The sequence below is a fragment of the Oryzias latipes genome, chromosome 14 (assembly GCF_002234675.1).
Source record: "Oryzias latipes chromosome 14, ASM223467v1".
Classification (NCBI taxonomy): Eukaryota; Metazoa; Chordata; class Actinopteri; order Beloniformes; family Adrianichthyidae; genus Oryzias; species Oryzias latipes.
Window position 1 is genome coordinate 9,151,941 of NC_019872.2, and position 71,142 is coordinate 9,223,082.

Here is a 71,142-nt window from a genome sequence, read left to right on the forward strand (position 1 = left end):
AGAGGAAGCCAGCATTTGTACCTTCAAACATCTATTATTCAAGAAAGAATTATTAAATAATTACCAGCAGACTGTACAAAATCCCTCTGAGATGTCCAATTTTTCAAAACATATCATTAAAATATATTTAAATAATATATATTAAATATTAAGCTGCCACATTCTGATTACAGACACCGAAGCTAAGGTGCTAACTCCAAAAGAGAAACTATTTGTGGGAAGAAAAAAAACAGTTTTTGTAAAATACCTGCAGAAAAATCCACAAAGGTAACTTTTCTTCATCTCTAAATGCCTTTTGTTTTCTTGTCTTCCTGTAAAAGTGGCCCTTGATACACAAATCATTTTTTTAATAGTAAGGAGCATTTTTATTTTTGCAAATCGCTCACGATTTCACTGATGTCAGAATGTGGGAAGTTCAATTCAATTCAATTCAATTCAATTCAATTTTATTTGTATAGCCCAAAATCACAACAATAGTCGTCTCAATGGGCTTCGTACCGGTAATTGTAAAGTAGATATAAAATGATTATGATCATGAATACATATAATTCAATAGGAATATTCTAAACTGTACTCAAATAAACAGACTAACCTAAACTAGTTATTCCTGCCCTTAGACCCTCCTTTGTGCAAAGGAAAAATGCCTAAAAAAACAGGTACAGAATAAAAGAAAAAACCTCAGGGGTGTCCACATGAAGGAGGGATCCTCCCCCAGGACGGACAGGCGATGTACCAGAACTCTTAGAGAACTATTAGCTCATATAACTCTTCAACTGCATGTTTAAATAGGAAGTACTGGTATGTGTTCAATTTCTCTGTCCCACATGAATTATAGACATTGAGGAAAAAATGTAGATCTTTTTTTAATGATTTTCCATAACTGAATTCATTTGAAAAATAAAAATAAAAAGGTGATACATTTCTAAAATGAACGAAACAAAATGCATCAAGAACATACAACAAACCATTTGTAGTGTAATAACCATTTAATAATCACATTGAGGGACCAAAAGTTAAAATACTGATTGATTTGATATGATTTAAGTGGGCATATCAGTCATGCACTGATGTGCTCAGCCCACAAGGGCTTATATGACACTGGAAAACAAGATGCAGAAGAAAAAAAATATATATATACATACACACACACACACACACACACACACACACACACACACACACACACACACACACACACACACACACACACACACACGCACACACACACACACACATATATATATATAAAATATATATATATATATATATATATATATATATATATATAATATATATATATAAAATATATATATATATTTGCAACTTACCATTAAGTTTTTGAATTTTAAAGATTTAAAGAGAGAGAGAGAAACAAGCCCATCACAAAAATACAATAACCTCCTTAGTCAGAGTCTAACAGATTACAAAGTGTCCATTCTAATTGTCCATGCCTTTGACACAAAATTTGCCAAACAAAAAAATTCATTTTCAAAAAGCCAACGTAAAATGTTATCTTCAGATAACCAAAACAAATCGGGACATTTATTTTCTATTGCCTAATACAAACAAAGTCTCTGTTTTCGTACAAAGGACGATAAAACAAAAAATGAAATTCAACCTCCACCACTTGCAGCTCAGACCTCACAGTCTTTCCTGCTCAGGAACACCTTCAAAGCGCCCTTCTTCCACCTGTAGGGGGAGCATTCCTGCTCTAAGTTGAGCACATGAGGATCTTTGTCCTCTTTTTAAGTTGTACATAACATATGGCTCAGCACAAAATGTATCCTTAATTTGCAAATAAGTTCGTAGTTTTGGTTTTTGAAGCAGTTTCATTTTCCAGCCTTTATCATAATAACCAACTAAAGTTTACTTAAAGGCCCGTACACACCACACCGGGACGAATTTCGCCCGCGATTTTCGCCGACGTTTAACGCCTCGTGACTAAACAAGGGCACCAATGTGAGTGTGCACATCGACGCGAAAAAACGCCACGCGTCAAAGCGTCACTTTTTTAAAAACGCCTCGGGTTCGTTTTTTTGGTTTGACGCACCGCGTCGAAAACTATACGACCAATGAGAATGGCGCTTTTGCTCACGTGTCTGGAGCTTCTGAAGTTACAGTAAAACACAACTTGGGGGCGCTCAAACACAAAACTGCCTTTCTGAGCACATATACCAGCGGAGAACATAGACGCCAAGTAGAGTCTACACTGCCGCAAAGAAATAATGACGGAAATTCTAAAATATCCCGAACCAAGCACTAGTTGGAACTACTGGTGCTTGAAATATTCATGTTTTCTTTGTATGATTCTGACAAGCGCGTAAATACTCGCTCTCTTCTTCTGAGTGAAAAGCGACTTTAAGAAGCGTAAAGTTGCGCAGCGCCACCTTGTGTACAGGAGTATTTCTGTTTTACATTAAGCGCCATCTAATGTCAGGGAAGGAAATTGCATGTTCGCTAGGCGCATCGTCAGCGAAAATCGCCTGGGTGTGAACACAAAAAACGTGGCGAATAACGCCTGGCGAATATTCTTCCCGGTGTGTACGGGCCTTAACATTAACAATCTTACATTTCAAACATTAAAAAAAATAATGATTGTAGGTTCACAGAGGACATAATGTTAAATACATCATTACACCAGGGATAAATATGAGCTCTATCCCAATCAAACATTTTACACGCAAGTTTCTCTGCAGGTAAAGCAACTAGCCGGTTCCATAATCTGAGAACTTCTGCTCTTTGTTTGATCACACAATGTTGCCACCACATGTCCCCCTCTATGGCGGCTTTAGTGGTGAACCTGTGTACACCCAGAAAGTATCTCATTGCCCTGTTTTGAACCTTATAACACTCAGGAGCGTATTCATAACCCCAGACTCCTGGGGTATAAAATAACACAGATCCCACCGTGGCATCATACAATTTACTAAACGTGTCAAAACTTAACTCAGGACAGACCTTCATCTTATTTTTCACTGCACCAAGCGCCCTCCCAGCAGAATCTGATAACAGCTGTTTTCTTTCTGAGAACATCATATTTTTATGAAAAACAAAACCAAGATATTTAGAAGTATCTATATACATAAAAGTACAGTGGTGGACAAAATTGTTGGTACCCCTCAGTTAAAGAAAGAATGTCCACAATGCTCACTGAAATGACTTGAAACGTTCAAAAGTAACAATAGATTAAAATTTATTGAAAATTAAATAATCAAATCAGGCATTACTTTTGAGTTGTTGATTAACAGAATTGTTTAAAAAAACAAAATGATGGTACCCACAACTTAATATTTTGTTGCACAACCTTTTGAGGCAATCGCTGCAATTAAACGGTTTCTGTATTTGTCAATGAGCCTTCTGCACCTGTCGACAGGTATTATGGCCCACTCCTCATGAGCAAACTCCTCCAGTTGTCTCAGGTTTGACGGATGTCTTCTCCAAATGGCATGTTTCAGCTCCTTCCACAGTTGTTCAATGGGATTCAGATCTGGGCTCATAGAAGGCCACTTCAGAATAGTCCAACGCTTTTCTCTTAGCCATTCTTGGGTGTTTTTGGCTGTGTGTTTTGGATCGTTGTCCTGTTAGAAGACCCGTGACCTGCAACTGAGACCAAGCTTTCTGACACTAGGCAGCACGTTTCTATCCAGAATGCCTTGATAATCTTGAGATTTCATTTGACCTTGCACAACTTCAAGACACCCTGTGCCAGATGCAGCAAAGCAGCCCCAAAACAGAACTGAGCCTCCTCCATGTTTCACAGTAGGGACAGTGTTCTTTTCGTTGTATGCTTCATTTTTGGGTCTACCAACATAGAGCTGATGTGCCTTACCAAAAAGCTCCAGTTAGTCTCATCTGTCCAAAGGACATTTTCCCAGAAGCTTTGTGGCTTGTCAACATGCATTTTTGCAAATTCCAGTCTCTCTTTTTATGATTTCCTTTCAACAGTGGTGTCCTCCTTGGTCGTCTCCCATGAAGTCCACTCTGGCGCAAACAACCACGAATGGTGCGATCTGACACTGATGTACCTTGATCTAAGAGTTCACCTTTAATGTCTTTGGAGGTTGTTCTGGGCTCTTTGGATACAGTTCGAATTATCCGTCTCCTCACTTTGTCACCAATAGGCTCCGTGCACGAAAGTAAGGAGTTCTACTTCCGCTGCCTTGAGTGTGAGGCCGACCATTTCCGGCTTGCGACTTCTATAGCAGCGACACGGCAGATTTTGATTGCGAAAGATGGTATATTTCACCCGTTTTCTACAAACAAGGTCTCCCGAAAATCGACGTGAACGACATCTACGGGATTGTCGACCAGTGCGTGGTTACGGGCAAAATATCGTGTCGAAAATACCGAAAAGGAAATGTGTCCCGTTGTAAACAAACCTTTGCTGTCACATTTATGCAGCAGCTCGGTAACATACGAGGCGATCTTCCAAACGTGCTTTTATTAATTTTATGAATATTATGAAGTGCCTGTTCGCTCTCATTTTATATTTAATCCTTGTGGTCAGTGCTTTTTTTGTGGAAGAAGAACAGAACTGAAGAACAACCCAGTGTTAGGAGAGGCTAACAACACGGGCTAACAACATCAGCCTTTATTTGTCGGGGCACAATTAGAAGCACAATTCCATGTGTCGTGATTTTTTGAACAGTTTCTAAGGACTGAGCGGCATTTCTGCTCTGAAAAGCTCACACACTGCCCCGTGACGGCTGTGTAAGCTGGCCGCTCGAGCTCTGCTCTGTCCTCGCGAGTCCGGCAGCCGCTAACCCAGAGTGGCGGCTCGGCTCGCAGTCCGAATTCTCACACATAACAAAACGCACACGTAACAAAGCACCCTCCCCTCAAACACATTAATAAATCCAGCTGCTCTGCTCATTCAGAGAGGTTCACTCGGTCCACTGGCTCCGGAGCCCGAACGCAGAGCTCGGATGCCGGGTCCAGACGTCAGTGAGCACGCACCCCCCGCATCTCCCTCGTGAGGGGTGAAAGAGACGGGAGAGCCAGCGGGGCGAGAGCTGAGCGGGGCGTCTGCAGAGCCGCTGGTCGGTCCCGTATGAGCTCACAAGCTTTCTCTCAGCGAAACACCGTCTATGCATGACGTAACCCAGATCAATAGTGACACACGATCGGAATGACCGTTTACATGAACAACGATCGGTATACCCAGCTATCTCGATCGGAAAGAAATTTTGATCCGAACGAGTCTGACCGGGGCAAAGTATTCCGAACGGCGTGTTTACATGACGCATTTTCTTTCCGATTGCTGCAAATACGAAACACGACTAGTCTTGCTTGGGGTGAAGTCCTCCCGCTGTGTTCACCATCCATTCGGCTCTCACCGACACATCTACTGGAAAGTTATGAAAGCTTATATTAGTACTGTTGTACTTTGACCAATTCGCACACGGGTACACAACAGTGTTGTGATGTCATTGTCACGCGTTGAAACACCAAACGCCTCTCTTTTACCCGAAATCCGCTCCTTTTTACTCAAAACTAGCAACTCAACAAAACTCCCCACAACAATAACACGACCAACAGGAAATTGTCGGCCTCACACTCGAAACACGGAAGTTAACCGGAAGTTCTGTCGTGCACGTAGTCTATTTTCCTCTTCCGGCCACGTCCAGGGAGGTTGGCTACCGTCCAGTGGGTCTTTAACGTCTGAATAACATGTGCCACTGTCGTCACAGGAACTTCAAGCTGCTTAGAGATGGTTGTAGCCTTTACCTTCACGATGTTTGTCTATAATTTTGTTTCTAATGTCCTGGGACATTCTCTCCTTGGCTTTCTGTTGTCCATGTTCAGTGTGGTACACACCTTTTCACCAAACAGCAACGTGACTATTTGTCTCCCTTTAAATAGGCAGACTGACTGATTATGAGTTTGAAAACAGCTGTGATGTCAATTAAAGGACATACCTGAGTTCATCATGACCCCCTGGGCAAAAAGTTCTCATTCTTTTATAGAGGTACCATCATATTTGTCCAGCCCTATTTCCTTAGTTTTTTTTTTTAATAATTCAGTTAATCAACAACTCAAAAGTAATGGCTGATTTTGATTATTTAATTTTCAATAAATTTCAATTTATTATTTTTGAAAGTTTCAAGTCATTTCTTGAGCATTGTGGACTTTCTTTAACTGAGGGGTACCAACAATTTTGTCCGCCACTGTAGTTTTACTAAAATAAAACTGAGAATTACTTGTACAAAAGGCTTTCTAAAATGAACTACAGTATTTGTATTTTATCATCATTGATAGAGTCTCCATTTGTTACACCATTCATCCATTGTATTTAACATTCCTTGTAACTTTATTTCCTCATCAGCTATCAAAACAATATCATCAGCATAAAGTAATATGCTCAAGTTCCAATTATTAATATCAATCCCTAAGTTAGTTTTCTTAATTTCTTGAGCTAAATCATTGACATAGATAGCAAAAAGGGTTGGGGAAAGAACATTTAACTCCAAATGGTGTAGGAAATCAACCTTTTTTAGGTCATTCACCTATACACAGGCTAATGGAGCCTTGAACAGAGCTTTAATTGCTTTATAAAACTTACCATTAATACCATACATGAGTAATTTATATTCTAGAAGATCTGTTTATCCAGTCACATGCTTTTTTAAGATTCACAAAACAAACAAAGGTACTTTTACTGTCTTGAAGTCTAGCTCTCACCACGGAGGACAAAACATAAATATGGTCAATACACGCTCTATTTCTCCTGAATCCATTCTGACAGTCCAGTAAGGTTGTTTTCTTTAACATATTCCTTTATTGCTTTTATAGTTCTGTTTTGGTCTATTTTTATCCATTTCTTTATATAAAACGTTACAAAACCATCCATAACAATGGTTCAGATTTTCCTGTGTTTGCTTACCTTCCCTCATCTGAAGACCAATTTCACATAGAGACTAACAACAGACTTCTGACTCCAGAAAATTAACAGGCAGTTTTCTGCTTTTTATTTTGTAAACCAACTTGCATTTTATTTATAAAATTTGTTTCAATGGTTTTAAGATGCAAATAGAGCACTGGATGATCAGGGAGTTTACTTCTTTCATCAATTAGGTTAATCAGATAGGACTCGTTGCTTTTTACCAGCTCCAAAGGGGTGAGAACTTTAAATTCAACACACTCATTCAAACCAGTGTGCGGGGTGACAATGTAGTCCACCACAGCTTTACCCTTAAAGGATATAGAGGTGAAGCGATCATTCTCTGGATTTACCCTTCCATTCAAAACACAACATTTAGAGTCTTTAAGAGATTCAAAAAAAGCGTGTCCGTGATTGTTTGATACTGTGTCTAACACAACTCTTGAGGGAATATCATCCTCATCCACAAAGTCTTTTAAACATCCTATGCGACTATTCAAGTCTCCACATATATAAACAGAATCAGCATCTGATGCATAAATTAGTGAAAGTAAGTGGGCAAAAAAAACGATCAGCATTGTGCCCCCAAGTAGAGGTTTCAGGGGAAAAGTAGCATGAGATTGCTATAAACGAAAATTGACAAACCGTGCTCAAAACGTAAAGACAGAATCCCATCGTAGGTTTATCAATTCTCAAAGAAAAACTGTCCTAAAGAGTATTTTTCACAAATATTCCCACATCCCCAACAGCTTTTCTGTGCACAACCCGATTGTGTCCAATCCAGGTGGTAAAGCCATCCAGCTCCGGTATCAAATTAGATAGATAAGTCTCATTTAAAGAAATAATATCAGGCTCTAACGACATGAGAATCTGCGCTCTTAGTTCACAGTTATTCAGCGTCCAGCCGTTCACATTCCAGTGAACTAAAACAAATTCAGTACTCACAGGCTGAGCGTTGTCTTGTCACACTCCTGCCCCACGCTGCTCTGGACTGTTTGCTGTTTGGGCCCGTTTGATCAATGGCCAATAAATCCAATTGTAAGCTACGCATGATGGAAAATCCCAAGCATATGTGCATGCATATTGACAAATTATTATAAAAATAAATTGTTCAGTAACAGTAAAATATGCAAAGTTAACAATAAAAATGAATTAACATTGTCTGTGGACCTACCTGGTGCTTCACCGCTGTCCTGGTGGGAATGCTTCTGTGTTGCTGTCACCTGATTTTTTAATTCTTCATTTTTTCTAGGGTGGAGTCTGTATGGCAGAGCCCTCAGCAGAATTCAATGAGTTTAGAACAAATGGAATAAAACCTCACTCTCAGAGAACTGAAAGTAAACCCTGACCATGGAAAGATTTGCTTGTTCAAGGTGTGAAACCAAGTAACCCTTGTGCTATCCTAGGCACTTTAACATTGGGAGTTGGGTCATCTAGACCCACTAGACAGTGCTCTGAACCTTTTTTCTTCAATGATTTGTGATCTTCACTGGTGTCCATGGATTATATGAAATCTTTCCACCTTTATCCACCTTTGTCATGGTAGGGAGAACACGTCAATGGAAGGGTGGGGTCATCTAAGATAGCACAAGGGGTATCTAACTGACAAAAACAGATGATAGAAAAAAGAAAAGCTTGGCAAGATGACCTCAAATACTTATTTTTTTATTTATTGTGAACTGATCTAGATGTGATCCCCCCTGAACAGAGACCCCTTATATAATTATTATCAACCTTTATTTAACCAGGGAAAACCCATCGAGATCAAGATCTCTTTTGCAAGGGTGACCTGGCCAACAGGTCAGCTGCACACATCACAAAACAGAATAACACTATAAATTCAAATAATAGGATTGGATCTGTTACCATTTGAAGTTTACATTTTCAAATTAAAATACAGCAAATGACTGCAAAATGCTAAAGATCTAAGACAGGAGGTCTCATCCTGTTAGGATCACTCAGTTTTAGTTCTGTTGATGTCAGAAACTGTTGTGGAGCAGAAGAAGAGCCGTTTGGATGTTGTGGCTTCTTCTTTTTTGTTGAGAGGGGCTTCAGCCATTAAAAGCCCTTTGTTGTTATTTATGATTGTGTTAATAAAAAGCATATTGTTTTTCAATCAACACTTTTATGGCAGGAAATAAAAAAATTATCTGGATTTCCCCCCTTTCTTTTAAAAGTTTCTTTAATTGTACACTGAAAGTTTTTCTTTGTATTATCATATTTTGTTTCTCTTAGGAACAAACTGTCATGCATTTTTCATTTATCATCTCTTTATCTGTTAGTATACTAGGGCCTCATTGTCACTGTGCTAATCGCATGTTTTTAATATTTACTGTCAAAACATGCCCTACAAGTTCTCCATTATTTGTACTTCCAAGAACACAGTGGGTTATGACAAAAACACAAACATAAAGGAATGTTGTATCGTCATTGTGCGACATTATCTGTAAAGTCTCAAAAGGATTCATATTTTTTTGCACTTGAATTGTTGAGCTTTTAAAATCACATTCACTTTGATGTGTTTGCTGATGTCATGTTCCAGAAAGGACTGGCAACCTGCCCGGATAGGCTCCAGCAACCCTGTGACCCCAAAAGTCAGAAGAAAATGGATCAAATGAAATCAACAATTGTTTATAATGCACCTTTCATATGCATGTAACACAAAACACTTTACACAGTGAAACAAAAACCAAAGACTTACACTTATATATATATATATATATATAAAGTGATACATTCCAGAACATTGTCAATAGTGTAAGATAATTCGTTGACAATTTTGCTATTTATTGTTTGTTCAATGTATAAAGCCACTCCACCTTTTCTTTTATTTCTGTTAGTAGTATAAAGCTCGTAAAAGAAAGCGTAATTATTAAAAAAAACACGATTTTATCTAAAGCAAAAACTTTTTTTAATATATTTGCCAAATAAATGAAATGAAAGATAAAAAAAATGTTAATTTGTAGAGCTCCAAAAAGAGTTAATTTTTAAGAGAGTATCTCCAAAACAACCATTAGAAAGAAAAGGAAAACCAGCACTGACACGTTCACCAAGACAGTTCAGTCCTTAAGCAGCTAAACTCAATCAAAATGTCTAAAATGTGATTTCAGGGATGAAACCAGGTGAAAGAAAACATGCATTACGGGGACAGATTTATGACTGTGTGTTTACTTTCTCCGACCTGTTAGTAAATGATTCATAAAAGGAGGAGCAAAACCTTCTCTTTTCTTGCTTTTGCCTTTTTGTCAATCATTCAGGAATTATTTTCTTCTATTTTGCTTTTTATATTTTCTTTTTAGCCAGTATTTGTGTTACTATTAACACATTTCAGGAAGAACTCTGACATCACCACAGCAAGAAGAGGATAATATGGACTCATAATTTCACCCAAAGTTGTTGAGTTTTTTCCAATTTTGTTAAATTTCTGTGACAATGGAATCAATTGGCTGGGATTGTTTGTTTTGTTTTTTCCTGCTTCTGCTGGTGTTCCTGTGGCTTGTGGCTCTTCGATGGCCCAGAGTGCATTGCTGGGGGAGACGGGCTGTCAGGGCTGCAAGCTGGAGTTTGTGGGTCATTGTTTGCCAGATCATTGAACTCCCACTTCACAGGAATATGGAGACGTGCATTAAGGAGACAGAATCCCCTGAAACAGCAGACATTTTATCAGATTTAGGTGGAAAGTTAGACGGAGCCAGGTTTATCTGCAAGGCCACGGCTCTAGCCAAACATTTACAGCAGCACTGCAGCTCACTGAACATGTCTAACTTAGCCTCCTGGCCCAGAGGAGACCCCCACCTCCAGACCGTGTCCAGCCAGCTGTGTGGACAATATGGAGACACTACCCAATTCACAAGAGAGAACCTGGTATTGAAGGATGGGGGAATGGTTGCTCTGGACTGGGCTGTGGGGACAAGACATGATGATGCGGGAGTGAGGAAAAGATAGGAGCCAAGGAGAGAGCATCAGCTAGGGAGGAAAGGTCTGGGCTGCTTCACCCAAACCCCTCCTGTCCTTCTCCTCATCCCTCAGTCCTGGGGTGGAATGACACCTCATTTAAAGTTGCTTTCCCAGGAGGCCATGCTGCAGGGCTTTTATGTGGTGGTGTTTCACCATCGCGGGACAGCGGGATCCCCGTTAAGTACAGCACGACTGATGGAGTTTGGAGACCCGTCTGATCTTGAAGAGGTAGAAAATATATTTCTAATGTTTAGTAATCTTGAACTGTTTTTCCAAATGTTGGTATCCCACAAGACTCTGTTTTCGGCCCCATTTTATTCTTGTTGTTGAGCTCAGTTAAACATGGTGTCCACTTTCACTGTGCTTCTTAGTAATGCATCCAACTTTAGGTTATTTTTGTTTAATTTCTTTTGTTATCTGAAACTTAATTTTAAATTGATCTTTTCTCAAATGATTTCCCCCAAAAAATGTTACATTTTTAATTTTCTTCTGGAATAAATACCTTCACATTTGCATTTTTCTGTCAAAGTGATCATTTCATCACCCAAAAATGTTTCACCCAGCTGCATTTCTTTTTGAGCTCCCCTTTTTCAAACAGTATAATTGAGCATTGTTCTCTTTCAGGCAGTGGCTTACGTCCACAGCCGTCGGCCGTCCTCCATGCTATTTGCAGTGAGTGAGGGTTCAGGCTCAGGTGTCCTCCTCTCCTATTTGGGAGAATGTGGGTCCGGCTCCCACCTGACTGCAGCTGCAGCCATCTCACCCGTGCTGCTGGGCCAGCTGTGGTTTGAAACACTGATGCCTCCGATTTATCGATGGGGGGCGCTTTTTCACCGGAAACAGCAGCTCAGTAGGTGAGAGAAACTGTTGAAAAAACAAAGAATCGATGTAAACTATGATCAAAATGTTTATTTAAATGTTTTTCTTCTACTTACCGGGATGGTTTTGGAGTCAGATATGAAAACTCTCTGAAAGGCATCCTGGATGTGGATCGGGCTCTCAGCTCTTCATCCCTCAGGGAGTTTGAAGAAGCCCTTTTCTGCACATCAGCCCCGCCTCAGCAGCAACAAACTCATGGGTCTTCCCCTCTGAAGGGTCTGGCCCCCTCGTTGGCCTGGACACTGGGTGAAAGAGCTTACCTGGCAAAGGACTGGGAGGGCTACTGGGGAAGGAATGAACCTCTGAGGGATGCGGATGAGGTGGCGGTTCCCGTCCTCTGCATCTGCAGCAGGGACGACCCCATCCTCCCACCAGCCTCCACCCTTCCCCTTCCCCTCTTCCTGAGCAATCCTTACTTTCTCCTGGTGTTGACGGACAGAGGAGGCCACTGTGGGTTCACACTGGAGAGACGAGCAGAGGCGGATGAAGGGAGGACAAGGACTGAAGAGGAGGATGAAAAAAGATGGAGCCACATCCTGGCTCTGGAATACTTCAGAGTGGTAGCCGATTTCCTAAAATACGAGGAGAGCGATGAAACACGCTGGAGGAGATCACTTGATGGGAGTCAAAGTGTACAGAGGAGGACAGAGACGATGGCGGTCCCTCGTAGAAGGAGAACCAATGTGATGAGGAGACCTAAAGCCCAGTCATCACAGCACAGCGGTGTGGACGATCCAGAGAACTTCACCTGGAAGAGGTCCTACACCCGCTAAGGAGACTAGTTTTTGAAGAGGTTAAAGGTGGCTTTTACAAAAAATGTAAATGTAAACTCTCAAAACATCTTTAAAAAAAATTTAAATAAAAACTTAATAATAGAATGTGCTAAAATCAGAAGAAATCGAGTTTTTAACAATGAAAAAAAAAACATTCAAGAGATGTTCTGATCTCATTTCACTTTAAGATCTTGAAGTCTTTCGCTTTGCTTTTTGCTCTACAACTACTAGAACTACTTGTTCTGAATTTTCCCTGAGCATGTTTACATATTCAAGAAAGAACTGTGGAAATGAGGGGATAAACAGTTTTCTCACAAAAAACTCTTTCAATAATTCGTACTCATAGAAATATTCCTTCAATAAACCTTCAATTACATTTCTTCATTTGAAGTTTAAAAACCTTAAAAGAATACTTTAAGATGACTTTGTGGACACAAAAAAGCACCAAGACCATGAAATATTAAAATTACTTTATTACAGATGATTTTTTTTGTATCCAGTAGCCCTCTTCAAAGAAAAAGAAAAAAAGTAATTACAAACAAAATATTACATTTATCCCCTAAACTTTGCCTCTGCATTTACTTTATACACTTTAAATCTTTTTATCATCTGAAGGAATATCTGCTTTAATCTTCTCTGAGACATTCTGTTTTTGCACAATCTATACAGTTTAATACAGATTTCTGAACCAGGGGATTAAAACAGCAAGATCCACATATCGACAGGAGAGATAAAAAGAAATACTGATAAACAGACTGTACAGAGACTTGACCCTGCCTTCCGCCTTCCTGTCAGCCGACGGCTGTCACTCTGTCACACTGAGGGCGGGGCATCACAGTAGACTCTTTAATCTGGTCAGCTACTTGTGCAATCAGTGCAACTGATCCAGTTGTGGGTGACCAAAGTCTAAAGCTAGACTCAACCCCGCAACCTCGCAAGAAAAAAAGAAAAAAAACACCTGTGAGTTTCAGTAAGCATGAGGTCTTAAACTTTGTTGCTCACTTGGCCCTCTGCAGACGATATCTAGAAAATAAAAGGAGGAATTTTTAAGACAAAAATAAAAATAAAGTGGAGAGGAGCTGGAGAAGAGGTGGATAAAAGATGCACCAGCTTCTGGATAAAGAAAACCGGCATGTTTGCCTGCATAATCGTTGTCGTTTTTCTTTCTAAAGGCAAAAACATCCAATTCTGAGACACAATAGTTGAAAGAAAGGAGGCCCATTGATAAATAAATCAGGAATAAAACCAAAATGGCTTTGTTTTCAAAATCTCAAATAATGGAGGCGTCATTTTTGTAACAGCTGTTAAAAAGTTTAATCCAAAATTTTGCAGAGTGCACCAACTATTTCAGATTTCAGGAAATTTCTCAAATATATATTTTGGGACAATTCCTTCTCCACACTTGCATAACCTTCACCTCGTGCCCGAGGGTCCTTAAAAAAAAAACAAAAAAAAAAACCTGAAGATCCTGAACAGACTCCAGGTCTGCATCAAACACAATTAATGTCAGTAAAATATAGTCGATGCTAAAAGCAAAGACTAACTAAATACTCAAAATGTGCAAAATTATTCTCCTACACGAACAAAATGTTGCCATTTTCAAGGCGATCTGACCTAGCGTTGTGTCGTCAATCACAACAGAATATCTGTAACAAGTTTCCGAACTTGCGGCTGCAAGTAGACCAGTGAAAACTCCAAACCCACCGCTCGTCTAAAACCCCGACATTGTGCCCTCGTTGCAAGATAAATGATTTGTCGATAAGATTTCCACATCTTCAAACTATACAAATATTCACACATTGGCTGTACATTCCAGCTCCGAACAAACGATGCAGCGTTTCTGCACGTCACAATAAGACCGCACTTCTCTACAATCCTCTTTTTAAAGATTTACATAATAACTCACATCTACTTGTTTTTTTTCTTCTTTTTTTGTTTAATTAAAGAGCTCTTTTGCAGTAGATTAGAAGAGGCCGGTGAGTACAAAAACACTTCAAAAGGAAGGGGGGGGGGGGAGACGGTGGCTGAGCTTGTGGCCTGGCGGTGGTTTGGGGGGGGGGGGGGGGGGGGCAGAGCGGGCTGTCAGAGCAGGGAAGGTAGCAGGGGCACGGCGGCAGAGACCACAGCATCACCGCTCATCCGTCCTCTTAAGACATTCAGCCGTCGCCGGCCAGCAGAGGGCGACAGCAGCTCTTCCATTAGTGAGCCAACTCCTCTGCTTTGAGCCGCTTCTTCCTAAAATTCTAATGTTTACATTTTAATTGCACATGCATCCACCAGTCAAGTTTACAAAACGGTGGATTTCCTGTATGTATGTGTTTCCGCATGAGTCCGATTACCATTGAAAGGTGTGTGAGAGGCTGTGCTTAAGTGCAGCTCGCCGTCATGACGACAGCGGCTAAGCTCTATTTGCATTTATCTTTTTCAACGGCCTGCAGGCTATTTTTTTTGTTGTTGTCACCCCCCACCCCCACTGTATCATAAAACACTGCCAAATTAGATATCAGTTAACAATAAACATGTGAAGGTTTTAGGATTCCTCATGAGGCAGAGGGCTGTGGAAACCCCAGTCCTGAACTGATGAAGATGAGCATGCAGCTAAAAAAAAAAAAAAGAAAAAAATAACAAGAGTTCAAATTTCACTTGGCCTTCTGACAATACCTGACCAAAACACGGCAGCAAATGTTGGCATCAACAGTTAAGTCCAGCTATTGCTATCTTAGCAGCTTCATTCAGTGTACTTGCATAACTCTGATCGTCATTTGAAAGTATCCCATGGTACTTTAGAGGTGAACGCTCGTCCTGTAGCCACAATAACATCAATAATAACTATTGGTACTTGAGCTCTCATTACCTTTTCCCTCTGTTGTCTCCTTTTGGCTGCAAGTGGCTTAATAGATTACACCTCACTGGTATCTACAACACCAAATATCCACTTAAAGAAATCCTTTGCAGAAAAAAAAAAACAACGGTAAACCACTCAACTGTTTTCACGGGGAAATTGTCACCAAAGGGTTTATGGCAATGGAAGCTGGCAAACAAGCACACAGAGCAACCCTGTTCAAATGACACGACTGTAGTGTGGCACACTGGAAATGGCCCTCGGCTATCTTGGATTAGTGTCTGGGTTTCCACAGATGCTGCCAGCTTTACAACAAAATGTTGGGGTGGATGTGGAACCCAGTCTGAGTATTATGGGATGTGGCGCCGCCTCAGAGTGTGTAGGTGTGTGTTGTGCTGAGGCGACCCCCGTCTTCTGCGAGTGTGTGCTCTACGTGTATGACAGGTGCGATCCGTTGGAGATCTGAGAGGTGATGCTGGCGCTCCTGCTCATGCCCTGTTCACTCCTCCCCCCTGATGACGTCCTCCTCATAGCCTGTGGGCTGTTCCTCACCCCCCCTGTGCTTCCCTGGCTAACCCTCTGACTCCCTCCTACGGGGTTGTGGAGACTCCAAGGTGGTGGGCCCCCGGCGAGCATGGGGTGACCCCAGGGCTGCTGCGAGCTGGAGCTCCCCTGGTGGTGATGACTGTGCTGGCTGCCTCCTCCGCCTCCTCCGGACCAGTGGCCTCCCCCTTGAGGCCCGGAGCCTCCACCGCCTCCTCCACCCCAGCCTCCCTGGGAATCGGGAGCCAAGTTAGTCAGAACCATGTTGCTGAAACCCAGCCGCAGGGACTCCGAGTCGAAAGCCTCGATTTCTCGGGCCTGGCGCTCCAGCAGAGAGCGGATTCGCTCCAAGCGCTCGTTTTGCAGGGAAAGCATTTCCTCCTCGATCTGGTGAGAAAAGTGTTACGCAAGTCATTAAAATACACGTAGAAACCACTAAGATGTTACGAGAAAATAAACGGTGTGCATAGGCTGGTGAATATTTTGAAACACACTCCTGAAAGTTCTGACATAAATGCACACAAAGCCAACCTGAGGCCGGCCTTACCTTCTGCTCCAGCAGAGCTCGCCGCAGAGAGACCCTCTGCTCCAGCTCCCTCCGCTCCTTCTCATGCTGAGCGTCCGTTTGCATCTTGATCTTGCTCTGGTAAGCGTTGAGCAGCTCCAGCTCCTGCTGCAGCTGCATGTCTAGAACCTGACCCTCACCCTCCTGAGCCTCATCCAACCGCAGCTGGAGCAAAAAGAGCAGAACATTCAAAGACGAGTATCTTTCTTCATCAGCACCATTATGGTTTCTTCTTTAAACAACGGAAGAATAAAAAAGGCTTTAAGATTCCTAAAATCATTTGTCACGACACAAAGTAATATTTGACTCAATGATCCAGTATCTGGATCATTCAAAACAAAATAAACTAAAATATAATGTTTAGATCAAGTTTCTTCCAACTTCCTTTCCATAATTTCTTCAGATATTTTTTTCATTTGATCTGATGTCTCAAAGATTTCTTTATTCGGTCCTTTTGGAATCCTAAGTTTTTAGAAAAAAAATTTCCCCAAAGGATACAAAAATAATCAACTGAGTTTAACTTGGCCTAGAATAACATTTACATTTAAAAAAATGTTAAAGAAAAATGATCATTTCATTTTTAAGGCTTTTAATGTGAAAACATAATTTTCATTTCTATTTCAAATAGCTATTTTTTTTTTTTTTACTTTTTTTCCAAGTCTGTTAGAAAACAAGATTCCCACTTTCCCATGACTTCTATCCTTGAACTTTCTGTTTAGATATTCTTTTTCCTTGGTAACCTGGATTTGTTTGACACGTATACATCTTCCTCACCGCCTGTGTGGAGAGCATTTCGTTGATGGAGTGGTCGTACTGCTCAGCCAGGATAGCCAGCTTCCTTTTTTGCTCTTCCTTTAGTCTCTTGAGCACCGCCTTGTGTTCAGACTTGGGTGTTGTCTCCAGAAGATGGTTCTTGAGAGCCTTGTACTGCCGCCTCTGGGTTTTACATGTTTCTTGACACTGCTTCTTAATCTGAAGCTCCTTGGACTGAATGAAAGAAAAGAAACCAAAGCAGGAAGACGGTGAGGATCTGCTGTTGAATCTTTGTGAACCAGAAACACCGTCAGTTTGTTTGTTTACCTTTAGGCTTTTGGGCTGCTGTCGGACCTCCATAGCATGCTTGCGCCTCAACTCCCTCTTCCTCCTCCTGTTGTATTCATGCTGGTTGGTGAGCTCCGTCTCGTGCTGGGTTCGGATCAGGTCCGCCCGGGCCTTCTGGATCGTAGCCAGGTGCCTGAACTCCAGCTCCTGCATTGACTCGTGATGCCTGAGCAGCATGGCGTGTTCCAGGTCTTTCTGCGTTTGCCGTTTGTTTAGCTCCTAAAAAACATAGAATGGACAAATGTGTGTGTGTTTGGGGGGAACGATTGTGAACTTCCCCTTCCCAAGTACCTCTCTGGCCAGATCCTGCTCAACATTGTGCCTGGCAATAAGGATCCTGCGTTTGAAGCGCCTACACTCCAGTTCCAGATACTGCCTCTGTTTCCTTAGTAGGTTCGCCTCCTCCTCCGCCTGCAGTTTCACACATTGCAACAAGACTCACATCTATGGTCGCATTAAAAAATGACTGGGACTGAACGATGATGACAACCGCTCAGGTTCTGCCGAACAGAAAAGCAAAGCTGGGTTCTCACCTGAAAGTGCTGGATGTTCTCCTTCTGTTTGGACAGCCACTCCTGCTTCTCTTTTTTGGGAGTTGATTGGTTCTCACTCAGTTCCTAGTAGACGAATATGATACATTTGAAAATTACAGTTTGAGTTGCTTCAGTGTTTCTACCCATCAGTAGCTGTGTTTCCATTTCACATATGCGCAAAACTCAATCCAAGTTCTAGAAATGTCAAAAAAACACCACAATTTTGCAAATAAACAGTGTGTGTGTAGGGATTTTGAGTGTTACCTCTTTGAGCTGCTCCTTGCGTAGTTTATACTCTCGCTTCTGTGACTCTAAGAAGCTGCTGAGCTCTTTCTTCTGCTGACCCTGGATGTGCTGCTGGAACTTCTTCTCATCGTTTGCAAATGTCTTCACCTGAAGGAGATTAAGATAACTCATTCAGAAGAAGCCTCAACCACCTAACTGCTATTTCATCATTTTTGCTTTAGTTTAGCGCCGTCCACGTACATCCTTCTCCAGGGCTGCTTGGTGCTTTTTCAACAGCTTCTCCATCTCCTGGGTGAAGTTGTTCCTCTGGCTCTCCAGCTCTTTGTCCAGTCTCAGCCTGTGTTCATCCATCTCCCCTTTCAACTTGTTCTCTAGCGCCATCAGGTGCTTCTGATGCTGCCGTCTCATGCGTTTGTACCCTGACATCTGCTCCCTGAGCTCAGAGTCCTGCTCATGTTCTTGTATTTCACGAGTCACCTAGAAGACATAGATCCGTTGAAATCACACCTTCTTAAAAGAATAGCATGAAGTACAGGAACAAATAATGTCAACAAAGCCGATTTAATTCTTATTTCTAAATTAGAATCTAGAATCTATGCTAGAATCTGTGCGTTCTTACCAGCGAGGCTGTGCGTATGGTGGCAAAGTGCTCTCTGTTGCGGTAGTGCTTTCTTGGGGCCTGAGCTGGTGCTGCCTGAGGCTCAGTGGGTTGACTGCTGGCGGCCTTCTCCCCCGTCAGACCTTCCTCTTCCTCCTAAAAGACAACAGATTTAACATTTTTAAAGCTTAACCATTTATAGGAATTATGTTCTTATAGTACTGTCTTTTTATTATAGAAACATTATCAAACTTCCAAGCCAAAAAGGGACATTGTGTGCCTTTTAAGCCATCTCATTTCATAGATTACCTTTTAAAGAAAACCCATCCTTATTTTGTTTCGTTTACAGATTTTATTTTGTGCTTAAGGCTGCATCAAGATAGGAGTCATGGGGTTGACAGAATTTTCTAAAATCAACTGAGCCAAAGAGCAACCATTGGGATCATAAACATTTAAAGTCCTACTCCGAGAAAACATGTGTTTTTTGGTGTCTTTAACGTGCTCTTGTGGCATTTTTCTAATCATGAATCATTTATGAAATTACACTTAAAATGACATTTCTGAGTCTTTCTGTATTCAAACCGCTGTGAATCCGGAGCAGATGAGAAAAAGAGCCTTTTTCAAAAAGGACCTATTTGTGACCTAGAAAATACGCTGGGCCACAAGCTCCCTGCTTTGCTACCCAATAAAGAGGGGAAGGGGGGCGGGGTTGCTCCACGGCAAAGGTCCCGCCTACATCTCAGAGTTGAATTTTGAAAGAACTTCCTGCCGCTTTGCAGAAAATATGTCCCAGAAAACAACAAGTTTTTGGACTTTAGCTAAATATGGCAAAACTGTAAAAGAATGCTGGAAACATTTAAAATGGCTTAAAAGACAATTGGAGTGAGACTTTAAAGGAATCCCTTCGATTTCTTTTTAAACAATGTAAAAAGTATCACACTAAGACTAGAAATGCGTTGTTGTTTTCGTTGTTCTATTAATTTTCCTGATTTAGGTATTTTTGTAATTCAGAACTGCTTTTGACTTAAGAATATACAGATTTTTATTTTTCTAAAGCAAGTGCCATTTGACCTTTTTTTTTTAATTATTAATGGGCGGTGTAAAGTCTCAAAAAAATATTTTCAACATTCAGATATGCAATAAGAATTTTGAAAAAAAAAAAAAAGTTACTTCTGGCCTTCTTATTTTTGATGTTAGGAAATTGTAACTCCACCCACCGGTTTTAGGTGTATGACGGAGCTGTTGGACATGACGGTGCGATCTCCCTCCATCAGGTCCAGCTCGCTACGGCTGTCCTGGGCCGCGTCGTTTAGACTGTTGACGGAGCTGCTCTGTGAGCTGGCGCTGATGGACATGCTGGGGATGGACTGATTACTGCCGACACTGTTCACCGTTCCAGTCCGTCCTCCACCCGACTCCAGGTCCTTCAGTGCAGAGGAAAGTAGGTAGAAACAGACAGCAAAGAGGAGGCAGACAGAGGGAACAAGGAGGTGCCCAAAAGAAACACAAAGACATGCACAAAAAACAAAGCATGCTTCGTTACTTAATCTAAATTAACAGGAAAATGTATTTCTAAGTATTTATTCAACGAGCAATCGTGTACACACTTCTTCTCCATCATGTGCTTCTGCTGTGGGTCCATTGTGAGCCTCTGGCAGAAGGATCTTCTTCATCTTGCGGTACTGCAAGTTATCCAGCTCCCGAACGGCATCCTTGGTTCTCTGAATGAGATCCATCAGCACGGATTCTGGTCGCTCACGTTGCAAAAAAGCATGCTGGAGCAAAGCATTATGGGAAGGAAGAAATGCACCATAAGAAACAAAAAAAGAAAAATATGTCTAAAACTCATCGTTTCATAGCAGAGGCTCTCCGTCAGTATAGATCAAGACGTAAAACTACATTGTAGGTTATAAGAAAATGTGACCAAAAAAAACAACAAAATATGCATTTCTGAAGAGCAAGATAAACAGAAGAAAATTTAATTTAATATACAATGTTAAGCACTGTATTGTAGCTTTACGTTTAAAGATGAAAAACAGTTTGGAAAGCCTCCATACGCCAAGGACGGTATCCGTTAGCAACAGAGTCCATTAATGGACTGAGGGACAGTTAACCGACGGTGGGAGCCGAAGTCCCATAACTACACTATTTACATCTGGCTTCTTTAAACACAAACAATCCATGTAGGATTTCTTGGCTTGGATATGTGTGTTTTCCTCATGTGTGAAAGCAGAGGAGTAATGAATGAAAATAGAAGCTCTTGAAATCAGAAGATCAAACATGAACGAGATTTTACGCCAATCCCCCATTTTAACAGTCCTCTGTTTTTGTGTAGCCATGAATCTCAGGTGTGTACTTACACCCAACATGTCGTCAGAGTGTGGTCTGTCCTGGGGGATTTTCTGAAGGCAAGAATCGACAAAGTTTCGAAAATAATCCGACCTGGAACACAGACGATTCACAGAGAGTCAAAATGAGGAGCAAATAGTGGGGGTTTGGATGAAAAACATCAGTTTTAAGAGAAAACATTCACGAGGCAACAATGCCAAAACCATATGGCTCTAGAAGTACAACATGAGTAAAAGTATCACCAACAGGGTCTTCAATGACATGGAGTTCAAATGTTCACACATGCTCCTCTGTTCTAGTTTGGTAAGAAGGATTTTGATGACAACGTAGTCGAGTGATAACCAAGTTATTGCTCACAAAGTGTATTTGGTCACTTTCAAAATATTTGCTTAATATGTGCAGAACTTATAATAATCCCTCTATGGTTAAAGTTTGTTGATCATAAAATTCTAAAAACAAGCTACTTGATCAGCAAAGTCTGTTCTATGAACCAACAACGGTCAGATTTGTGCTTATGGTGATGCCCATGGAAGCTAGTAACTCGATTAGGTCTAGATTTAAGTTTTTACCAGTAGTAACATTTCTTGAGGCCTAATTATAGGCCCCATTAGGTTAGGCTGGGCTATGAATAGCGCCGCACCACATGGGGTAAAATGGCATTCCATCCCATAGCAATATATATTCCAATCCTTTTGTTCATGTGGTGTACCTGGTAGCTGAAATACTACTGGATGAGTGAGAAATAGGAGACACCTTACCAGTCACTGGATTGCAGCGTGGGACTCTCATTCTGCGCTATGTGGTATAAGGCACTCATTGCATTCATGTTAAACAAAGGAGGCTTCCTCTCAGCTGCAACAGGAACAATAACATGTTTAGTCTTCTTGGCTGACAGACTTGCAGGCGAGTTAAAAAAAGTATGTGGCATCCATGACAGGTAAACACCTACCTAATTCTATACAGGTGATCCCTAAGGACCAGACATCCACCTTCCCATCATACTGGCCTTCATCCATAGCTAGAATCACTTCTGGAGCCATCCTGAATGAATTAAAGACATTTTGAATAAGAATATATAAACACAAACAAAATGTAGGTAAAAAGGAAAAAATTATTGGATGCCATATCAAATTCAGTTGTTTTTCCAATTCCATGCTTAAAATCTGTTGCCTAATTCTGATACTTTGTCTTGTCCTTAATACACAACTAATGTTTATATTTGTTAAGCACAATTAAACATTTTAATTTAATGAAAGTTCATTTAAAGACAGGTTTTTAAACTTTAAAAGAAAGAAAAAAACTACACAAAGAGTCTGAAAAGTCATCAACTACTTTTCATCTGTGTGAAAATTAAAAAAGCCTTAGCTGAATCCGTCTTCTTTCAGCCAATGCAGTATTGCACTTCTCACATACCAATATGGCGTTCCCACAAAGGAGTTGGCAGGCGATGCGATGGAGGCAGAGCCAAAGTCTGCCAGTTTAACCTGGCCAGGCTCAGTTAGCAGGATGTTTCCTGCCTTCACATCCCTAAAAGCAATCCAAACATGCAAAAAACGAAAAAAGAAGTGGGTTAACCAAGGAAACCCAACTATTTTGTGTGTTAGCAGCTCTGATAGTATGCTGTACCTATGGATCATGTTGTGGGAGTGAAGGTAGGCCAGTCCCTGCAGAGCACCATGTGTGATGGCAGCAATCTCAACCTCTTGCAGAGGTTTTTTGTGAACTGTGTGAGAGAGCAGTGGTCAGTGGAGCAGCCAGCATCCGCTGAGGTGACCAAACAAAGATCAATGTCTTATTCTTTCCTTCTAGCTCACCTTCAAGAAGGTCAGAGGCGGAGCCAAGACAATACTCCATCACCAACTAAAAAGAACAAAAGGATTATAAGATGATCCCAGTATTAGACACTGTAATTTATTTGGTGAATAAAAGGGGAACATTACCCATGCTGTGTGCTCACGAAGGTAACAGCCTTTATATTCTATGCTGTTGGGGTGACGAATCCTCTGGAGAAACTTCACTTCCTTTATGATGTCCTGCCATTTCTGGAAGGAAATAAAAAATAAGAAGCTATTAACGTTTTGGTTGGCTTTAGAGACGAGATCAGAAATCCTAACTTTTGGAATAAAAAGGTTCTGTACAGATGAACTAAGGCTTGGAGAGGCGAAGAGAGAAAATAATGAAAGTTAGCAGGTGTGTGTGAACCTTTTTGAAGTTTAAAGGTTCAATGACAAGAAGAAACACATTCATTATAGTTTAGACCAGTAGATGTCAATCTGGTCTTATACCATTTTATCTTAAATAAAGGTGATCTGATTTAACAGCAAGAGTGGGTAAAAAAACAAAAGAAAACATTATTTTTTTCATAAACAAATTTTACCTTACAGCAATAAACTGTAATGTTACATTTTACACAAGAATTCACTATTTACAGTTTATTTCAGTTTGGAATTGGTTTGTTTGAAGCAATCAAAAAAAATCATATAGTAAAGAAGACAAACAAAAGTAATCTATATATCTATAGAAGGATGTATCAAGTTTAGGATTAGTTATGATTTGATTAAAAAGTTCAAAACAAAAAATGGAAGATGATACACTTCCATATTTGTATATACACATATAAATGATCCCATTGTAATAGGTCAATCTTTAATAAAAATATTTGCACTTATACACGCAGTTCATGACACACTGAAGTCATAAACAGTGAAGTTTCTCAAATTTTTTTTAATTGAAATGCTTAATTCTACATTCATTAATTGCTTTAAAAGTTCTATAATAGTCTTTCAGAACCAAACAAATGTTGCTTTAAAATAGAAATTCGACATAAAAAACAACATTTCATCAAATCCCGGGAAACAGAAACCAGGTAGTGACAATCAAATGATTCAGTAGTTTGATTTCAGCATCGGGTACGGATGAAAGCAGCAGTAAAGTCATTAATAAATCTATTTTAACATTTTTTATTAAATTTCAGTGTGAAATTCTTAGATTTTTAGGCGTTCTGCATTTCAGTACTTTCAGTAAAATGTTAAAGTGGATTTGTTTCCAAGCACAACAAAGAACTGTCAAACTAAGTAAGGTCTAAATAAAATACATTAATACAATTCAGATTACTTAATTATATTTTTTTTTAGATCAAATCAATATTTGAAGCCCCTGTGATGGTTGAGGTCCATGAAAAAACTTGCGATGAAGCCTGACTGTTGTGTGTCTTCTACTATTTAGGGTTCTTCCACATTGTCTTGAGGTCTAATGACTTTACTAGGTTTATTTTTCTGATGCTAACACGAACGCCCGCCGGCGACTCACCTCATTAGACTGCTTGCCGCTGTAGGACATCTTCTTAATTGCCACCACCTCATTTGTGCGCACATCCCATGCCTGGAAAACACAGGGTACATTGTTGGTGCACATTCCAACTGTTGCATACATCTCATCACTCATGCATGTTTGCTACATAACTACAATGCAACAAGTGTTTCAGCATTCAAAAAACACATTTTTCTGCATTGTAATACTAAAAAACGTTTTTGATGTGTGGCAGCATCCTTACAATTTTTCTAAACTGCAATTTACTTTTCTAGAAAGTAATGAAATGAAAAAAAAATGTTTTTTGGTTAAAATATTTTAAATAATCTATAAATAATTTGTTTTTTCCATGCACCAATGACTCAGCTAGTAGTTTAATTGATTAACATCAAAACATTAGTTGTATGGAAGGTTTTTGAGCAATGACAAGGTAGATGCATTACAAAATAGACGGCGCCGAAGCTGCCATGGCCGATCTCCCGAAGGTCAGAGAACAGCTTCTCTGGATCTTCCTTGAAGAACAGCTCAGCCACCTCCGGGTCCTTCAGGCTTCCTGCCCTTATGGAGGAGGGCATCCTGGTTTCTGTAGTCCCTTTTCACCCACACACAGGTGATGGGACTATCTGTGTGCTGAGCTGAACAGCAGCAGCAGCGGCCTCATTTGCAGTAGTGGATGAGTCTGAGATGCCAGCACGCGGACACCTAACGGACAGACAGAGATCAGAGTGAGCAATGTCCAGATGAGAGACGCAGATCTTTAACAGAACAAATATAGAATTTAAAATTGTCAGATTTTTAATATAGCAAAAATAAAAGCCTAGTTTCTGTTTCAACAGCCAGGTTGCAATGGATGTAAGACAGTCCTGGGTATAAAGATACAGGCTAAAAAATCCATCAAGTCCAACTAAAAATACATTTTTAGCATTTGCAGGAAACTACCAAAACACAACTTTAAAATGACTGATTGCAATATACTTTTTTGAAATTGAGGGGAGGGGATATCAAGTGTGGAAAAGAGGAAACAAGTCATACATTTTCTTTCATTTAAATCCATGAACTCTTAGAGATGATCTAACTAGAGAATAAAAAAACAAGAGTGAACAAATCAGTAAATGTAAGTATTTTGAACTATTCTGTCTGACTGAAGACTGGCTATGAAATTGCATATCTGGCTGTCAACAAATTGCTTTAGAGATTATAACAGATCTATAAGCAATAGACCAAGTCAATGCAAACAATTCAGTTTAAAAATTGATTTTTTTTGTGTGTCCCTTGCTAGAAAGCGGCCCCCGGGAGGACGGGGGGGACAGCACAGGATAATCAATATGTATGTAGGTTGCACTGTATCCCAGATTAATCATTGTTGTTGGGGATAATTTGCCAAATAGGTGCAGGAACTTTATTTTGTAAATGTAAAAGCAAAATGTAATGCATGAATTTTAGTAGCACATTAGATTTACTTCATATTAAAACCAATGCTGTCCGTATTTAAGGATATAAAAGGTTGGGGGTGTATAGGTTCTTAAAAACAATATTTCTAAGCAGATGTGGAGCAAAATTGGACTTGTTTGCATTTCTGGTTGTATAACATCTATTACACACATTTTTACTTCACTCACACAGCAAGCATGACAAGTGAGAGCAGAGAAAGCGGAGGTGGAAATCATGGCCCAACTAAACAGTCAACAATGTTAAAAGGAACCCTTCCAAAGAAAAACAACAACAACAACAAAAAAACACTTTTCCATTTTTTAAATCCATCTCTTTGCTTGCAACCTAAAGTTGATTCCCAAACAAAGCACGTCGTCTTTGTGTCAAAAAGTGACACGGTGAGAAAAAGATACACATGTGGGATGTTCAAAGCTATTGCCCTTTTTTTCTTCTTCTTACTCAGTTGTGCTCCAGAAATGTGCTGGTGAGCAACACACACGTTGCATAAACACAATGTCTTATTAATAAATAGATAGTGATAAAAAAGATAACACCTCACTGAGGTCTCACAGGAATTTGGTCTTTGCTAAAAGGAAAGAGAAAAACGATGTCAGTAAAAGGTTTGCGCTTTAAAAGACAAGTTAAAGAAAGGTTTACAATCTCAATAATTGCTTAGAAAATCATTGTGCCAAAAAAACAACAACAGAAGATTCCAGCATTTATTGCTTAAGATATAAATAAATTGTAAATAAATTCTGTAAAGTCATGGATGATATAAACATGTTTCTTAAACTGCAGCAACCCTAAAAGTTTTGCATCTCCCACAAGGCCTTTCAGGTGTAAGCCACCTGAGCTCCATGGCTTGAAAAGGAGGACTTTGCATTTTATTTTATTTTTTTTAATACTTGAAAATTATTATCATATCATTTTCCTAGCCTCCTTCAGTTTTGAGCAATCTGGCACCAAATTAATATATTTAAAGCCAAAATGTGTAAGTGGAATAATAATCAATGGTTTGATCCCCACTCCCCCCAGTCAACTGTCGTCGTGTCCTTGGGCAAGACACTTCACCCTCCTTGCCTCCAGTGTGGCTCCACTGGTGTGTGAATGTGTCTGAATGTCCCGGTGATGGACAGAGGCGCGGAACGGCAGCCACGCCTCTGTCAGTCTGCCCCAGGGCAGCTGTGGCTGCATCAATAGCTCACCATCACCAAGTATGAATGAGGAGTGAATGAATAATGGACACACTGTAGGTACTTTGGAAAAGCACAGATAAATCCAATCCATTATTATTAAGAAAATACAATTACATTTCAAAAGTAAAAGGCGAGGCTCAGCAACAAAGCTTGGTTTTAACATTTCTATGGTGATGATTTCTACCACGGCTGTCCAAACTTTTTGCATAGTTGGGGTGAAAATGTATGAAGACCAAAACATTTCTTTGAATCCTAATAACAGCGTTAAACGCAAAAATATTTGAAATGGAATACATATCACTTCTTCACAAAAATCAGAAATACATCTAAATGTCGTTTTAACAATATTACTGTGAATTTCACATTTAAAGACCAGAAATAAAAACAAATAAACAGTCTGTCTGGGAAAAACAAACATTTGTCAACATTAAACTTGGGTTCACATGAAATGTTACAAATTATTCACGATTAATTGCTCACCGTAAACCTCTACATTTAAATCACATGAGCAGGAAAATAGTTATCTAATTTAGAAGTGCAACAAAGCATTGTTGCTTTGATCAGAGAAACAAATAAACCTGTTCTTCTCGTTTGGCCCTTAAGGCTTTGAAGGGCAAGTAGCCGCGACGGACAACGGCTTATACTGTAGCCAACCGCCATCAAGAAATGCTCGTTTCTGGAAAAGTGCTAGGGGCCACACATTATTGATTTTGTGACAGGAACCTATGGGCAGGGGGCAATTTAAACGCGGGCGCATTTGGCCCACCGGCCGGACTTTGGACATGCCTGATTTACACCTTATGTGGTCAAAACACTAACATAAATAACATACAATTTCAGTAGTGAATGAAATAAATATTTTATAGACAACTAGTCAGAGATGTATTTATAAAAATACTGTCTTAAAGAACTCTTTAATACATTTTGAATGTACAATTCCTTGTGCTGACTTTAATTGTGATGCTTAATTTACTTAAAAGAAACCATTTAAATGGCACCAGCATACAAATGTTTTCTTTCAAAATAAAAAATGTCAAATTGTGATACAAAATGCTATCACTTGTGCATTTCTGACATTTGCCTTGCACCCAATTGTAAAAACACAATGACAAATTCCTCGGTGTGCGTCTCACACATTCCATGAAACGAAGGACTGAACACAGAGTCATAAGACTGAATCTGGAAGAGATGAGCTGGACTGCAGAGTGTGTGTCTGCATGTGCAGTGTAGAGGGGAAAAAATAAGTGTTTTGTGCTTGCGAAAATGGATTTGCTCTTGTTGAATTATGTGAATTGATTTCCTCTGCACAATAATACAAGCAAAGGGGCCTAATGAAGAAGCATCCATGGTACAAATGCAGAGCAACGAAAGGTGGGGCAAAGATGAGGAACAGAAAGAGATGGAACAGGGTGATAAATAATCAATATTGATTCCTAGACTGAATTCCATCTTAGGTGCACATGACGAGCAAGGCAAGAGAAGCCAGGGGCAATCCTGCTTATGGAAAGTAAAGACAATGTAGAAGCACTTTAAAGATTTAGGAGAAGCGCCTGGACCTGCCTCTACTTCCACCAGATCACATAGCATCCTTCAAAAAGCAGCAAGATGGAGTTATCTGAACCCACCTGAAGTGATCAAACAGAAACCATGAAATCCACCTTAAAGACGTCCACTCTTTATTTCTCTTTTACAATACAGGTCTTACTAATCACTAAAATTAAGATTTGCCTAACATTTTAAACCAAACTGTAAAAATTATTAGGATCCTAACAATTATGAATAAAAAATCATACATTGAACATTAATGAAAAAGCTGTTCTTTGCCCTAAAATGAAAAAAACAACAACAAAGAATTGCCTTAAAAGGGAGCATATTCAATTTAGGGAAACAACACAACCTTAAAATTGTAGATTTTCTTAATTTAAAAAGAACTAAATGAGCAAAACTCATTGATGACTTTATTTTGTGAATTGTAAAATTTAAAGAAAATATGAAGTAATAAAGAAATATCATTTTGCATATAGGAAATGTTATAAGACCAATACAAATGTTAGAATCCAAATAAATGACATGATAATATATCCACCCCCTGTAAAAAAGAAATAAAAAAAAGGACAGATGAAAGGGGGGGGGGGGGGGGGTCTACTGTTCAGTTACAAAGAAAGCTATGTCTCTACTAAATTCCACCAACAACTCATTCCATTTCCTGGTGTCGCACAGATAATGGTGATGGGGAGGACTAAAGTGACCAAGCACTAAGAGGATTGAAACCACCCCGTTTCTCTCCCAAAGCTCCATTAACCGTCCTGTTGAGAGAAATGTCATAACGCTCACATCAACAATGTTGACGCTTTTGTCCGAATTCAGGCTCGGAGAGGAAGTTGTGCATTGAAAATGAACACAATTTTATAGACAAGTGTGTCTTAGAATCAAAATAGCAATGAATAAGTTGCTAAAAAAATAAAAAAGTGGTTTATGGAGAATGCATCTTATCTGAGCCTTTTTTGCCATCTCATAACTGTACAGAAAAACCAAAATGAGTGACAACAAGCATCTAATATGTCTTATTTGAATATAACTCGACATTAATAAAAAATCGTGGGACCTAAGCAGAGAAGTGTAGTCATTATTTATTTATTTTGAAGGTGAAAGGCTGACTGCTTTTTTTTTTTGGCAACCACCTACAAACAGCAGTGAGTAGCAGCACCGCATTAATCATCCCAACCTTCTGCACTACGTTCATATTGATTCATTAGTAAACAAGGGTTATAACAGCTGTCACACACACTGCAGAACGATCCATTAAATATCCAACATCAGATATGTGGCCCCGGCTTTCTGATACATAAAGTTGTTTCATTGTCAGTCAGAATTTGCTTCATTTTTTTTTAACGATCAAACAAATTTACTTTCCATCTTTATCTTAGATGGTTGAAATATGCTTTTTTGGTTGCACAAATGGAAGAATGATATCTCACTAGTTTCGTTTGATTTAAAAAAATTAGCCTCAATTAAAGAAGTACACCAATAAATATATTAAATAAACATTTGTTTACCATTTACCAGCTACTTTTAACAGACCACATCTGAATATATATTGTTTTTCTATACAATGCCTAACAAAGCTTTCCTATCTATGCAAATAAGCTCTAAAGTGTCAGGGGGAAAAATGTAATTAAACAAAGTATAAATACAATTTTGTTCAGTGATAGATATTTGAATCAAAGCAGGCAATGCCACACTGTCAGATTTTTAGAAATCCGGTGGATCGCCCAGTGAAACCACAACACTGCTTTAGTCATTTTCTCTTTTTGTTGTTATTGTGGTGGAGTCAGTTGCTTCAATAGCCATATCTAGTATGCTGTTGTTCTATACTCAGCTTTGGCTGATACAAAACTGGCATCCACAGGGGGAAAAAAAACAACAAAGACTCAGAGAGGCTCCTCCTACATTGTGATGATCAGGCAATAAAAGCTGCATAACTCCCATCATCACCTAGCAAGTTGTTGTCTGTGGATGCATTTTTGCAAGCATGCAAATGAATCATAAGGTACAGAAAACCGAAAATGATTTTAATGAATCACACAAACTCAAATCCAACGGGACTTGTGGGATCTAGCCCAAACCTCTTAATATATATGACAAAATACAAGTCGTGTTCGGTCGGTATCACAACCTGGACGCTATTCACGGCGATTTTCTTAGTGCGTGGTGTTAAGCGCCAGTTAAACGGTCAGTGAAGCCAAGCCGAGGGTTAGCTTGATGAGTGGTAGCCGCTGTTACGCAATATCAACACGGAAAGCTGAGGAATGCGACTCAAGGCAATGCACAAAAAAGGGTGATCGGCAACCGATGGGGCTTCACGGTTCCCTACTCAAAAACAGACAGCACAACCTGAAGGCCTTCTCCTTCCAAATGGTTCGTGTGGTTTATTAAAAACTCAACGCCAGGCGACCAGACAACGTTAAGTTATAGTGCAAAAATACAGTACGTTAATACAACGGCCGATTGATGCCACGCATCGTCGGCACGGCTATGCATTCATAATAACCCTTATGGATGGCAAAACGTCCCAAAGGCCACAAAAGCAGAGCTTGTCATTATGTTTAGGGCTCACACCACACGAAAACAAAACCGAGGGAGTGGCACTGTGCTTGCCACGATAGTTGCATAAAGCAGATTACTAACCAAGCTAACCTATTAAGCTAACTCGCCTTCGGTGAAGCAAACCGTCCCCATTATCCATACACTCGCAAATCAAATGTTGCTATTTATTTTAGACTTCCGTTTCGTGTGTGTATATTGAATTGCTGCATTGGCGTCCTAAACGAACGCACATATGTGATAATAACACAAAGGCTGCATTGATTGACGCTCTGACTGAAATATCTGATTGACTATACAAGTTGTGACAGTAACTTCAGGTTGGAAGGAGAATAGCAATACATTTGTCTGGCTAGCTCGAAATGTTGAAACCAAGCTCGTACTTAGCGGGTACAGCAGGCGTGCCACTACTTCGGAAAATGTTAGCAAGAAGAAGAAGAACGGGCTAAAGTTGACGTTCAACTCACCTGACAAAAAAGGGCATCCACACGGGTTGAGAAGAAGCGTTGTAAAGCCAGCAGCTGATTACAGTCACCCTGCTACAGCAGAGCCAGATGGCTAAATCAGACGGCCAATGCGGTCCATAGAAATCAGTGTGAATTCGCTAGCTGTAAAAAAAAATTAGCAACGCTAATTCGCTATCTAGTCTGCCCTACCCAAACACAGACGGAGTCACTATTTTTCAAGTCTTTCTCAGATGTTCCGTAAGTTGTCAGCGTGTTATCTCATATATACAGGTTGACAGCAGGAATAATAATTTACATCAGTGCGAGGTTAACGACGGGCAAGCCCAAACTGTCACATCGAGCTCGCTCCCAGGCAACCCACTGGCCAGCTAGCTAATAGCCGTTAGCGCTTAGCAGCAAGCAAAGTTTCTCTCTCTTCAGATAGGCAGTTCCTCCAAAAATGGCGGCGAAGCAAACAACCCCCCCTCACTGAGGAGGAAATAAACAAATCTCCAAGAGGGAAAAAAGTCAGACCCGTAAATGTAATTTGTTTTTATTTTATTTTAATTTTACTCCCCTCACACTAACGTCCAAGCTAAAAATGCGTGGACACTAAAATATATATACTACAAATAATAAATGTACCCCCAATATTATTAAGTCTGGTTTATTCAACCTCAGATAATGGTAATGGACAAGTCGCCCCCTCTCTCTCTATTTTTTTTCCACTTCCAGTGTTTGCTCATAAGCACTTTCTGTCACGGAGCCCCTAAACTGATTAACCGTTTGAGGCTTAATCTGGTCTCGGCTATAAATAGCCGTCGCCTTGCAGTACCGTCAAAACTGTTTATATGGCTGAACATGATCAGGTAAAGGTAAACATAAGGAGGATGCTGCTGTGAGGACAGTCTGTTTTCCTCGTCAGGTGGGAGGAATGGATTTTAAAACTGCTTACTGGAAATATAAATTTTTCCAATCAGTTCTAATCTTGTGCAAAACTTTACGGATGTGTGCAGAATTTTAAATTGAGATGGGATCATTCGGTGTTATAATGAGGTTTGGTTTCATAGCAGATGTCCCCCAATAATAATTATTGCTTATATGTTCCGACACTTCTGTGCTAAGCCAAGTTATAACATTTTATCACAACATTAAAGTCATATTTCCTAAATATGCAGTTTCATTCAAACAATTTTATTTTCATTTGCAACAATTAATATATTATTATGACACCAGTGTGGGTATGATAACATCATCAAGAGACGAATTATAAAAATAACTGTAATCTGCAACGGGAGGGGTAAATATATGAAATAAAAAGGATAAGCGCAGTGTGCATGGCAGCAGAGGTTAAAGATGGACATTTCACAACAAGCTGCAGGCTGGAAAACCAACCAGCTTCCAGAAGAGGGTTCTCCGGCCTCTGATTGGATGCTCAGCACTCCTGTTGTCACCATGATGGGAATCGAGGCTGGCTGTGTGGTCTGTATCCAGGCGCAGGAGTACATTCAAGCAAACGATAGGGATGGATAGGCTGCGAGACTTCCTTTCTCTGACGCACAGACGTGCGTACTTGTATACTGTAACTGCATGTTGCCCTCTTTGATTCTATAGAGGTGATCGTAGGTATGAACATTTACAGGGTTCACATGTACTTATCCCATAAATGATGCACTGATGTGAACATCACCGATTAAATCCTATATTTTTTTGCCACACCTATGTTTTCCAGATGTATGCAAGCATATTGATTTAAACATATATTAAGTAATGGGAGGAGGGACAGAGGATGGAAATTAGCCTAGGCTACAATCCTGCATATTTACAGTGTCTCATTACCTTTAGAGTATTCTACACTGTTTGTTGTATGCATTGTCCCTTAAATAAATAAATACAAATACAAATTAGCCCCTTGAGATGCCACATCTAATTTTTGAGGGCTTCCTACTGTTAGGTTTATAACAAAGGAAAAGCTGAAAAATTAAAGTTTAGTAACAAACAAACCAAGAAAAACAGACAAAAGATCATACAAATTATGATTAAAGTAGCCAACAAAAAGCACACACACCTGCACATAACTCTCTCTTTTTACCCCTCATCCCACTAGTTTCACAAAACATTTTTCAAAAAAAAAAAAATAAACAGAAAATAATTGGCATTTAAATATGCTAAGCAGGAAAGAGGGAAAATAAGAATAAGACATTTTTAGATCTTTAAGGATCAGGCAAATAAAAGCAGATAGGCTTTAAAGGTATTAAGAGAGCTCTCCTAAACAATGGTAAAGATGTCCAGGCACGAATAGACTGGGTGGATTATTCCCCCAGTCTATTCTTCTTCGAATAGATGTGCCCAGTCCAGTTTGGAATAGCATGAAGTATAATTTTGTTTTATTCCAAATTTATTTATCAGAAAAAAAACAATTATACTTAAACAATTATTATTCTTTGTGGGGTCAAGATCTAGCCTTTTATAGTTTTCCATGATGCTTAGTTTGGACGAATACATTATAGTATCATCTGCATAGAGATGAATATTAGATTTTGAGCAGCACAATTTTTGGGGATTCTCAACTTGACCATTTTTATCTTTAAATATTCATTTTCTCAGTACAACTTTAGTAAAAGAATGTATAAAACCACTATAAAAGTCAAAGTAATAACAGTTATGTTTGTCACATGATTTTATTCTAAAAATCTTTGATTCCAGTAATTGGCACTAATAACTGCTAAATGTTAATCTTTATAGATTAGTCGTATAACCATTTCTGAATGATATTACATTAGTAACAACCCTCTAAGTAACTGTACATTTACTAATAAAATGCAGAAAAATAACTAAATTATTAAGAAACAACCATCTGCTTTTTTCCTAAAGCAAACAATGTAGTGAACTTATATAAGGATGTTTCCTTCTGCAGGGTTTACATGTTTTACTTAAGTTTACACCTATAAAGGAATAACTGATGTTAACCAAATCATTTTTTTGTCTGACTTTTGAACTAATAGTGTATAGCCACACTCTTAATAAACACAAAGCAAAAAACAAAAAAAACAATGGTTTTAAATGATTTAATCACCAAGATAGCCAATTGTCAACAAGTTAAAAATACAACACAGCCACAAAACCCAGACAGAAATGAGCACATCTTAGTTAAGGTGTACACACAAACATTAGCTGCTGATGGAAGTTGATCACAAGTTATTGAAAAGGTGGAAGATATTATCTGAAATCTTTCCATTTTTACTACACGTATCGAATAATCCAATCAACATGAGCACTTTTGTAAACTACATCAGTTTTTAAGGGAACAGACATTTTTATATGTGAAATATCTACAATCTGGTCATTCATTTTGATGAGATAACCGTCTTTTGACAGTAAATCCATGGACAAACAGCATTACTTGTGTTCAATATGTAGGTCTGTCATAAAAGTGATGTATATTTTACACTATGAATTAAAACATATTGGGAGTTTAGGAAGTAGATGCAACAATAAACAGTATGATGGATTGAAAAAAAAAAATGAAGCTGATTGAAAAGCACAAAAAAGTAGCAAAAAAATGAAATAGTTAGTACTGCTGTGTGATAGTAGTTTCTGCAAAGTTACTGTCAAAGTCAACCACATCTCCAAAGTGTGGTTCTCTCAAATAGTCAAATATGTGGAGCCTTTTTGGTTTTGACTGGATAATTTGCTTAGATTAACTCAAAATCCGACCAAAGTTAGTTTATGAATTTCAAATCCTAGAACCTGGAAACCTAACCCCACCTAACAAACACGTCCATCTGCTGCGCTGCTCAAAGCGGGACACGAGTTACTTACATACACATTGGCACGCAGATCAAATTAATGCAGATAAATAATTGAAAGTTTATCCCACTTTCAGTAAAACTAAGCAGATGGTTATCGGTCTATAAAGAAATCAAAACGAAAAGTAGCATAAAACATTTTTTACAAAGGAGCTTCAAAAGAATACAACAACTCAACAGATAAATTATAAGTAATGTTCATGTCTTGAAGGGTTTTCATTGCAATGGACAAAGAAAAAGGAAGATACATTACTGGAATAAAGGATTTCCTAGCTGAGTAGAGATTACTGAACCTGTGTGACTGCTCTGTGCTGATTTTCAATGAGGGTTCTGTGTTACCTTCCCAACAATCAGAGTTTATGTGTTTTCCCTGACACACACACCTTTCAGTTGTGTCTCTCCTTGTGCAGCATTCTCTCCGTTTTGCTGCAGAGACTTAACAGTCTAAGCCCGGACCCTCGATGAGGTGCAGAAGTACCATTTACAGCATTCATTCATTAATGCCGTCATTGCCAAACGAACTCCCCCTTTCTGGCTTTGCCTTCTTTAAATAGCATGCCGCTAGCAGTTCTGAAGCTCAACAAGGCAACCTACAAATCAAACCACTCCATTTAGACTACTTCTTTCTTTCAGCTCTAACCTCCTAGACTTCTTGACGTTCGGTCTCTTCCTGGGAAAGCTCGCTGATCAGAACGCATACATACTTGCAAACACTTCGTCAGAAGGGGGGGAAAGTTAACTGACCCCACCCTGCATTGAAATTGCTTGTTTCGTTAGAAGTGCTTCTTTCTCCTCTCCTTTTCCCAGTTCTTTTCCTCGTTCTCTGCTTAAGTGACTTCTCCTGGCTAAACGGCAAGCAGGCTTCAGCAGTTGTGTTCCCCTGATCGCAGCTTTTGTCTGCTTCAGCCCACTTTGGCCCAGCTGAGGAAGGAGGGAATGTCACGCACAGGGACGTTGCGTGTCAATGCTTTGACTCGCAGATTGCGATCATCTGTCAGGAGCACCACCTCTCTCTGAAGTCTCACTGTCCCATCTATGAGGGAGAGAAAAGACAACTATCAACTAAACAAGAAATCCTGTAGTGTGTTAACAACTGCTTGTACATGATCACTACATACTTTTCTGGGGAGGCATGAAATCTTTCGCCTTGTCTTTGCAGTAATGAAGACAACAGGATAAAATGACGTCGTCATTGTTACCCTGAAAAGTAAACAAAATGAAACCCAAATAAAAGAACACAGACATTTCAAATGCAAAAGATTTACAAGAAAAAATGTCACTGGTGTAATTTTAAGATGCTCCTACCTGCTGTCCAGAAGTATCTTCACTTCTGAAAGCAATGGACTCCAGCTGATTTCCTCGGCTCGTCAGGGCTCTGAGGCACGGTTCCCTGGCTTCGAATCCCTTCTCTAGGAAAGCCACAGCTAAGCGAGCCTTGTCCTGCACCGCCCGCACGTGGGCTGCACTGTTGTAGTTGCCACGACTGCCGGTGCTGCGCCCACGTGAACCCAGTCCTCCACCAAAAGTGTCCTGACCTTTGGCCAAGCCATCCAACTCTGTAATCACTGGCACCAAAATCACAAAGCAAACGTCAAACATGTATTTACCGTTTATACCCAAAATCTTGATTATTGACTTTCATTAAACTATTTTGAAACTTTTCCCTTTGCTTTGGCTTACCAATTAATGGCACAACTATTATATAACTTCCACAATGAAGTACTTTCTTCAGGCCCTCTAAATGATCAATGAACCCGTTGGTATCAGGGACCAAAAACAGAGGCCGAATCTCCAGTTCCAGCTGACCACCAGGCTGCAGCACAGCCTGCAACAGAGACACACATGTTAAAAAGTTCTCCTGCTTTGTTAATGAATTGATCACATAAAATCAATCAATACCTGTACGAATAACTGACCAGTGTGTAAAAAGAAGGGCGTTCTTTTCTTTTTTAATCATCATATACAAGAACAGTAAAAGCGAAGGGAAAAAAAACCTATGGAACCTTTGGGCATCAATTATTAACATATTAGTAATTATAATAACTTATTAAAGAAGCTAAATAAATTATATTGTGAAGCTAAGCTGATACTGTACTATTCCAGTTATTGTTACAAACAGCTGATAGAAAATGTGCTTGTCATTTTCTATCTTTGCCTGCCCCCTGCAGTTTGCTTAAGTGCCCCCAGATCAAGTTGATCTATTTCAAATGTGATCAAGGAAAAAGCAGACTCTGACTTCAACCAGAAATTATTATTAATTCTATTTTCTTTTTTTCTTATTATTATTTAAGGGTGTTCTTTCAGTGGTTTCACCTTTAAATTATCACCTCTAACATTCATGGAGGGAGAATTCAATTTATTTAGCATGATTTAGAAATGTCTTTCGAGTAGATTCTTGTTAAGTGCTTTTGTTTAAGATCTCTGAGGTCACATTGAGTTGATTTGCTATTTTGTTTTTAGTTTGTTTAAAGCAGAAAAGTGGCTCCAAATAAATGTTTAAATAATGATTTTTCACAAGATACCCTGACATTTATTTACAAAGTACTTCTGATAAGGTTTCATAACACTAATATTATGTATTAGACTAAAACATTTTTTAAAATATAATAAAATGGTCAAATCTCCCAGCCTTTACTCCATATTTGTGAAATGTCAAGTATATAGAACGGCTGACATTGCAAATACGACTTTACCTGTATTTTGTCCAAACGCTTCTGTCGCTGTGCCAGTTTGTTAGTGAGGGCATGATGTCGAGCCTTCAGTTGTCGGATATCATTTCCACTGTGTCCCCCTCCATCAAAGTCTTCTTCCTCTTCTTCTGATGCAGAAAGAGAGGACTCTGCCTCCAGTATCACATCAGCCTGCTAAGAAGAAAACACATTTGGCATCGCTCGCAATCCTAGATTCAATTTATAGGATCATATACATACAATGTGGGAGGTTTTTGGTCAAAAAAATGAAGAAAATACGGAGATGGCACAAAGTATGAGATATTCACCTCATTTTCTGTTAAAGAGTCCTGTCTGTTTCTTGCATCTTCTGACTGGTTATTCGAAGCAGAAGTTGCTACAGAGATGTACTTTCCTCCCTTAAAGGCCAATAAAGGCTCTTCTTGTCCACACAAAGCCTCTAGAAAGTACTTCAGTACCGTCACTCTCTTGCAGTCTGCTGCTATTGCCTGAGGGAAGAAGATAGGAAGGTACGTGCACACAAACACAGGAAGTGCATTAACAGGATGTGCAAAAACCGGGCAAACGGATTAAAGTACAATTTTTGAAAATACATCCAAGCCCAGACCTAGGCTACAGTCTCAGATTAAAAGTGTGTTGCTTTCCACTCACCTCATCAGTGTGTTTGTCTATGTAACAGGGCTCTTGTGGTGCGGCTAACAGCGGGACAAAGCCAGCGAGCAGCTTGTCTTCCTTCAACTGAAGAACTGTCAACTCCTCGTCATTTTCCCCTTCGTCGCTATCAACCTTGTACAGCAGCACTTCCTCATGGTCCACGTGTGCCAGAACATTACACAAGTTAGCCAGGTACTGCCAAACATCAGGGCTGCAACTTGGAAGAGAAAGTGACCATCAGATGCTTGTAAAAGCTATGCAAATTTGATCTTGTTAGAAACTGTGACAGCTTTGGCTCTTCATCTGCCGCAAACAAGTCCTTTTGGAGACTCTAAAGAGCCCCAATTTACTAGTGGGTGAAAATAGATGACAGGAATGCTGATGACCGTTATAAAAGAGTTTGTGTCGATTTTCAGTAAACCTTCAAAAATAAAACTAGGTACTGCAGATGAAGTACTCACTCTATACCGCATGGTGGTGGGTTCCATTGGTGTGGGTGTCCTAACATCCAGTCAGACCAGACTTTGATGCCTGGCAGCAGTTCCCTTAGATCCAAAGGGAAGGCAGAGACTCTGACCATCCCCTCCGGCTCCCCCGTTTTCTCCTCCTCCTCCTCTCCATCTGCCACCTGAATAGATTCTGAAAGAGGGAGATATGGGAAAATACAGGAGTTTTAATAATTAGGACTTAGAATTGACCAGGAAAAGAAACACAAATAAGTGTAATTTAGAAATGATCATAATACAGTGACTGCCCCACTATTGTTGAAAAAGTACGCAGACAGAGTATAAGACAAAGAAAGTGATCAGATAAAAGTGAAGACTCCTTTGAGTTAACCTGCAGGGATCTCTTTAAGGAGTTCTGTGCAGCGCTGCACCAGCAGTGCAAACATGCCAAGCCCCAGCGCAGTGCTTTGTTCTTGAAGAACGGATCGGGTTTCTCCTTCCTCGCCTAAAAGAGGAAAAAAGGAAGAAAAAAAACACAAAACAATTTATTCAGTTTTGCTTTATCGTGACTTTTTTTTTTTTTTAAAGCTTAGGTTCAAACTGAAATATTACAATGCTGCCGACCGCAACTTATGACGCCCTGGCTATCAAAGGCAAACACCCTGACAAACTCAATTACTGTAAGTTCTTCAATCGTTTAAAAAAGAAAAATATTTGATAATACTTCCTTGTAAAAGGCAAAAAATGAAAAGACTCCAACCAGTTTGATCAGTTCTGGGTTTTATGTATCAGTATGTCTTCATGTAAACACCAAAAAATGTACCTTTGCTTTGAGAGTTGTGAACGGCAAACATGTTGATTGTGATGATTTGCAATATGTTGGTGCTTCCCAGCAGAGAGGCGCCATGCTGCAGCAGCGTTTTAAACTCCTGAATGACGCGGCTCGCGACGCCAGGAAAGGACTCCATGCTGCACAGATACGGTACATATGCATTTAGACGGCAGAAAAGGCAGTCGTGATTAAAATGTCCCTTTTGTCATTCAAACGTATGAAGTCCATGAAAGACAAGGTTTTCGGAACTCACCCTACTTTTGTGAAAAGCTTCCCATGAGCGTGAAGAAAACTCAGAATAAACCTCTTTTTTAGCTGTAGAGAAAGAGATAGTAGAAAGAGAGAAATAAATCATCTCTATGAATCATTCTTTTGCCACAAAAATACTGTCATCCTACATTAATACTTTTTTTCAAGAGTCAAATTAACCGAATAAATATTAAATTGCACACACAAAACATTTTTAAAAGAATGAAATACTTGCAACAAAGATAAATTAATCCTAAATGAATCTAACAAGCTTGATGGTATTCTATAAAATTTGATATACCGGTAAGCAAAAAAAAAAAAATTCATAAAGAAACATGCCACCAAGACTTAAAGACCCACTCAGGTGAAACTCATGTTCTTGAAGCATTTTTCTGATGATGGAGAACATATATTAAGAATATAAAATTGCATTTCTGAGTATTTCTTTATTCAAATTGGTGTGAATTGTCGTGAAAAAGGGCTTATTTGTTAAATAGAAAACACACGGCGTGGGGGAGGTGCTTCACGCCAAAAATCCCACCCACAACTGCAAAAACTCTCTCATAGAAAACTCTTTCTCTCTCGGCTTTTCCCATCAGGGGTCGCCACAGCGAATCATCGTTTTCCACCTCACTCTATCATGGACATCTTCTACCCTAACATTAGCCAACTTCATGTCCTCTGTTAAGACATCCATGTATCTCCTCTTAGGCCGTCCTCTTGCCCTCCTGCCAGGCAGCTCCCTCTCCAACATCCTTCTACCAATATATCCACTATCCCTCCTCTGAACATGTCCAAACCATCTCAGTCTGGCTTCTCTGACTTTGTCGCTAACACAGGCAACATGAGCCGTCCCTCTGATGTACTCGTTCCTTATCCTGTCTAACCTGGTCACTCCTAAGGAGAACCTCAACATCTTCATCTCCGCTACCTCCATCTCAGCCTCTTGTCTCTGTCTCACTGCTACCGTCTCTAACCCATAGAGCAGAGCTGGTCTCACCACTGTCTTGTATACCTTTCCTTTGAGTCTTGCTGACACTCTTCTGTCACACAACACTCCTGACACTTTCCTCCAACCGCTCCAACCTGCCTGCACTCGCCTCTTCACCTCTTTTCCACACTCCCCATCACACTGAACTGTTGACCCCAAGTACTTAAACTCCTGCACCTTCTTCACCTCAGCCCCCTGTAACCCAACGCTTCTACCTTGATCCCTCTCGTTCAGACACATGTATTCTGTCTTACTACAACTGACCTTCATGCCTCTTCTTTCCAGAGCAAACCTCCACCTCTCTAGCTGTTCCTCCACCTGCTCTCTACTCTCACTGCAAATTACGATGTCATCCGCTAACATCATTGTCCAGGAAGATTCCTGTCTTACCTCGTCTGTCAGCCTGTCCATCAGCATAGCAAACAAAAAGGGACTCAAAGCTGATCCTTGGTGTAGTCCCCCCTCCACCTTGAACTCCTCTGTCTGACCTACAGCACATCTCACCACCGTCATACTTCTCTCATACATGTCCTGAACTACTCTGACATACTTCTCTGCCACTCCAGACGACCTCATACAGTACCACAGCTCCTCCCTCGGCACCCTGTCATACGCCTTCTCTAAATCTACAAACACACAATGCAGCTCCTTCTGACCTTCTCTGTACTTTTCCATCAACATTCTCAAAGCAAAAATGGCATCAGTGGTGCTCTTACGGGGCATGAAACCATACTGCTGCTCACAAATCTCCACCTTCTTCCTAAGCCTGGCTTCCACTACTCTTTCCCACAGCTTCATTGTGTGGCTCATCAACTTTATTCCTCTATAGTTGCTGCAGTTCTGCGTGTCACCCTTGTTCTTAAAGATCGGGACCAGAACGCTTCTCCTCCATTCCTCAGGCATCTTCTCACTCTCTAAAATCCTATTGAACAACCTCGTTAGAAATTCCACTGCTCCACTTCCATACCTCCACAGGTAGGTCATCAGGACCAACGGCCTTTCCGCTCTTCATCCTTTTCAGAGCCTTCCTAACCTCATCCTTTCCAATCTCTGCTACTTCCTGCTCCACAACAACCACATCTTCCTCCCTTCTTTCCCTGTCATTTTCCACGTTCATCAGCTCCTCAAAATACTCCTTCCATCTTTTCTGTACACTCTCCTGGGTTGTTAGCACCTTTCCATCTCTGTCCTTAATCACCCTTATCTGTTGCACGTCCTTCCCATCTCTGTCTCTCTGTCTGGCTAGCCTGTACAAGTCCTTCTCTCCTTCCTTTGTGTCTAACCTGTCATATAGCTCATCGTAAGCTTTCTGTTTGGCCTTTGCCACCTCTCTCTTCACTCTACGCTGCGCTTCCTTGTACTCCTGTCTACCTTCCTCAGTCCTTTCTACATCCCACTTCCTTTTAGCTAACCTCTTCCTCTGGACGCAGTCCTGTACTTCCTCATTCCACCACCAAGTGTCTTTACCGTCTTTCCTCTTTCCAGATGACACACCTAGCACCTTCCTACCTGTTTCCCTGATAATCTCTGCTGTAGTTTCCCAGTCCTCTGGAAGCTCATCCTGACCACCCAGAACCTGTCTCAACTTCTGCCTAAATTCCTCACAAGTTTCTTCATTCTGTAGCTTCCACCACTTGGTCTTCTTTTCTGTTTTCCCTCTCTTCTTCTTCCTGACCTCCAGAGTCATCTTACACACCACCATGCGGTGCTGTCTGGCTACACTCTCTCCTACCACCACTTTGCAGTCATTAACCTCTCTCAAATGACCTCGTCTACATAGGATGTAGTCCACCTGAGTACTCCTACCTCCACTTCTGTATGTCACTCTATGTTCCTCTCTCTTCTGGAAGTAAGTGTTGACTACCGCCATTTCCATCCTCTTCGCAAAGTCCACCACCATCTGTCCCTCCAGATTCCTTTCCTTCACACCAAACCTGCCCTCATCACCTCTGTTGCCCTCACCAACATGTCCATTAAAGTCTGCTCCAATAACAACTCTCTCTCCTCTGGGGAAACTCTCTATGACCTCATCCAACTCACTCCAGAATCTCTCCTTCACTTCTAACTCACAGCCAACCTGTGGCACATACCCACTGACTACATTCACCATCACCCCTTCAATTTCTAACTTTAGGCTCATCATCCTGTCTGAGACTCTTTTCACCTCTAGAACACTGTTTACAAACTCCCCCTTCAGAATCACTCCTACCCCGTTTCTCTTCCTATCAACACCATGATAGAACAGTTTGTATCCTCCTCCAATACTACGTGCCTTGCTGCCCTTCCACCTTGTCTCCTGCACACACAGTACATCTACCTTCCTTCTCTCCATCATGTCTGCCAGCTCTCTGCCTTTCCCTGTCATTGTGCCAACATTAATACTTAATTAATGTGCCAACATTAATATTAACATTAATATTAACATTGTGCCAACATTAATACTCTCTCATAGAAAACAATAATCATAATTAAAACATGAATGTTAACGATTTCAAAACAGTTTAAAAGATGACCAGAGTGGGTCTTTAAGGATATTTAGCCATTTTCTGTGTTATAAATATGAGAATAACGGAAAACAATATTAAAATAACCAAAAATAAAACATAGTGGGGATTGAAAATATCTTTGAATATAAGCAAAGTAATGAAATTAGAAAAATCTAAAACATCAAGATGACAAAATGACAGACAGACAGAATGAGTAGTTAAACACGTTTTAGAGGACCGACCGTGGAAAAGCAGAACACAAGAAATTAAAAAAATACAAAATTCCCTCTAATAAAAAACACATGAAATCTATTTCTATAGACATGAGAATCAAATCCATAAAGCCGTCTTACATCAGTAGCACTTAGACTGCCCAGCTCTCCGTCCTGCTCCGAGTCTCTGCTGGACTCACTGCCCCCTCTTTTGTTAAAGGGGGTTGCTGTTTGGCCATTAGGACGGATCCAAATCTCCACACGTGAGCTCTCTTCGTCTTTTCTTCTCCCTCTTACTGCTGGACCCTGAGAGCCCCCTTCATTTTCCTGTCTTCTCCTTTGCTCCAGCTGCTCTGCCTATGAAAACAAAGCTGATCAGAAGGAAGCTAATGCCATTCTGGAGCGGTTGAGTTTTGGATATCCGTTAATCTATCTCATTTAACTTTTTTATGTGACTTCTAATAGCCTAAGAGGCCGAAACTACTGGTTCCACAGACTTTGGTGATTATCCTGAAGAAGTTCAAAGTTCTGCCTGAAAATGCAACGTTCTGTCAAATGTTGTCAGTCCCACTTTACAAACCACTTACCTTACGCTTAGCTTCCTCAAACAGGCTCATCAGGCTTTCTTTTGCTGTCAAGATGGGGTTAGAAGCAGCCAAACTGCGCATGTAGTAATAAACGGCATCTAATTTCCGCTTCTGCAGGGAACGGATGAGAATCCACACACAAACAAGTCAGATTATGAAGTTTATGTTTTATTTTTTTTACCAGTCCTAAGCAACACTTTGTGTTAACCTTACGGTTAAAACGACATTTCAATTCTTTTAAGTAACCATGTTAACCATCACAGTGAGCATTTGTACACAGATGAATATCCTCTCATTGGAATGTTTCTTTAGTAAACGTGCTTCTTTTTTTCCCCTTTACTTTTTCATTTTTTATGCCTTAATTTCCCCACATAAACAGGAAAAGACTTAAAAGTCACCGCATGTCAAACTAACACCCAAACATTTCACTTACTGTGTAGATTGCTAAAAGAGCCAGCTGGTTATACGGTCGTCCATTTTTGGGGGCAATCTGTTGAGCTTTTAGATACCAGCTACAAAAAAAAAGCAACAAGAAGAAACAAGTAAAAAAAAACACAAGGAAAAATGTCTTTCAGTAGAACTACAGCTGGGCGATATGGGCCAAAAAAGAAAACCTCTGATTTTTTTCCGTTCCAAATTCAATTTTTATCGATTTTTTTCTCCCTGCTTTTACTTTCTTTAACAAAAATGATAAACTCTATTTAACAAAACCGTTTTAATTTAACATCTCCTTTTGGAAATTGGCTGTAACACAAAGTTCAGTTAAAGCTGTAAAAATGTAACATAATGAAAACACCAGATAAAAACAAGCGATTTGATTTTAGTGCCCGCTGCCTGGCACTTTAGCAGATGCAATAAACCAGTAAATGTCTTTAAAGAAACTTTTTTGATAATTGAATAACTTGAGCATTTCTACAATAGTAAAATGTGGAAAGTTTCCTCTAAATAAAACTTGGCATCTCTAGAGAAAGAGCAAACAAGTGAGCCAAAGCATGTGTCAAAGGTTGTGGATATACAAGCAAATCCCACCAATGCAACTGTTTAGAAATGAGCGTTTACCTGCGAGCTTTGCCATAGTTTGCAGAATCTGTGGCTTGTTCCCTGTAACGTGCTATATCCCCCTGACAAATCATGCATCTCTGAGCACTTATGAGGGCATACTTCACCTGAAATGCACAGAACAAGACCTATCAAAGAAGTTTAAGGTAGAAATGTCACAGGTGATACAAATACAACAATATAACTCCAGGGTCTATACACACAAAGTGTTACTAGGTTACCGTTTTGCGTAATGGCCGAGCCCTGATGGCCATCCCGTCCATATAATCTTCTAGCGTAAACTGGTAAACTGTCTGCACCTTCTGAAGAAGTGCATCAAAGAATTGTGCCCCCTGTAAAACACAGAATGGGAAGTTTTTAGAAAGATTTAGTGTTTACATAAATAGATAGTAAATTCTGAAGTAAATAAAATCATATTTATTTGCAACTATGAAAGTTTCTATCTGACCAAAATGAGGTCAGAGACAGGACTATGAGCTTGCATCAGCTTCTAAACGTAAATCTCAGTCTGACCCCTTACCTCGTCTAGGAGAGTGAGCAGCATGTTCCTGATGTGGGGGGTGTTGTCGTAGGAGGGGTCCTTAAGGAGCTGCCGGAAACGCTCGATCACTTGATAGAACACATTCTTCCACAAAGCCTGATCCACGTTCTGAGAGTCGGAGAATTCGATGTCTGTCAGGATGACTTGCTCGTACAGCCCCAAAAGGTCAGCTCTAAAAAGGTTTGGGAGGCACAGAACAACAGTGTTTCAGTGTGGACTTTAAACTTATAATTCACCAAAGACCAATTTAACAACTTTCAGTTAAATCCAGGCATCTTTTGAGCAATTTTAAAAGAGTTCTCAGTGGTCCTTTAATAATGATTGGGACATTTTTTAGCCAAAATTTGTATCGTTTCCTAGGACATAGCTTCTGCAGAGCGGCGGTAGTTCTAAAAGTTCTAGTTTTAGAAATTTGCCTCTGAGTTGTGAGCAGAATTGTTGGTGCAGAGCAACCCCGCCCCCACTTCCCCTCCCCATTTCAGAGAGCTCGGAGCAGGGAGCTTGTGGCCCGCCCGGCGTATTCTCTACATCAAATAAGCTCTTTTTCAATCTGCATTTTTTTAGTTTGCTCCTAATTCACAACGACTTGAATAAAGAAATTTTGTGCTAAATTTTCTTTATACATGTCCTCCATCATCAGAAAATTCCACAAGAACATGTTAAAAAAAAAAACACCACCATTTTCACCAAAGTGGATCTTTATACAAATGTTTGGAAAATGTTACCAGAGTTACCAAAAAAGAAAAAAACCTTCTCACCTGAGCTGGGCCATACGATCCAATCCATCAGCACTCACTCTGTCCCTCGACAGCAGGTTACTCAGTTGGACCTCGTGTGCATCAGCAGCCCTCAACATCCTCCCCAGTTCCCCTCTGGTTTGCTGCTCTGTCTCTTCAATATTCAGACTACTATCCGCACCTGACTGAGGATATCCTGCTCCCCTGTAGCTTCCACTGAACTGAGCAGCACCATGGCTCGCATACATACCATTAGATTGAGGCATTTGGTATGGCGCCATACTATAAGCATATGGAAAGCTGTGACTTGTGGGGGTGCTGGGACCATGAAGATTACTGGTGGCCATGGGGTAGCAATAGGGGTTATCAGAGCTTTGGAATTTGTAGTAAGCCATAGCAGCAGCCTGCCGGGGTTGGAAATGTTCTCCCTGGATCGGAGGACTGCCCGCTACCTCATCATCTGTGTCTAGAAAGTGAAGCTGCCCGTGAACAGGTCCACTCTGAAGATATACAGGATGTTTCAGGGAAGAATGGAGTGAGGGCTGAGTGTTAGAAAGGGCAGGTTTCTGATCTGGGTTGTTTGGATCCCACAGTCGCCTCATGCCTCCTCTACCTCCTCTGCTCCTGTAAGACGCCCCTCCTCGAAGTCCACCGGAAAAAAGGCGTTGTCCAATCTCGGGTGAATTGGAGATGTCGGTGCGAGCAGGAAGCACCAGGATGCCGCCACCTCTGCCGCGAGGAACCAAACCTTGCTTGTGGTTCTGCGTCTCCCGGCTCTGAGACTGGCCACTCAAATGCTTTTTTTCTTCATAAGACTTTACAGTTATCAGCCCTCTACCTTTGTTTGGCTTCGGTGTGTTCCTGTCCTCCCCATGGTTTTCTGCATTCTTTTTTCCTTCTCCCCCTCTTCTTCGCCTTTTCCTCCTTTCCTCTGCCCTCTCACTCATGTCGCTCCTTTCCAAAGATTCTGATGATGAATGCCTACTGTTTGTCCAACTTTGTAAGTGGCTTCTGCGCCCATCACGGTAGTCCATCCTGTCTGTATTGTGCTCAGGGTTCAGTCCCCGGCCAGGACCGTCTTGGCTCGTCACGCTGCTGGCCGAGCTACTGCTGTAGGTTCTGTTTCGTGAGTGGCGAATATCTGATCTAGAATAGCGTTTTGATGCTCCAGCTATAGCAATCGCACTGGATCCATGTCTCTCACTTCGGTCTAGATCTTTTTGTGCCTTGTCCTGCTTCCCAGCATCAGTGGAGGTGCTGCTGTCTTTTCTGTCCCTGACTTGTTTGCGATTATCTCTTCCCTTACTTTGCTTTGTCTCAGATGATTTATTCGATACTTTTCCATCTGTTTCCAATACTTTCTTGTTTCTGTCCTTCTCCGTCCTTCCTGAATTGTTTTTTCGTCTGCTGCTCTCATTTTCTCCTCTGGATTCCCACTTCTTTTCCTTTTCTCTCTCCACCTCCTTCGTCCTGTGGTTACCCTTCTCTCCCTTTTTTGCATCATCGTTTGTTTCAGTGGGTCGACCTTTCTTTTCTTTATCAGTCATTTGTCGTCCCCTGTACGTCGACTCTCCGCTGGCTTTGCCTACGCCCTTGGTTTTATCTTTCTCTTTTATGCTCATTTTTTCAGCGCTGCTTGTAATGTTCTTAACAGATGAGTCGATGGGTAACACAGGCTTTTCTACATCTCGGCTTTGATGCTCTCTATTTACCTCGCTACATTTGGAAGTAATATCCACATTCTGTCCCGACTTAGCTCTATCTATACCTCTCTGTTTCTGTATATTTTTATCTTTGTTCCCTTCTCTTGCTTTTGCACTCAGCTGGGACTGAGGCTCAGGGTTTTGCTCAGGCTTCCTAGTTGGAGGGATTTCTTGATCTCTTCCAACATTTAAGTCCTTTCCCTGAATATTTCTGCGAGTCCCGGGTTGATAAAATTCTCTGTCTGGTTTTCGAGCTTTCTTCACAGTCTTAGCAATCTTGTCTACTTCTTGATGTTCTTCATTAAACGCATCTCCTTTAGGCTGTGACCGGCTGCCCTCTCTGCAGTTTTTATTATTACTGCCATCGCCTTTCATAGTGCTTTCTTCCACTTTTTTGGTACTAGGTTCACAATCAGTGCACCCTTGTCTGTTTGAGACTTTTCCCGCGTCTCCTTTCTTTTCATTCCCGATTGACTGATCCAGTTTTGAAGAGTCGGGTGGAAGGAGGTGGTTTGGAGGAGTTTCTCCTTCCTCACTATCCAGGGCAGAGCGTCCACTTCCAGCTGCAGGCTGGTAACGCTGAAGATCCGGACGTTTGCCTTCACGCTTCTTGTGTTGTTTTTGAACCTGATGGTTTTGATGCTCCACTGTGAAAAAGCAAAAATACAATTATTAAAGGAAAAAGTAATAACAGAGAAAAGCTTTAAGATGAGCCATCTCAATCTCTGTAGAACCAAACAGGAATTTGAGATTTCCTCGTGCCAAATAACCAGGTCCATCAGTGACATAGCCAGATAAAAGGAGTTTACAGTTAACAGAAGAATAGGGTTCTGACAAGAGTTAGCAATGACTTTGGCAGCAATCAATGTGCCGAATATTAACCCCCCTCCCCATTGCTGAGAGCCCTCTGACCACACACTCTCCTGCCAGCTTCCAGCACCAAAAATGGCGAGCAATCCAGCCGTACAGTCTAGAGCCAGACGTCAGCTCAGACAAGGAAAACAAAGACGTACATGGATCTACAAACATCCAAATGCCAATTTTCGTTAGAGTGGGTCTGTAAGGATTACAGACGTAGACATAGTCTAGGACCAAATTATGATAAGCTCAAAAATTAGCAGTATCCTGACAGCAGCAACTGTATTGGCTTTTTCCCCCACATTGAGTTAATTCAAAACCTATTGGTTGAAAAAAAAAGCCTGCACAGCTGTAAATTCTCTATTTTTAGTTTTTTTTTATGTTCTTGGATGTTCCCAAGTAACAACTTCGTTGTATAACTGATTGTTGCTATTTACAAATAACTGTTTATTTAAAACACATCATATAGTGGTTCTTTTATTTTATGTTACTTACATTTATTTAACCAGGGAAGTCCTATTGAGATTCAAATTCTCTTTTCAAAGGAAGCCTTTTTCTTAATGACAAAAACAGTAAACTAAAAGCATAACTCTGTTTCACAAATGCTGCTATCCATCCTGGATCATGACAGTAAACCAATAAAGGTTTATGAGGTCCATTTATAATTTCAGTAAGAAGAAAAGACTTGCATTTGTAAATACCCATGCAATAAAAAATGTCACAGTATTATTTTTAACTACAATTGTTTTGTATAGTAATGCAACTAGATTTAAAAAAAATATTCAACTTTTGTTAATCCTAATAATTAATAATAATAATAAATTGATAGTTTAGTCATGTTAAAAAAATGTTAAAGAAAGAAAGGTTAAAATTTCCACATGGAAACTGAGCGACTTCAAAAGAAAACCTTCATTAAGATGTAATTATTCATAACCACACGTATACCCCCCCCCCCCCCCCCCCCCCGAAAACCATTGATTAGCTTTGTAGTGTAACTGATAAGGTAAAAGCGGAAGTGGACGTCGTTGCCCATTACGCTCTATCATTAAAATAGAAGTATTTATCTGTAAGAAATTATTCTATATAATTTAGGCATAAAATAAAATCGGATACAATTTGGAAAATATGACTAAATTAGGAAAAGATATCAGGTAACTCTAGTTTTAAGTGAAGCGTTTAAAGAAGTAAACTCGCGCGACTGGAGAAAAAGATCAAAGCTAAATGCTAACAACATGAGCTAGTTTCAAACTTAGCAACTTAAACAGCTGCCCTGAACAGACTTAGCTAGTTATCTACGTAACGATTTTTAAACGTTTTCACAACAACCTTTATTTAAACAATATTATAAACTCTCACCTGCAACACACTCAGTAATATTGGATGAATTCAAAGCTTCAGCTCGTAGTTCCGCGGCTGAGATTCGTACTCTGTCCAGTTCGTTCGCCATCTTTGTTTTCACACAAACACAACAAGTACGGGAGCCGAGCTGGACATACTACATTCACAGTCTGACATTAGCGAAGGGAGGCAAGCCAACCATACGCACACACGCTTTGCGCCTGCGTACAAGATATAGTTTTTTTTTTCGTACAAGATGTAGTTGCATTTCTACAGCAAGCAATTCACCAGGAGTCTCTATCAGAAGTTTCATATTTTACGCACTCTCATGATTAAAACGTGTTTCTATACATGCCTGTGTGGAGAGTAACTTGGCAAATAAAGATGAGCCTTAAACTATTGCACATGAACTATTCATTATTACACTGTGGGGCTTTCCTACCTATTTAATTTTTATTTACACTAGCAACCTTTTATTCTGGATTCAATTTTTTTAAAACACAAAATCAAAATAGACACAAGAGTTTAAAAATAAACAGATAAAACAAAACAATGTGCTTGAGAATTAGTGGGTTGAAGATAATTCTTGTATGATCCCACCCCTTTTTACAACACCTTGTGTTGTGCATATTTCTTTTTATAGTTTTTCCCCCTCAAAACATTCAAATGACCGTCTTCATAAATGTGGAAAAGTTTTAGACAACGAAAGCTCTGTTATTGTTACTGTACTTAGTGCCATGCAGAAAAAAAGCGACGGAAGTAGATGCCCACTAGGTGTCAGGGTTGTTCATCTTATTCAGTGTTTGTAACCAACAATCCAATTCCTCTGCCTTAAGGGTTGAAATTGGCCCAACTTTTCCAGCCTTCTTTGAAGACCCTTTGTCATTCATTAATAAACACTGACATATTTTTATTCTGACTAATCGACAGGATTTTAACCTCAACTGACTTTACAAACTGTGAAAGGAAGCATATGCATGTGTGAACCCCATAAAAGGCTGAAATGGGAAGAGTTCATGCAGACATTATCAATGTCATTGATACCAGAATAAACAGCTTCACTCCCCTAGCAACACCACGTTAAAGAGCCAGTCCTAACACTTCTTCAGCCAACAATGTTGCATGTAGTTCTGTCAATTCACTAAATTATTTATGCAAAGTATTTTTTACTTATCTGAAGTATGAAGATTCACATATTTGTCAGATACATTTGATGGTAAAATAATTCATTTGTGTACAACTTTGGTCATACTAAATTACTATTCCCAAATCTAAAATGAGGCAGAAATAAGTAGAATAAAAGAAAAGCTAAAATAACTCAGCAGACAAATCTTTTTTTTTTTTTTACTTCATGGTATACTTCCACAAAGGTTTTTATCTAATTCATTAAAAGCTACCAAAAGGGTAGTTCCTCGAATAAAACTGAAATACAGACTTGACAATTTGCAAATTATATTTGTGCATTTTTGATGGTACTAGTTTCTCTACGGGAGCAGTAAGTAGGCACCTTGTGTGAATGCTGAATCCTGCTATATTCATTTTAGCGAGAGCAGATCAGTGGTTCCCGCTGTATCGCTGGCACACCAGGGGTTGTAGAATGTTTCGTGTCTGCGGTGGAGAGATGTGAAAAAGAAGGGGGGCTGCCGGAAGTGGTGGGCGTGTGTTTCCCAGGGTGTGTGTTTGTGCGTGGTTGTGATTGTCAGTGCTGCACCACGGTGAAGGTGGAGCAATGCAGGATGGCTAGAGCCACAAAAGGACAGAGTAGAGGAGGAAAGGAGGTAGGGAGGAAGAGAAATGAGGAGGTATGATGCAGGAGGATGTGAGAGAACAGGAAAAGGAGACAGTGGGAATACAGATGAGAACCAGGGAGTTTTTACAGGTCAATCTTTGACACCTAGAGGTGGGAGGGGGGGTTCCAAACAAGTCGTGTCTCTATCTGTCCTGGTCCCATTTCAGTTTGTCTTTTCCTCTTTGTGTCTATCTAACCAAAGTGGGACACCAGGAGGAGGTGCTAAGAGACGACTTTGGTAGGAAAGGAGAAGGAGGATACTTTTGACTTGAGGAATGCTGGTATTGGGTTAGTAATAAAGCAACAAACATGACAGGAGGGAGGAGGTGAGACAGCTGAGATTAGTTCTTACATCCCAATCACAAAAGGTAGAAAGGAAGAAGCCCTGTGTGGGAGCAACGGACAAAAAAACCCAGAGAAACAGACTGAGGCCAAAGCCTTGTATGACGCATTGATGCTGGCACAAGATGACTGGAATATAGGAGGCTTTCAATGTATAATTAAAAAAAAGGGCAAAAGAAATTGAATAAATTAAAAATTATATATATGATATGGACTTACATGGGGTGATGTGTCAACAGAGTGGTCAAAAGAAAAACAGAGAATTGAAATGAAAGATTGTCTGAAGCAATGAGGAACAGATTGACCTTATTTGATAAAATTGTAGTTTGAGTCATGCCAAGTAATTGTCTCAGTACAAAGAACTATACTCACTTTTATGCACTTATTTGTTGAAGTTGAGATGTTTTATTTTTAAGTTGCCACACTTTTTAACAGCGAATACAAAAAGGAAAATATAAGAACTCTTATTTTGTTGTTTACTTCTTTTTGTCAATGTTTTGTACAGAACTGGCTTCTAGGACCAGTACTGACTGATATTTATCATAAAATGCATGCATTTATGAGGCAGTGGAAAAAAAGAGTAAAAAATCTTTGTTACAATACAACAAGGATCATTTTTAGGTCCATTGAGGGATTTTGACAAGATTAAAAGAGAATTATTTAAAGCTCTGGTGGAGATTGTGTTTTTGGTATTCTTGTGGCATTTTTGTCATCATGGAGGACAAATATTAAGATCAAAATTGCATTTCTGAGTATTTCTTTATTGAAATTGGTGGGTATCAGGTGCAGCTTATCTGTGCTCTCCTTCAGTGTGGAGGGGAAGGGGGGCAGGTTACTCCACGCCAACGGTCCTGCCCACATCTAAGAGGTGGATTTCTACTGAATTACTGCCACTCTGCAGAAAAAACACTGGGAACGCTTCTACAACAGCTCAGATGATCAGAGTGAGACCTTAACATCCAAAAAAAAAGATATTTGATTATTTCTCATGATAGAATCTTTTGGGCAAAGTCTGAATGGGTTTGACACAAGTTAGAGGCTTGAACACCTCCCTGTTTGATGCTTGGTGTCAAAAGTCAGATCGAAGGCTTAATTCATTCAGTGGTTACTGCGACTTTATGATTTATTGAAAATAGGACCTTTAGGCATTAACAGTAGGATTTCTTTTACATGAAGCTTTCAAAATCTGCAGTGGAGGCCTTAGCTACTAAAAATGGACCAAACTTTGACTCCTGGTTGTTTGATTTGAGTTTTTTTCAATAGTCCATGTCACTTGAAAGCTTTTACCTCTTCTCACTCTCTTTCAGATATTTGTTGAATTTTTTCATTTATTTTGTCCTATCTTTCCTTTTAAAGCATATATATCCGAAATATAATATTATCATCTTCTATGTCAGTTTACGCCACTTTTCTCTGCCTCTGTCTGCAAAAACTAATGGCAGGTGTACACTCACACATTCAAAGTTTCCAAGTGGAGTTTTGTAATATGTGTCTGCTCAGGTGCATGCCTGCAAGTGGGTGGATGAGGAACTGCCAGCGTGTGCAGGTGTGGGTTTGCGGGAGCAAGGCAAGCAGGGGGACAGAGGAGGCAATGATGTGGGGGCGGAAGGGGTTTCACGAAAGAACACCCACTCTTTCCAAGCTTCTGTCTAACTTTGTCTCTCTAACACATACATACGCCTACACACACAATCACTAGCTTCCCTCCAGCTTTCCTTTCCTAGATTCCTCATTACAAGCACGTTTGGCAGCACAAAAGCATTCGTCCTCCTCCTCTGCCTCCCCATTTCGATCCCTCCTTTCTCTGTCTTTTTCATTCGCTCATGCTGTCTTGCCCTGCTCATTGCTTTGGAGCCAGCTCGGCAATCAAAGGGAGAGAAAACACAAATGAGAGTGGAGGGGTGGGGGTAGCGAAAGAAGACTCTCTCTGGGATTTCAGTATGAGTCAGAATGGGAGAAGGGGAGGTGGGAAGGTAAGGTAGGCGGTTGTGAGAAGAGCGTATGCAAGGGATGTTTTTTTTTTCTTCTTCACACTTATCTGACTGCATTCTCTGTTTGGAATACAGATGAGGAGACAGGGAAGAGCCAAACGACTGGGCATGACAAACGCACACACGAGCACAGAAGAGAAAATCATCCGCACCCCTATTCACGATCAAATTTCGCCATAGGTGGACCTCCTTTGGATGGATCCTTGGATAAACAAAACCAAACAGTTAACCCTGGTAAAACTCCCCAGAGGGCTTTTCCGAATCATCAAACCTGAACAGTCTTGAAACTAAAAATGTAGTTGTGTATTTACAAAGACATTGTGAGACAGTAATGAGGAAAATGTTTCATGTTAAGAAAGTGTAGAAAGGCTTCATTTATACTCTTTCGCCTCCCAATGCTTGCATATTTATGTGAGATACTTATTGAAAAAATGTGACTGAGTGCTTTGGTGGATACACTCACTCGACAAAAACTTCCACAACACATAAAATTGCAAGTTGGAGATTCAACAGTTTGGGGATTCAGAGCTACTTCTTTTATCATCTGCAGGCAAATATTAGGCAAATTTATGGTAAAACCAAAAAATAGGAAATCACAGTCCTGACAAAACTGATTCAAAATGTTTACAATAAGCAGATTTTATATTTTGAATGTGACTTTTCAGATACTATTTCACCCCTTTGACAGCAGTTTAGTGGTCCAGAGATGGACCACTAAACTGCTGTTGTTGGAGGATTGCTCCCAACAAACACTTGCAACTTTGAATAAGATGTACCTTGTATAGAAAGTGAGTGGGTGAGATGAAGTTACGAGAAGTTAGTGCAGACAGTGTTCAGAGTACACTAAGTTTGGAAATCAGAAAGGACACTGAAAACTGTTATTTTCCCAAAAATAAGTCAGTGAGCGAATGCTCTGCTTCATGTTCTGCTGTTGCTCAAAACCAGTCAACAGTCTTGGCAGGTAAAGTCATGAGTGAGGGTCACAATATTATACCATTTGTCAGAATCCCAATCCTTTTTATTGTCATTGTCCATGGTGATACAATGAAATTGCAGCAGCCTTGGAGTGGTGAATAAAACAAAATAAAATAGAATAAAATAAAAAATGAAAATACTGTAACTCACATGTCTAAACAAAAACATACAATGTGCACAGAAACAATTGAATATTAAATACGTATGAAAAAATAGAATGGAATGAGTTGAGTTGACATGAGCGCAGCATAGTAGATATTGTGTGTTATTGCACAGAGACCCGGTTATTGCAAGGAAGTCAGTTATTGCACACATGTGTAGTAGTCAGTAATTTAGCATTTGTAAAAAGTCAGAGTGGGGTGTAGTTGGTGGAAGTATGTATATTCTATGGTGATTGCCTGTGGAAAAAAGCTGTTCCTTAGTCTGTTCGTCCTGGTTCTGATGGACCTAGAGGGCAGCAGATCAAACAGAGGAAAAGCAGGATGGGTGGAGTCAGTGATGATGTTAGTCACCCTGCTGAGGCAGCGTGACTGGTAGATGTCCTTCAGTGAGGGGAGGGGGCAGCCGATGATCCTCTGTGCTGTCTTTACCACTCTCTGGAGGCTCTGCCGTTCTGCTTCAGTGCAGTGGGAGAACCACACTGTGAAGCAGTAGGACAGGACGCTCTCGATGGTTGAGCGGTAGATGGTTACAAGCAGCTCCTGGTTCTCATTGTTCTTCCTGAGCCTTCTCAGGAAGGACAGGCCCTGCTGTTCCTTCCTGATGACTGCCACGGTGTTAATAGACCATGTGAGGTCAGCCTAGATGGTGGTGCCCAGGAGGGTGAAGCTGTGGACCCTCTCCACACAGTTTCCGTTGATGTAGAGTGGAGGTGGATCTGCTCTGTTCTTCCTGAAGTCCAGGATGATCTCCTTGGTCTTGGCGGTGTTCAGGATGAAGTTATTAGCCTGACACCACCTGGACAGTTTCAGGACTTCATCTCTGTAGGCCGTCTCATCACCCCCAGAAATCAGCCCCACCACAGTAGTGTCGTCTGCAAACTTCACTATGGTATTGCTGTGGGCTGGTCTGCTGTGTAGAGCGCGTACAGCAAACATCCCTGTGGGGAGCCTGTGCTCAGCATACGGGGGGAGGAGAAGTAGGGACCAAGTTTAACTGTCTGTGGTCTGTTTGTGAGGAAGTCTTTGATCCAGGAACAGGTGAGTGGGTGGAGTCCTAGGTCAGACAGTTTCCTGACCAGAATGTCCGGAATGATTGTGTTAAAGCTGAGCTATAGTCCACAAAGAGGACCCTGGCGTAAGTGTCTCTGTGTTCCAGGTGGCTAAGCGCAGTGTGGAGGGTGATGGATATGGCATCCTCCGTTGATCTGTCCACTTTGTAAGCAAACTGGTGGGGGTCGAAGGTTGGGGGAAGGCAGTCTTTGATGTGTCCTAGGAGCAGCCCTTCCAGACACTTGGTGAGGACATTGTGGAAGGTTTGCATTGAAAGCAACTCACAATGAAGCAACTGCTGTCCTGTCGATTTGTTAGAACCTCCGGTTGTCACGTTTTTTGGTTTTTGAAAAAAATATTCTCATGCCAAACATTGACATTTTACTTGTTTTGTGGATGTGTACCATCCATCCATTCATCCATCCATCCATCCATCCATCCATCCATCCATCCATCCATCCATCCATCCATCCATCCATCCATCCATCCATCCATCCATCCATCTCTCCGTCCGTCCGTCCGTTCGTCCATCTTCAAGCTTGGTCCCAGTGGCCTTTTAGTTATGATTATAATATGTATGTATATGTAATAGCCAAAATCAAAAACCTGTGTCGTTCTCTGTGCATGCTCTGCGGGCGGGACTGTTGGCACAGAGTAAGCCTGCCCCCATTTCCCATCATTCCTCTGTTTACATGCCCTCCCACTGGCTTACAGCCCCTCACAACCTCAACCTAGCATTACAAGTGCAACAAAAATGGCGAGCAATATTGGAGCTATCCAGCTGTACAGTTTTGAGTTAAATGCCAGCTTGAATAAAGAAATCGAAGATGTACATGGATTTATTTGTCAGCAAGTGGATGAATCAAAATGGTGCAAAGCAGGGAGCTTTTTGGCCCGCCCACCGTATTTATTACGTCACAAATACAATCTTTTTCAAATTGATTTTTTGGCTGCTCCTGATTCACAATTTGAATTAAGAAATATTCAGAAATGCCATTTTAAAACCCATTTTCTTAATGCATGTTTTCCAGAGTCTGTCAGAGAGCAAATGAGCACTATATTTATTTAAAATTGAACAAAATACAGTCAGATGGAAACTCAAATATAGCGGTTTAAATCAGGTACAGAACCATAGGAGAAAATACATCAGAACACGGTGGTTATGGAGCCATTACTCCACTCCTGGCATGGATCTTGGTGGAGAAGATGAGCAAGAGAACCTGAATGCAAAACGATTTACATTAACACAATTTAATATTTCGCCCCTTCACTAACTTCTTCTTCCTATTGGATTAGTTTCAAATAAAATTGGCTAGAACAAAAGAACCCTTTCCTGCCTTTAGAAAGTTCCTCAGCTTGGAAAACAAATGCAGAAAACTTTTGAAACTTACAAGAGAGTATGTACTTTTTGTGGACTTGAACTTTTAAATATGTCACATGTATGATGCTCTGGAGGAAGCAGAGAAGCAGACAGAGAACACACACCTGTCCTTGCTTGGAGGCGTGAAGAAGAGTAAGTTTCCTCTGACCCGCGTGGCATGATTCAGTATGACAACCTTTTAAACAACCAACGAAAGAACAGCTTTTCTTGACTCCAATGGCCAAAGATAGTTTAATTAACATCAGTCTGCATGCGTCCGACGCACTTTATTTGCGCACAAGGTTCCCCCCTTAAATATCCCCAATGTGTGAGCTGAATTTAACGAACCCAGGATTATTACGCACGACTCCAGCACATCGGTCGTGAGGTTTGCTCGATGGGTGGAATCGCTCTTCGGTAGTTGGGTTTTCAGTCAAAATTAAAATAAAACATTAATCCGCTGCACCAAAAGATTTCTCCAACAGGCAGCTGCAGTGATTCGTCACCCTGAGCGAACATCACGATTTTCTCATTTCTGTGCAAAACGTGAAAAGAATGTCTCCACAGGTGTCATTTGGCGCATTTGGGAAATTGTTAATCTTTTTCAGACTCACTGCCCCAAAATGTTGCATGTGATTACTATAAATGATCATTTATAAACTAAATCCTCAAACAACACAGATTGCATTTTTAAATCACTCTGGAGTCCCTTTTCCCAAAAAAAGTTTCCTTTATTTGATTTACTGTTTTGTCCACAACATTCTTACTATTTTCATTCTCCCTTTTTTAAAAACCGCAGAGTGATTCAGGCTATACTTTCCCTCCCTTTAAATAGCTGCACTCCGCTCAGTGACGTGGGATACGCACGCATATGTGTAGGTGAATCTTTGAATGAGACACCCCTCATCTCCCCCCGCCTCTCCTCCCTCCTACGTTCCCTCCACTAGTTACTACGGGATCTCTATAAAAAGCCTACGGTTGATGGGAGAGCCCTGTCTGTATGGGAAGCGACTGTGGAGGAGAGGGGACGGCCGCGCGCCGAGGACACCGTGGCACAGATTTTGCGCGAACAGCCTCAAGTGGAGGAAGACAGAGAGGTTTGGAAGCAGGACGAGCATGTTCTCACGGCAAAGTGGCGCTGCCAATAAACTCAGGTAAGTTAGATTTTTTTTTAAATATAAACTAGCTCTGTTTATGGTTTGGACACTTTAAACGCAAGAAAAGAAAATTGCAGTTGAGATTGACAGGGTTTATCATTCCACTTATAAAAAAATGCTCCAGATCTGCGTCAACTGACATTTTTCTTATCTTTTCCCGGCGGCTATAAGTTGCTGCAGTGTGAGTCATTTTCTATTGCAAGTGAGGAGCATTCAGTTTATAACCTGAGGAAAAAAATGATAAAAGAAGAACTGTTTTCATACGAGCACAAGTTCTGCTTTAACCTCTTTTATGGACTAAAGTTGTTTTTATCCAAATCAACGTCCACCTGCAGGTCTTGATCAAACAGAAAATAATGTGTTTTGGCAGATGGCGCTCGTCTGACTAAGTAAACGTTACTATGCAGAGTATAATGGCACGTGCAGGACAGATGTGCGCTCCTGCTCTTATGCCCTCAGGTGTGCGTGTTTTTCTGCGCCTTTTTTTTAAGTTTTCGTGGGTGGTGGGAGTGTGGAGAGGGAGGGTGAGGGCTTCCTCACCCTTATCACCGGGAGGTTTCCGGTGATGCAAATGACATTACCGCTCATTCTCCCCCCTCCCCAATATTCACTTCCGGTCGGCGTTTTCTCCATTTTCCCCCCAGATTCAATTCTGTGACGTCGTCAGGCAGTGAAGTCACCACTGCGTCATTCTTGCGCACTATGCAGATGATTCGCAGTCACCTACTATAACCCCTTTTAAAGGCATTGGGCTCACTCGTTCACGCAAGCGCACACTGCAGTGAGAGCTTTTTTTTTTGGGGAATGGGTGGGGGGGGGGTGTTAATGCGCAAAGTGAGAGCCCCCACGACGGGGGAGGAGTGGGCAAAGCGAGTCAATGAATCCCGCTGTTCATTCACAAGTGTTGGTTGGCACACTGTATTGCTGGCTTTGAAGCAGTGCAGCATACTGGAGGATTATGGGATGTTAGAGACTTAAAGGCAGTATTAGATCAAAATGATTTGTGCTATAGATGCTGTACGGACTCCAAAATGATTTTGAATTTTGTAAAACAACTGAAAAGATATGATGCGCCTAGAAATAGAATAAATAGAAGATCCGGCATCCAAAACCGCTGCTCACCGCCAACGTCGAGTCAGCACGCACAGTTGACGCGGTTTTTCCCCAATGCCATGGAAACCAAAGCAGATCAACTCACTGCCCCCGCGCTCTGATAAGCCGCGCCAGAATGTCTTGAGAGCCGATTGGTGTTCGTGAAGTGACGTCACTCGTTAGTACCCTCGGGGTTGTCCAGCCAAGAAGACACGTAGGAAGCTTGTCATCTGAGCGCCATATATTAAGGGAGTAAAAAGCTGATGGTAGAAGTTGTGCTGAAACAAAAACGAAACGACTGACAATTGGAAAGAATCCTCAGATTCAGATGCAGCCAGAACAGTTCTGTTCAGCACCATGGACAGCACTCAGATGGAGCGTTGCTGGGTCGCTGTCCAAGCATCAGAGTGCTGAAACACACAATCTCTTTGTTACAGCCCCTTGGTCTCATTTTTAGGGGCTTAAACAACATTTTGCTCTTTATTGTGGTAGGGATGAGATCATCTAAGCCTTACTGATGATAAATGATGAGGTAGTTGATGCAACCATTGATTTTTGCAGGACATCTAAGCATAAATGAGTGATCACCACACACATATATGTTGTATATGTCTAAACCACACCAGATATGGTAGATTAATACAAAAAAAAATTAAAACACTAATTGTGGACATTGTCTGAATGTAATGAAAGGACCATATTAAAGTCAGACATTGTTAGTGTATTTGAGGATTTTGAATAAAAGATAATTTATAACAATTCTTATGTTTAGAGGCTTAATATAACTACATTTAATCCTATTACATTCTTTTTGAAAGTATCTCAAAGAAAAACTAACAAGCAACAGACAGGAACATAAGGAGACTGAATAGGAAAAGTTTTAAAAAGTTTTTGATTAAAGAGTAAATTAGGGATAAAAAAAGTAGTTTTTGTCCACCTATAAAAAAAGTCAGTTAAGCTTTTACAGACCTATCAAATGAAATATCCATAATGTTTAGTATGTTCTTGGGTTATTTTTGCTGTTTGCTGAGACAGTTATACAGATTATTTGTTACTTAACCATTGATGGACACATACAGTTATTCACTAATGGCATATTATAAAACACAGTTGCATAATGTTTGTACAAATGAACATTTTAGAAAATTATTACCCATTTCTATGATTAGAGAATACCTTTGATTCTATGTAATCTAAGATGTTGTCATTTGCTTTTAAAAAAAGGCTTTTTAGGGTCATTTATGGTACAAAATGGAAACAGTTTGTAATAAAAAGGGATTTTTCCTTTAATTCAGTGATGTGCTATAGCAAACGCATGAGTTAAGGAAAATTATTCATGTAACAAATACAGCTCTGTTCCTATGAAAGTCCTAAAGTCTTTGTAATAAATTTTAATCTTTTCTTCTCTCGTTGTTTATACAGGTTTCACAGAGGGCGTCTATAAGCCATTCTTGTCATTCGCGCTAGAGCATCAGCACCTTGGCTTTAGACTGCTTACTGCTTATACAATCTCACAGTACAGTAACAGTCTACAGTCATGGCTACTGAAGCCTGGCAATACATCAGCCAGCAGTTGCTACAATGTGGAAACGGAAAAAAAAGCACAGAAGAAGTGCGCAGTACTTTTAAAATGGCTGACTGGATAGCTGAAGCTTACTATGTGTGTCAGTGAACTCTCACTCAATGCGTCTCTCTTTTTCCCCCCCATCCTGCTTCTGAGAGGAAACCTGTGTGCATGCATTGGGGGGAGTCCTGCACCCTGTAAGTGCGTAACATCAACACTCAGACCAATGAGACATTGCACTTTCCTGTTACCATGCCAACTCTAAATCCTCATCCACCCTGCTGTCTCCATGGCGACCGTGGCTTTAGATTGTTACTCTAGCAAAAGCACTGTGGTAACAGTCTACAGCCATGGTCGTTAGGGGCAGATGTCATCAGGATAGAAAAAGGAGTTGTGACTCATATTTAAATGGATTTGAAAATGCTCACGTGTGAGTTTTTTTATGTAAAAAAGCATAATAATATTTGAAATGTTGATTAGATTTCAGTTATTTTGGTGTTCTAATCCTCTGTTAGGATACAATTATACATAACATTGAATGTAAGTGATGCAGATATTTTTCAGATGTTAAAATAATGACACATGCACAATTATACAAATAATGACCACCATTTTATTAGGCATTAGATGGTTTTCATGATATGAATGTTACACTAATGTGATGAATGTAAATAGTAGATGATGCATGGATGAGTCAGCCTGCTCCAACACCTGCTTCCCCTTCCGTTCATCAGACAAGAGCAGCCTCACTTCAAAGCACAATCTCCAGTGGGCAGCACTAATACTTGCAGGGAGAAGCAAACACATACAGAGTCCTCCATTTTTACACACACATGGAGGCATACACACTTGGTAAGGTAGCAACTAGCATCCAAAGTGTGACCTAAGCTGTCATGGACCGTGTCAAGCACAGCTCTCTGTTTTCTGAAGTTATTCTGCCCTCTAGAGGAAATAAAAACAGTGTTGGCAGCATAACAAAAGAAAGAAAAGCAGATGCACAAATGACAGATGACAAAAATGAAGAATTTAGAATCTCTGTGTGGATATTTGTTAATAAAAAGAACAAAAATAAAATAAACTGTTGACTGTATGAAAATTTTGTTGAGTGTAATTTTGCACAAGTGTAATCTTTTTCATCCTGCTGAATTGTAAAATATCAAACTGTACTAATATCACATAAAGCATTTAACAACTTATAACATCCAGAAAATATGTAAGAGAAAACTCCCATAATCCAAGAGGAACAGCCACTTAACTCAGATTTATTGGCTGTTAGGGGATTTGATCACTCTAGGGGACATTGTGTGTCAATGAGGGCGACAAAAACCGGAGTTTGTTTCCCAGGAGGCACGATGAGCTCAATCCAGTGTGGGTCTTTGGCCAAGACCCATCACGTTGTGGTCTAACTATGTAGCCACAAAGGGGGGCCAAGTCTGGGGTCCCCTGTGCCGGTCCCCAGCCCGGATAAGATACAAGGTTGTGTCAGGAAGGGCATCCGGCGCAAAAATTCTCTGCTAAACAGAAAGTGTGGATCAGTGAAAGATAAGGGGATGTGCCGAAAGGTGAACAACTATAGCATGGATAAAGATAATTATGAGCATATTAATGGTATCAATTAGGGGATTTTATTAGTAAACGTAGGTGTTATTTAGGAATAAATGACATGGTAACTGTTTTTATTTTTGTATATTGATAAAATGTATATATTGTTTGAAATATGATATTGATATATTGATGTATATTGACAAACGCATTTATGATTGTTAAATTGTAATTATTATATTAAATATTATCCTAAGAGTTTATGAATTATCACTATTTTTAGGAGCAGGATTCAACAAGCTAAGCGTCTGCCTGCTCCATTTTCAACATGCTTTGCGTAGTTATTATTATTATTACATTAATTTCTTTCTTTTCATCACTATTATTACTATTATAATCTTTACCTTGGTATCATAAAGAATGTATTCTAACTATTGACATGTTTGAAACAAATTTAATTTAAAACATTATTTCTTCAATAGACCATTCCTACAGCCTCACTGAGGAAAACACTATCAAAGAAGTTCACAATAAGATAAAGTGGGGTTTGTTGTTTCTCCTCTGCCTCCCTGCAAAGTAAAAGCTCATGTGCTGACAGATGAACAGCAGCACATAAACTCTTACTGTTCAGGGCTGAGAAGTTATCGTCTTACTAAACACCCACTCAGACCTTCTTTGTGACTCATATTTTACACACCACAGAGGTAATCATTACTTTAATCAACAGCTTACGCCAGCTGAAGACAAACATCTGGAGCACACACAAGAGGGGATTTTTTTTTTAATTCAGTTAAAAAGACTATGTTTTCCAAAATGTAAGCTTATTTATCAAATCCACTGTTTACAGCAAAGCAGTCCCAGCATTACCTGAAAACACGCAAAGCAGGTATATTTTTTTTTGTCGAATTGGCCTCTTTCCAGATAGTTTCACCAGATCAAGCTCTCATTGGAATTTTTGTCTCTGAACACAAACAGCATTTCACAACAGTTTTCCTATTTCTCCTCGGATGTGTGGGCCAAGACATGCTTCTAGCTCTTTCCTCCTCCTCCACAGCATTATGACTAACATTTACCCCAGCGGTGTCAGTCAGGCACCTATGAGGACAGCCAGACCACAGCTTGGTTTGCCAGGGCCCACCCGCAGCCTCAAAAAACAGTCCCGTTCTGCAGACGAGCAGGCAAACAAACAGAGATGACATCACGCATCAAACAGGCCGCTGCACTAATTTAGGACAACCTCAGCTGCGAGCTGAATTCACCTCCGTGTCCCGTCTGCCAAAAAAACCTGACTTGACTACAGCTCAGGAACATGTTTACATCTGGTATTAGCATCCCAGCTTTGACTGTACATGGCACAGCTGAATAAAAGAGGGTTCCTTTTCTACATTACAGCCTGCAGAAGAAAACCCCAACCACAGTGTTAAATATGTGATTCGATTTTGATGTCAACATGTCTGACATTGGCTCAGGTCAAAGCAAAGGTTCTCCAGAAAACCAGAAAAACCACTAAACCCAACCACAATAAACATTAAAAAAGTTGTATTAACATTTAAAAGAATAAACTAACTTTTGTTTTCATTTGAATACCAAACTTCACAAGATCATGGACAGTTTATATCTAACCAGTCCATAATCACAGCTTGAGATGACTGGTAACAAGAACACATGCTATTCACTACAAAGGCCTATTCACCCACACAAACAGAGAGAGGCATCCCTCAGCCCCGCATGACACTGGATACATCCCATCAACTACATAAATATTTACACAAGAACAATATCGTTTAAGAGATTATGAAAAAAATAGTGATTAAAACAAAAGATGACCATCCTCATTTCTTTAAAGTCCTCTTCACAATGTTAGAGCAATATAGAATAAGAAAAATGAATAAAAAAGGTGAGAAAAAAAGTCCAAAAAGTTGTTGGAAAATGGTAAAATCACAAGTTCCTTCCTTGATATGTTGTAATCTCAAGTTGTCCCAGGCAAAGCTGTCAAAAGTCAAAGTTGGTCCACTTTGTCTGAGTGCGTCTGCAGGGCCATGGGATGACCAGGCTCTTTGGAGTTTGGTTTTATAAAGATGCACAAACCATGTGGCTCCTCCCTTCCATCAGTCCCATGACGAAACGTCTCCACCATCAAAACACAGACCTTCTGCACTTTGACACACCTCTCTGCTCTCTTCTTCTTTCTTCATCAAAAGGGGGGACTTTTTTTTTTTTTTTAAATGGTCAAATAGTGGCCTGTTGCTCAAATGTCCCTTCAGTTTCCTGCTTGAACCTCACCAGCCTTGGATGGGAAGCAGAGAGGGCAGAAAGCTCCGCCTTCATCTGTTCTTGTCTCTCATTCCATTATTTCCCGGCTGTTGTGCAACCGGAGGAACGGATTCCTGAGAAGAGAGTCACGGCTCTGTTGTAAAACTTACTGGCAACAGTGACCCTCTGTGTTTTTCTTTTACCGTTTCCCTTTGCTCGCTCATTCTCTCCATTCAACTCTCCTTCTTATCAAAACCATGTGTTTGAGTGAGTGTGCATAGTTTGGTCTTGGAGGGGCACAAGGGAGGACTGGAGAGAAGAAGTATGAGAACTTCAGATGCAAAAAGATCCCTCTGAAAGCAGCTGGAAGAGTCCACAGGAAGCTAAATTAGGTAACCGTAGAATAACAATCAAATATTTGGGAAGAGTACAAAAGTGATTTTGCATACAAAATGATATATTTGGATCTGATGAAACAAAAGCCAGCAGCTTTTAACCAGTTTGTGAAGTTGACTTTTGTCAAAAACGAGGCAAACGTGGTGACAAAAGCAGACGACACACAGGATGTAAACGCGAGGTGAAGATGCTTCAGAAGGCTGAGGCATGAGGGCAAAGCAGGGAAAGAGGGGAGAGAGGAGAGCATGCCACACATCTGGAAACAATTGAAGCGTGCACCGCCTGACATGCACATGCTCCTGCTACAAAAGAACAACATGTACTTGAACCCCGCGCGTTCGAGGCCGTGGCACAAACCTGTCTGTGCTAACTGGCAGGCGCAGCATCATTAGACCCTGGACTCAAATCACCTAAAAGGATTGTTGGGGTCGTTTGGATGTTGGAGTGCAAAAAATGAGAAAATGCATCCCAGATCCGACTGCTGTAACGGACAAAAAAATGTTAATCAAAGCAGCATTTGAACGTTTCCATCCAGTCTCTGCATGTTGTCCTCAGTTTTCACTCCTCCCTAACCTGTCATACATTTTCGGTGACCACTATTTTTTTTCAGCTTTCCCATTGGAATTTGGTGCAAAGAGGACAAAAAACAATGTGCTCCTAAATGACAAAATGAATTGAACGTGTTTGTGACAGTCATACATGGACCATAACCATCAGCAGCAATGAAAAGACAAAGGAAAAATGTTGGACTGAGATAGGATGTTCATTTATTTATTTGGACCACTGCAATACATTTTGGAAAATTCCTTTTTTCTTCCTGGTAGGAAACTGAAGAGACATGGACTGAGGTTGGCTGAGCGGCTCTCTGGCAATCATTTGGTTGGGGGCTCAATTCTAAGGCAGGAAACTGACCCCACCCTAAAATGTGATGAACTTATATCATATCAACTCAAAGTGTCTCCTAAGTGCCAAATGTGACCTGTTCTCAATATACTTTCTTAGATTTGAGTTTGTACTGTTAAAAGCATTTTTTTCTCATAACTCTAAATTATGAATAAAAAAGTAAAAAGTAACTGACATTTATAAACGTGCAGAACACTGGAATACTTTTTTACTTTAAATTGATTAGCCGTAACCCTTGTGCTATCCTAGGCACTTTAACATTGGGAGTGGGGTCATCTAGACCCACTAGACAGTGCTCTGAACCTTTTTTCTTCATTGATTTGTGAACCTCACTGGTGTCCATGGATTACATGAAATCTTTCCACCTTTATCCACCTTCTTCATGGTAGGGAGAACACGTCAATGTAAGGGTGGGGTCATCTAAGATAGCACAAGGGTTCTTCTGTAATCATTGTTTTGGTTTTAATCTTGTATTTATTAATTTCATGACATTTTAATGGTACATTTAGGCACTTAATAATTCCATTGATGGTACTTTTCTAAAGTTTTTTAAGCACATTCTTTAAATTCCACAGCTTAATTGTGTTTTTTTTTTACTTCAGGTTTTACTACATCTAGCATTCACTTAAGCAGTTTTTTCTGTAAATTAGTAAACTATAAATGTGAATCTGTAAATCTACTGCAGCAGATGTGTCTTATTTGACACGGGTGTATTTTATTTTGAAAGTAACTTCTTGTGCCGCTATTTAAAGTAAAATGAAACTGTTGTAAGTAGAAATAGATCACTGTATTTATTCTTCATTATAAATCAATGATTGTAAATAATTTAAAGCTACATTTTATAAATAAAGGACTTAATGAGGCATATTATTTCAATATATTGTAATCAAAACATTGAACGTGAAACACAGATAGATTTTTTTAAATTTAGAAATGTTATTTATTAGTTTCCTGAGAAATAACAACAGTTAAAGCTGATTATGTCTCGGATGCATAACATAATCAGGAAAAACATTTTTTTCCTGCAGGAGTAAGTCATGTCTTTCAAATTGATCCTCACTGTAATCATGGGCCTCTGATTCTGTTTTAGTTTATTTTCCAGGCTTTACTGGAACTTCTTGAGGAAGTCCTGGTATGTTTGTCTGTGAGCAGATGCAGCAGGAACAAAATGTCCACCAGGATGGATGAGGACTTGGGGATCCTGGAAGGAGGGCAGGAGGTCCCTGCTCATGTGATCAGGGATGACTCTATCTTCCAGTCCAAAGACATGCAGGGAGGGGATCTGCAGAGTGGTGCTGTAGAATTTTTCATGCTCCTTACACAAACTACGGAAGCCGGCGACGAGAACGGCAAAGCGGAAGGTGAAATCCGGCTCCGGTTTTTGTTCCTGAAGGCAGCACAGCATGGCGACAAAAGCTGCTCCCTGACTGAAGCCCAGGATGCCGTCGAACGGGCCGTGGGCCTTCACAGCCTCTTTCACAGCCGACACGCTCTCCTCAAGGCCGAGGCTCTCATCGCACTGTTGGAGAGCATTGAAACTGCGGGCCTGAGTGTCAGAAAACCACCAGCCTCTTGGGTCCTCCTCACCTCCAGCACCAGAACCGGTCTCTGCGTTGCAAACCTCTAAAAGACAAAAGAAAAAAAAAACATTTATTATGCAGAAACTTGAGAGAGAAGAACTGAATGATGGTTCTTCATTTTTACTCAATGTTCTAGGAATGATACACAGACAGAACCAGACCAAGCTTTTAAACAGAATCCCTTCAAATGAATGAATGTCTAAACTCATAACACATCTTATTTTTCAAAGCAAAAGAGTTATAGATGTAAATAAAGATTACACAAATCAACCATTAACATGCTTCTCCAATAAGAGGGATAAGCAGAGTATTATTTAAGAGTAGGGCTGCACGATATGAGGAAAACTTGCGATATGCGATATTAGAGATTAATATTGCGATAACGATATAATTTGCGGTATATAAAAAAAAATAGAAAAATGCCAAAAACATCATTCCCATTTCATTAGAAACAGTTTAAAATTACACTCCAAATGACCCTCATTGACATAGGTGACAAACATCTAACATAATAGGCCTCCATCTGATTGGTAAGCAATGGGAATGCGTCCATCTGATTGGTCAAAGCATAAAGGGATTTATTTGATTCGTTAAATGCGTCAAGCTGCCATAAGATTGTTTTAACACAGTTTGGGTTTACGATTTATTGCGATATTCGCAGTCTTTTGCGATATGCTTATTGCAGAGCTGGATATTGCGATAAGGATAAATTTGCGGTATATTGTGCAGGCCTATTTAAGAGTAATCCCTTACTTTACTGGATTACTGCCCCAGAGTTGTAAAGTATTATTGGACTTCTGTATATTATTTTCTTTGGAACAGATATAGGGTAAAAGATAAAAATTCAACAGCGTTTCACATGTAGATGAGGAAAAATGACTACTAATGATAAAGTTTATGTCTAGCAAAGTGAAAGAACACAACAAAAACACAACAAAACAGAGACCAAATAGGGAATTTAAAACCTGTGTGTCTATCTAATGCTGCCCAATAAAAGCAGGTTTAAACTGCTTTACTTCTTCTTATCCTTCAACAACTAGGCAGATATTCGGTTCTTTGAGAAAAATCAGGAATACGCAGAAATAAATGAATCAAAGAGTTATGGGGGAATAACATCAAACACAAAATGTAGCTCGGTAATTTTATTAATTAAACAGATTTAAAGTTACTGACCACAAAAATAAATAAGACAAACAAACAATAAAAAAAAATCTATCAATTTGGTCTTGCAGCATTTAACAATAACGGGGCTTTAGGGCGAATAGTCTATTGGAATCCTAAACACACAATGACTACAATATGAATCAAAATCCATTAATAATGCCTTAAACTACTTTGCTACAGTATATTTTAAATTTAATTTATCATGAAATTCCTTTTGTAATAGGTTACTCCCAACACAATTTATTTGCAATAGTTTTGAGTAAAAACGTTCATTTTGAGTTTAAAGATATTTTAAGTCCTAAACGTTCACTTTTTTTGTTTTGTTTTCACATTCATTTATTAATTATCGCAGCTCTCAAGATAGGCTAGTTTGGTCTTCATGCATACTTGTTCTATGTCTTTTGAACAATAAAGCATTAAAAAGAGATCCATCAACCGGAAACGGAAAACCCCTGTTTCCATTTTTTATTTAGAAAAAGAAGCTCTCCCATCTGACGTCGGGCTTCATGAAAGCATAAACACAGACTCACCTTCAGAGCCCTCTTTCTGGACGCTCAAAGGCGCGCTCATGTAAACAAGCTCCACTTGCTTCTTTAGCAGCTTCCTGAGGGCTCCGGTCTTTTCCCGGAACGTGTTGCCGTTCTGCCGGTAACCGTGAATGCACAGAATCCGGAGAGGAGCCATGTGGACGTTAGTCTCGCTGTCTTCGCTAAACAAGCTGGAGAGTAGCCTCTATAATAAATAATAATTTAAGACTAAAAAAAAACCACGCGTTTTTATGAATCGGGTGAGATAAATTCACCACGTTTTGCTTTTAAGGAAACTTGACAGCTCCTGAACTCACGAGCTTTTCCGGAGTCAACCTGTAGCATTTCCGCT

At 40.2% G+C, this 71,142-nt stretch overlaps 4 protein-coding genes across 5 annotated transcripts; 1 reads left to right on the top strand and 3 right to left on the bottom strand.

Moving 5' to 3' along the window:
* Positions 1-10,389: 10,389 nt before the first annotated feature.
* LOC101166156 (protein ABHD15) lies at positions 10,390-13,925 on the top strand. The gene is made up of 4 exons (XM_023962772.1): positions 10,390-10,446; positions 10,826-11,065; positions 11,462-11,691; positions 11,793-13,925. The coding sequence occupies exons 1-4, from the start codon at positions 10,390-10,392 to the stop codon at positions 12,487-12,489; spliced, it is 1,224 nt and encodes a 407-aa protein (XP_023818540.1). The 3' UTR covers positions 12,490-13,925.
* Positions 13,926-14,416: 491 nt separating this feature from the next.
* On the bottom strand, positions 14,417-32,216 carry LOC101163990 (serine/threonine-protein kinase TAO1). Its single transcript, XM_011483283.3, has 21 exons — positions 31,774-32,216; positions 25,019-25,277; positions 24,576-24,647; positions 23,207-23,308; positions 23,081-23,126; positions 22,893-22,989; positions 22,680-22,793; positions 22,216-22,307; positions 22,025-22,118; positions 21,278-21,359; positions 20,525-20,692; positions 20,135-20,341; positions 18,939-19,073; positions 18,560-18,796; positions 18,338-18,466; positions 18,074-18,157; positions 17,832-17,951; positions 17,520-17,759; positions 17,214-17,426; positions 16,422-16,604; positions 14,417-16,261 (listed from the first exon to the last, which is right to left on the bottom strand). Exons 2-21 carry the CDS (start codon positions 25,148-25,150, stop codon positions 15,761-15,763), a joined length of 3,048 nt encoding a protein of 1,015 aa, XP_011481585.1. The 5' UTR covers positions 25,151-25,277; positions 31,774-32,216; the 3' UTR covers positions 14,417-15,760.
* Positions 32,217-34,805: 2,589 nt separating this feature from the next.
* smg6 (SMG6, nonsense mediated mRNA decay factor) lies at positions 34,806-51,084 on the bottom strand. Of its 2 annotated transcripts, none has more exons than XM_011483285.3 (19): positions 50,963-51,084; positions 47,067-49,395; positions 46,288-46,480; positions 45,989-46,099; positions 45,768-45,874; positions 45,142-45,220; positions 44,709-44,819; positions 44,263-44,478; positions 40,437-40,498; positions 40,175-40,320; positions 39,743-39,856; positions 39,367-39,544; positions 38,903-39,122; positions 38,560-38,739; positions 38,255-38,422; positions 37,242-37,386; positions 36,867-37,126; positions 36,680-36,761; positions 34,806-36,594 (listed from the first exon to the last, which is right to left on the bottom strand). In XM_011483285.3, exons 1-19 carry the CDS (start codon positions 51,051-51,053, stop codon positions 36,464-36,466), a joined length of 4,923 nt encoding a protein of 1,640 aa, XP_011481587.1. In that variant the 5' UTR covers positions 51,054-51,084; the 3' UTR covers positions 34,806-36,463. The 2 variants fall into 2 exon arrangements, with proteins under 2 accessions (XP_011481587.1, XP_011481586.1); XM_011483284.3 differs by having other exon boundaries at positions 38,255-38,425.
* A 17,020-nt stretch (positions 51,085-68,104) lies between these two features.
* ovca2 (OVCA2, serine hydrolase domain containing) lies at positions 68,105-71,138 on the bottom strand. The gene is made up of 2 exons (XM_020708767.2): positions 70,794-71,138; positions 68,105-69,142 (listed from the first exon to the last, which is right to left on the bottom strand). Exons 1-2 carry the CDS (start codon positions 70,945-70,947, stop codon positions 68,625-68,627), a joined length of 672 nt encoding a protein of 223 aa, XP_020564426.1. The 5' UTR covers positions 70,948-71,138; the 3' UTR covers positions 68,105-68,624.
* Positions 71,139-71,142: the final 4 nt, after the last annotated feature.

Excerpts from the sequence above, each read along its gene's own strand:
- ovca2 (XM_020708767.2), bottom strand. The coding sequence starts at position 70,947 with ATGGCTCCTCTCCGGATTCTGTGCATTCACGGTTACCGGCAGAACGGC. Across the intron at positions 69,143-70,793 it reads CCAGAAAGAGGGCTCTGAAG|AGGTTTGCAACGCAGAGACC; the intron begins GTGAGTCTGTGT and ends TTTGTCTTTTAG.
- smg6 (XM_011483284.3), bottom strand. The coding sequence starts at position 51,053 with ATGGCGAACGAACTGGACAGAGTACGAATCTCAGCCGCGGAACTACGA. Across the intron at positions 49,396-50,962 it reads TATTACTGAGTGTGTTGCAG|TGGAGCATCAAAACCATCAG; the intron begins GTGAGAGTTTAT and ends GCTTTTTCACAG. Across the intron at positions 46,100-46,287 it reads TGCTCACTCTCCTAGACGAG|GGGGCACAATTCTTTGATGC; the intron begins GTAAGGGGTCAG and ends TGTGTTTTACAG.
- LOC101166156 (XM_023962772.1), top strand. The coding sequence starts at position 10,390 with ATGGCCCAGAGTGCATTGCTGGGGGAGACGGGCTGTCAGGGCTGCAAG. Across the intron at positions 10,447-10,825 it reads AGGGCTGCAAGCTGGAGTTT|GAGCCAAGGAGAGAGCATCA; the intron begins GTGGGTCATTGT and ends AGGAAAAGATAG. Across the intron at positions 11,066-11,461 it reads ACCCGTCTGATCTTGAAGAG|GCAGTGGCTTACGTCCACAG; the intron begins GTAGAAAATATA and ends GTTCTCTTTCAG.
- LOC101163990 (XM_011483283.3), bottom strand. The coding sequence starts at position 25,150 with ATGCCCTCCTCCATAAGGGCAGGAAGCCTGAAGGACCCGGAGGTGGCT. Across the intron at positions 23,309-24,575 it reads GCGGCAAGCAGTCTAATGAG|AAATGGCAGGACATCATAAA; the intron begins GTGAGTCGCCGG and ends ATTTCCTTCCAG. Across the intron at positions 18,797-18,938 it reads CCATACGCACAGCCTCGCTG|GTGACTCGTGAAATACAAGA; the intron begins GTAAGAACGCAC and ends TATGTCTTCTAG.